At 44.7% G+C, this 72,089-nt stretch overlaps 8 non-coding genes across 8 annotated transcripts; 3 read left to right on the top strand and 5 right to left on the bottom strand.

The window, feature by feature from the left end:
- Nucleotides 1-31,261: 31,261 nt before the first annotated feature.
- On the bottom strand, nucleotides 31,262-31,334 carry TRNAR-UCG (transfer RNA arginine (anticodon UCG)). Its single transcript has one exon. It is a non-coding gene; the product is annotated as a tRNA-Arg (tRNA).
- Nucleotides 31,335-42,048: 10,714 nt separating this feature from the next.
- TRNAR-UCG (transfer RNA arginine (anticodon UCG)) lies at nucleotides 42,049-42,121 on the bottom strand. Its single transcript has one exon. It is a non-coding gene; the product is annotated as a tRNA-Arg (tRNA).
- A 2,506-nt stretch (nucleotides 42,122-44,627) lies between these two features.
- On the top strand, nucleotides 44,628-44,700 carry TRNAR-UCG (transfer RNA arginine (anticodon UCG)). The gene has a single exon. It is a non-coding gene; the product is annotated as a tRNA-Arg (tRNA).
- A 2,059-nt stretch (nucleotides 44,701-46,759) lies between these two features.
- On the bottom strand, nucleotides 46,760-46,832 carry TRNAR-UCG (transfer RNA arginine (anticodon UCG)). Its single transcript has one exon. It is a non-coding gene; the product is annotated as a tRNA-Arg (tRNA).
- Nucleotides 46,833-57,490: 10,658 nt separating this feature from the next.
- TRNAR-UCG (transfer RNA arginine (anticodon UCG)) lies at nucleotides 57,491-57,563 on the top strand. Its single transcript has one exon. It is a non-coding gene; the product is annotated as a tRNA-Arg (tRNA).
- Nucleotides 57,564-59,625: 2,062 nt separating this feature from the next.
- TRNAR-UCG (transfer RNA arginine (anticodon UCG)) lies at nucleotides 59,626-59,698 on the bottom strand. The gene has a single exon. It is a non-coding gene; the product is annotated as a tRNA-Arg (tRNA).
- A 2,530-nt stretch (nucleotides 59,699-62,228) lies between these two features.
- Nucleotides 62,229-62,301, bottom strand: TRNAR-UCG (transfer RNA arginine (anticodon UCG)). Its single transcript has one exon. It is a non-coding gene; the product is annotated as a tRNA-Arg (tRNA).
- A 2,861-nt stretch (nucleotides 62,302-65,162) lies between these two features.
- On the top strand, nucleotides 65,163-65,235 carry TRNAR-UCG (transfer RNA arginine (anticodon UCG)). The gene has a single exon. It is a non-coding gene; the product is annotated as a tRNA-Arg (tRNA).
- The last annotated feature ends 6,854 nt before the right edge of the window (nucleotides 65,236-72,089 follow it).

The raw sequence follows: 72,089 nt of genomic DNA, 5'->3' as shown, positions 1-72,089 counted from the left end.
CTTTCCTTAGAATCAACCAATTTCAATAGTTAAGAGCTGAAATGAAAGAGCTTGATCCACTGATTGTTCTTAAGTCGAAACGAACTCCGTACCTTAATTATAGCAAAAGAAAGGATTGATTCAAAGAGACAAAAAATTGAAAAAATCAAATAATTTGAGGAAGGCGGAAGTTAAGAGATTTATAGTATCTGATGACAAATCTGTGCATAAATACCTTTCAGTTAAAAAAAGAATGAAGGAAATCGACCGGATAGAATGACCGGACTGACTGACTTTAGTTTTCATCAATTTTTTTAATATATAGATTATTTTATTATATACAGTGTATTAAGTTTGAATTTTAATTTTGAATTCATTATCAAGCCTCATAATGTGGTTAAGTGTAAGAGAGGGCCAAGAGCCCTAACGTCGCCACAAATAAAGACACCAATAAATAATAATAATAATAATAATAATAATAATAATAATAATAATAATAATAATAATAAGGCGGTAGAAAAACCCTCTGTTCTCTACGTCTCTGAGTGCCTCGCGATGCCCAGAGAAAGGTCCTCTCAGGAAACTAGAATTCAAAGAAAGGAAGATTCTGAGGGGAATGCTGAGAGCCATAAGAGAAGAGGGAGGCACCTATAGAATTCGGCAAATCGATGAGCTATATGAACATCAGAAAGACATCGTTACTTGTATAAGAGAAAAGCACCTGGTCTTCTATGGGCACCTAACCGCATGAACCCCTGCAGACTTAACAACAGGATCTTTGCTATGGCAGGTAGAGAGAAGGCATCCTGGATCAAGCAGTTTTCTTCAGTCAGTTAACAACTGGGGATCCCGCATGAGTCCATACATGACCACCCACAGCTTCGGCAAGCCATCCAGCGGGATGTTTTTCAACGTCACTTACGAGTAGAAAGAACACAGGAATCAGCAGACTTACGTGGAGGGAGGAAAGAAAACTGGCTCACAGCCAGAAAATGTAGGAATACTGGAAGAGGAGAAAACAGAAGGTCCAAGTGACGAGAAGATACGAGCCCCGTGGTCCTCAGTAGGTCTAAACGACAAATAATAATAATAATAATAATAATAATAATAATAATAATAATAATAATAATAATAATAATAATAATAATAATAATAATAATAATAATAATAATAATTGTACCGGGAGGTACACCTCAACGCCACAAATTCAAAATAAGCGCCTTAATGAACTCCTCTACCGATCAAAAAGTGAAACTGATACCACATGAAGTTTGAACATTAATCATAAGATGTCACTACTGAAATATTAAGTAATTGTGTTATTATGAAGTTTCCTGAACTGATTGCATTTCTCCTTTTTTTTTTTTGCTACACATCAAGAAGTTTGGACATTTTTCCACAGATGACACTACCATAAACTCTGATCATGCACTCTGGTGCAAGGTGGAAGAACTTATAACTTTAAGAAGTTTCGTATTTCTACGTTTTTATAACTTGAATCTATGTTCATTTATTTTTGGGTTGGCAACACTTCTTTTTGATTCCGCCAGATTTATTAATTAATTTCCAACCAATTCCGCATTTCTTGTTCACTTTTAATCTGCAAATAAAAATTAAGAGGGTGTGTCCTGATTAGTCCTGAATTCTTTCGAACCTTTCCTGAGGGTATATAAATTGCGGCTTTTCTGGCTACTTGGCCAATTGATCGTCGTCTTTCTGAGTGTGTTAAGGCAGGAGGCGGGGCGCCTCTTTCTTCGACCAGTAGAACATCTACAAGATAATGGCCGTGTAAATTCTATCTTTCTTGCTGTATCCGCAAATTTATCCTCGAGGGGAAGGTCCGAGTCTTTAACCATGTAACAAACCTTTCTAAAATGTAAATCTTCTTTCGCTTAATGTAAAATTTCCTAAACTCCTTAACTGTAAATCGGGGATAGAGAGTGTGATACCCTCTCGAGTTCCCCTTCATCTTGGTTTGAGGTGACTACGTTTTCATAACTCTTTTTTCTCTCTGTAATGTATTAAAGTAATCTCCATGCGAGCCACCTCAGTAGTTTGGGACTAGTCCCAGTTTCATCGGCCGAGAGCCCTGTAGGTTTTTAAGTTTTCATTATCTGGGAGTGCAGTGTTCGCCTCCATTCAGTTTGTGTTCGGGCCATTTATTTAACCAGTTCTTTTCCGCAAAGGCCCGTAGGTTGGGTACTAGATACCCCTGTGTAAAAGTATTTCCGTTTGTAATTCGTGCTTTGTGAGGCCAGAGAGTGTAATATTTTGTTGGCTTGAGTAGGCTGCTAGAATGCGAGAGCATGTAAGCTCTTTTCAAATTTTCGTAATAGTGAAGGCTGCCTCTGGAAGGCTAGAGATTGTAAATTTTGGGAGCTAGTGCTCTTGGATTAGGGGATTTCAGCCCTTACCTAAATAATACCATTTTCAAATTGTAAATCTGTAACCAGTCCGCCTCTGTGGTGTAGTGGTTAGCGTGATTAGCTGCCACCCCCGGAGGTCCGGGTTCGATTCCCGGCTCTGCCACGAAATTTGAAAAGTGGTACGAGGGCTAGAACGGGGTTCACTCAGCCTCGGGAGGTCAACTGAGTAGAGGTGGGTTCGATTCCCACCTCAGCCATCCTGGAAGTGGTTTTCCGTGGTTTCCCACTTCTCCAGGCAAATGCCGGGATGGTACCTAACTTAAGGCCACGACCGCTTCCTTCCCTCATCCTTGCCTATCCCTTCCAAACATCCCATCCCCCTACAAGGCCCCTGTTCACCATAGCAGGTGAGGCCGCCTGGGCGAGGTACTGGTCATACTTCCCAGTTGTATCCCCCGACCAAGAGTCTGAAGCTCCAGGACACTGCCCTTGAGGCGGTAGAGGTGTGATCCCTCGCTGAGTCCGAGGGAAAAGCCGAACCTGGAGGGTAAACAGATGATGATGATGAAATCTGTAACCTAGGGGCTTGAAGCCCAGAATTGTTAAGGTTCTAAATCTTGGATTTTCCAATTTTTGAAATTGTCATTGTACCTGTAATTTCATGTTATTCACTCAATGAAAAGATTGTTAAGTTTGCGATTCAAAGAGAAATATAAACATTGTTGAAGTTTTAAATTCAATTTTGATATTGTGCTTGGCACAGGCCAGAGTAAAGTGTAGCTTTCACCGAAGTCCCAGTCTCATCCATGGCTGTGACAATATGGAAGTTGCTGGGGTATGGGTAGTGCTGAGTAATGACATTCAGAGCATGGCTAGTGCATCGGAGTGTTATGAAAGGTGCTGCTCATAGGGTCAGTCGTGCTGGAATAGTACTTTCTGACCCAGTGAGGAAAACAATGGCAAACTACCTCACTCCTCATCTTGCCTAGTACGCCTCATTTTGGTGCTGCCATTGGTTTTTGGGGTTTCCTCATAACCGCATAACCTTTGGTGGTGCTATTTGAGGATCCAACCAGCCTCTGGGCTGATGACCTAACAGGCAGAAAGGTAGATCCATTCACCCCAGCACCTTCTTAATGATAATAATGCTACTTGCTTTACGTCCGACTAACGACTTTTTTTATGGTTTTCGGAGACGCCGAAGTCCCGGAATTTTGTCCCGTAGGAGTTCTTTTACGTGCCAGTAAATCTACCGACACGAGGCTGACATATTTGAGCACCTTCAAATACCACCGGACTGAACCAGGATCGAACCTGCCAAGTTGGGGTCAGAAGGCCAGCGCCTCAACCGTCTGAGCCACTCAGCCCGGCCAGCACCTTATTTAACCTCTTTCTGCTCCACGGGTAACCCCGTAATAATAATAATAATAATAATAATAATAATAATAATAATAATAATAATAATAATAATAATAATAATAATAATAATAATAATAATACAGTTATATTCCACCTGTGGTCAAATGAAGAACTGTGTGCAAGAGTCGAAAAAATCCCCACCGTTATGAAGAAACGAAGGTTCAATTTTTATGGTCACCTGAAGAGAATGAACCTGGAGAGTTTGGCGCACAAATTGCTCACTTTACAGGAAAAAGGGAAATATCGTCCCTGCTGGTTGTAGGAGGTGAACAAAGACATGCGGGTAAATGATATAAGACCAGGGGACATGACGGAGAGGGCCATCTTTAGGAAGATAGTTGCGTGATCGAGGGATGATCCAGAGAAAGAACGTGCTAAACCGCGGAACATCTCGGCGGAAGAACAGCGTGAGATAGGAAAACCTTTGGTTACAATCTAAACTAACAGGTGTAAGCCTAAGAAAGAGAGCAGGTAGTTTTTGTAATTGTATGGATGTAAATAAATCAATAAATAAATAAATAAATAAATAAATAAATAAATAAATAAATAAATAAATAAATAAATAAATAAATAAATAAATAAATAAATAAATAAATAAATAAAACCGAGGGATCCTAATAAAAATGGCAAGCAAGGCCTTCATAATGTTGTTGTTTGAATCATCAGTCCATAGTTTGGTTTGATGCAGCTCTCTATGTCATCCTATCCTGTGCTAACCTTTCCATTTCTACGTAACTACTTCATCCTACATCTCTATATTAATGTTTAAGGTGATCAAATTTTTTTCTTAAGAAAGGCCTCCCTTGCTTGTGCTAGTCTGCATTTTGTGTCCTCAGTGTTTATACCATCATTAGTTATTTTGCTACCCAAGTAACAATATTCATCTACTTCCTTTAAGACTTCAATTTCTAATCTAATATTTCCTGCATCACCTGACTTTCTTCGATAGCACTCCATTACTTTTGTTTTGGACTTAATTATTTTCATCTCGTATTCCTTCTCCAAGACTCTGTCCACACCATTCAGCCATTTATCCATAACTTATATTTTGCAGAGTCAAATAAAATAACAATATCGTCGGCGAATTTCAGGGTTCTGATTTCCTCTTCCTGGACTTTGATTCCCTTTCCAAATTCCTCTTTGATTTCCTTTATTGCCTGTGACATTTCATCATATTAACCATATATTTTGTATTATTAATGTTATATTTAGTTGTATTTTCAGGAACATCTAATGTAAAGAAATGGCACTTTGTCTCTTAAACAATGTTCATAAATTCGAATGTAATTTAGATCTCTAAAACTGAAATGAGACAGCAAACTTTTTTTTCACTGAATACTGTGTTTCTGGTGTCCACTGGGCTTATATTAAATTAAATTGGCAGTGTTAGCGCATACTTTCAGAAATCCAGTACAACATGACATTTCAACACCACCGAGATAGCATACCCACTTTTTATTAGACATTGCTTCACAGAACGCATGAACAACATCCTCTTCTATCAGGAAAAGTTCCAAATGTGAAAATCGGTCAAGCAGAAGGAATTCCAGAATAAACCTAATTTCTCCTCCATTTATTAATTTTCCTCAATTGTGCCGAAAGATGAAGGCCTAAAGGGCCTGGAAAATGTTCAAATTGTGAGTCTTGGATATCTCTATCAAAGTAAAAAAATCCCACAAATTTAGAAAATCACTTTCATCCTAAATGCAGTTCCGGATAAACAGCCTAAATCGCTTGTTTCCTTACACGTTTTCTTTTTAATTAAAATCCCGGGAAAATAAATTTTCCGCCTCTGCGGTGTAGTGGTTAGTGTGATTAGCTGTCACCTCCGGAGGCCCGGGTTCGACTCCCGGCCCTGCCATCCTGGGTTCCCACTTCTCCTCCAGGTAAATGCCGGGATGGCACCTAACTTAGGGCCACGGCCGCTTCCCTCCCCCTTCCTTGTCTTTTCCTTCCAATCTTCCCATCTCCCCTCACAAGGCCCCTGTTCATCATAGCAGGTGAGCCCGCCTGGGCAAGGTACTGGTCATCCTCCCGTGTTGTATCCCCCGAACCATTGTTTGACACTCCAGGACACTGCCCTTGATGCGGTAGAGGTGGGATCCCTCGCTGAGTCCGAGGAAAAAACCAATCCTGGAGGGTAAACAGATGAAGAAGAAGAAGAAGATACAGCCGATTGGGGGCATTTTTACACTGATAATATTATTATAAATATAGTGTAAATAAGGATAATAAGATAAGAATAGGGATAAGCAACAATATTAACAGTAAATTAACAACAATAACAATGTAACAAGAATGGCAAGGGTCGGTTACAGAGTTAACAAGAAGGAAGGTCATGGGTTGGAAGGATGGAAAGAAAATGCAAACTGGAGAGGACTTCAGAGTAATCTTTTAATTTTTTGTTCGAAAGACGTTTAGAGAGTGAATATGTAATATCGGGTAGAGAGTTACCAGGAGTTAGGAGACGGTGGAAGCTAGAGCGTTGTTGTAAGGTTAGGCGCGGATGGGACACATGAGAATGCCGGTTGCGCGTTGGGCGGAGTGGGGGAACATTACAGGGAAGTACATTGGAAGAATATTGCATTTGGTATAGTCATTGATTATCTTATAGACGGAGTACATGGAGTACCGACATCAGGGGGAGAAAAGCATGGAAGTGAAGTGCGGAAAGGTTAGAAGAGTAGAAAAGTTTAAGTATTTGGGAGAACTGATCCAACCCAATGGACTAGATAAGGAGGCAAACAAGGAAAGAACTAGAAAACTGGAACTTGCCTACTGACTGACACAGAACAGGTATAATAAACGGGCAATATCCTACAAAGCCAAAATTAAACACTACAACGTTGTTGTAAAACCAGAGGGGCTGTATGGTTCAGAATGCCTTATATTAAATAAAAAAGGGGAACTTAAAGAAATTGAGAAGAAGGAAAGGAAAATTCTTGGACCTCAAAAAACGACGGATGGTACATGGAGGAAAAGGAGAAGTGAGGATTTCTACAAGTAATCCGGAAAGATCACGGACACAATGCGAAAACGAAGACTGAAATTTTATGGTCATCTCGTCAGAATGAATGACAACCGCCTGACTAAAAGGATATTTAAATATATAACTGGATTGAGGAGAACAACGAAATGGGTGGAGGAGGTTAAGAAGGACGCAGAAGAAATTAAAATAACACCAGAATTGATCCTCAACAGAAAGAACTTCAGAACTCGAGTAGATGACCACAAATTTCACGAAGAGCAGCGGAAGAACAGGCCCAAATGTGTAATATCTGAGGAGCAGAGAAAAATAAGAAGTGAACGAATGAAGAAGTTCTGGGAAGAGAAAAGAAGAAGACTGGCCAGAAAGCATTAAGTTACACGCGGTCCACAGTTGGCCAAATTCGGACGCAAGAAGAAGAAGACATGTGCATAACTGAGTATGATCAGCAAGGAGTGAGATGAAATGTGAAAATCGATCAGATAGAAAGAATTCCAGAATAATTTTTATTTCCTATCCAATAATTCTCCTTCTTTCTTTGTCGATCCGTTTACCATCCAGGTTGGTTTTTCCCTCGGACTCAAGTGCACTGTCCTAGAAATGAGACGTTGGGTTGGGTGATACAAGTGGGGAGGAGGACCAGTACCTCGCCCAGACGGCCTCACCAACCATGCCTTGCTGGGGCATTGGAAGGGACAGATAAGTAAGAGGAAATGAAGCGGCCTTGGCCTTAAATTAGGTACCATTCCGGAATTTCCCTGGAGGAGAAGTGGAGAACCACGGGAAACCACTTCAAGGATGGTTGAAGTGGAAATCGGAACCCCTTCTACTCAATAGACCTCTCGAGGCTGAGTGGACCCCGTTCCAGTCCTCGTACCGGTTTTCAAATTTCGTGGCAGACCCGGGAATCGAACCTGGGCTTCAGGGAATGGCACCTAATCACCTTAATTGTTCCATTGGTTAAAGTTAGTATAGTTCCGTTTAATAAAGAAAGTTGCTACTGGTTTCTTGGTAATTACGATTGTGATGGAGCCGAATTGAGCCCCTTAATACAATTACTGAATTTGAAAACAGGTGTCTATATCTTTAACGGATTAGAAGGTTTTTGAGATGGACAACTTAGTTGAATGACCCTGTAAATTTGGTGGGGACGTTAGTCCGTTCGCATTTTAATCCATACAGTTGGAATATTCAGGCCGGGGTGACCACAACCCGCTCTACAGCAGCGATGACACACTTGTCTTACACTGGAAGGGCTAGGAGTTAAGCCGGCAACTTGTCCATCCAAGACGTTATGTGGCTGTGCATACCCTCCAGGCGTTGTAAATGGTGATACGAAACGGACTTATATCCTTACCTGATATGTAAAATCCTTATTCCGCCTTTCAACGCGATATTGAGATGATGAGAATTTCAACTGTAAAAATTGGCACCGAATATAACTTGCAGTCTGCCTCTGCGGTGTCGTGGGGTTTAGGTGTCTACCCCGAAGGCACGGGTTTGATCCCCGGCTCTGTCAAACCAAACCAAACCCCATGGCACTACAGTCCTTGAAGGGCCTTGGCCTACCAAGCGATCGCTGCTCAGCCCGAAGAACTGCAGATTACGAGGTGTCGTGTGGTCAGCACGACGTATCCTCTCGGCCGTTATTCTTGGCTTTTTAGACCGGGGCCGCTATCTCACCGTCAGATAGCTCCTCAATTCTAATCACGTAGGCTGAGTGGACCTCGAACCAGCCCTCAGGTCCACGTAAAAATCCCTGACCTGGCCGGAAATCGAACCCGGGGCCTCCGGGTAAGAGGCAAGCACGCTACACCTGCACCACGGGGCCGGCCCCGGTTCTGCCACCAAATTTAAAAAATGGTACGCCGGCTGGAATGGGGTCCACTCAGCCGCGGAGGTTCGACTCCCACCTCAGCCATCCTCGAAATGTTTTTCCGTGGTTACCCACTTCTCCTCAAGGCAAATGCCGGGATGGTATCTATCCCTTTCAATTTTCCCATCCCCACAAGAGCCCTGTTCAGCAAATCAGGTGTGGCTACTGGACAAGGTATTGATCCTCTTCCCCAGTTGTACCCCATCCACCCAAAGTCTCACGCTCCAGGACAATGTCCTTGAGGTGGTAGAGGTGGGATCATTCGCTGATTCCGAGGGATAAACCAATCCTGGAGGGTAAAGGGATTATGTAAGTAAGTAAGTAAGTAAGTAAGTAAGTAAGTAAGTAAGTAAGTAAGTAAGTAAGTAGACCTAAGTAAGTAAGTAAGTTCAGGGAGAGGGATGGAAATGTATTTTGCAGTGTCAGCAGCTCTGTTAACGCTAGGTACTGATTACCGGCTGGCTCTTCCTTATGATTCGCTGCAATTTCTGCTCAAATTCACGTATGTATGTTTAGTCCTCAGCCCGAAGGCTGGTTGGATCCTCAACAGCTCCGCCATCAGCTGCCATAGATGGCCTAGGTGTCACTGAAGAGGCGTACTAGGGAAATGAGGAGTGAGGTAGTTTCCCGTTGCTTTCCTCACCGAGCCGGAAATTGCTATGACATATCAGTCTGCCAAGCCCACTGAAATGCATGCACCAACAGACCCTATGAGCAACAGTTTCACACCATTCATAGCAGGGACTGGCTGCATAAGGATTGGCATTACTGGCATCGCTCATACCTCAGTCACTTTCATTTTGTCAAAGCCAAGGATAAAGCTGAGACAGATCAATGAAAGTAACAAAACTGATCTAGCCCATGTAACACTGCATAATGCAGATGTGCATAATTGGTTAGACGGGTGGCCCGGAGTTCTTAGACCGCGTGGCGTAATGGATAAGGCGAAGATTGCATATTCGAACCGTGTCACGGTAGGAAAATGTTTATTTACGCTCAATTATGTTGATTTTAGGTTTTGTTTAAGTAGTTTTTTTTGTTGCTATTTTGCTATTTTGCTTTACGAAGCACCGACACAGATATGTCTTATGGCGACGATGGGATGGTCAAGGCCTAGGAGTGGGAAGGAAGCGGCCGTGGCCTCGATTAAGGTACAGCATTGCCTGGTGTGAAAATGGGAAACCACGGAAAACCATCTTCAGGGCTGCCGACAGTGGGGTTCGAACCCACTATCTCCCGCTTACTGGATACTGGCCGCACTTAAGCGACTACAGCTATCGAGCTCGGCACGTAGTACTTTAATACTCATGGTTGGATTTAGGTGACGCCTGAATAACTATAGGAAGATATCCTTATCAAAATAATTCAGCGTAAGTCATTACTGCATGAGACTGGAGGTGTTTTCAAATTTTTATCCTTCTCCACCTTCAAAACGTTTCTCACCTAAATACGTTTCATGGCTGGGGGTCATCCGAAAATTTTCGTCACGAAATTAATATACAAAATGTGTGACGTCATGCTACCTGGCAACCGTGCAGGCTGTGATGTGAAGTATTGATAGATGGCCGTGCCTGAGAGACTTATACAAGACTCTTTTATCAACGGGATGGTCTTAATCTATATATTACTAGCTGATGTACCCGTGCTTCGCTACGGGATTCTCAGAAATACTGTCTTCGTGGTTTTCCTAACTGAAGTCAACTTAGGCCATTACAAAAACTTCGGTAGGAATGTAGTAATTAAAAGTAATGTTACCATACAAAATGCACGATCAAATGATAAACCGCATATTTTCTCACTGTAACGAGCAGTACTACGGTGCTGATCTAATGCCTGTTGCTGACGGTAAAAATTTCTGTCAAATTTATTGTACAATAATATAATTTTATAAAATTTCTGTTGCTCACGGTCAAATTCAAGTTTTATAAAACCTTTGATAAAACTTTTCATAAAATAGGACATGTTCTATTCTGTAAAATTAATGTTAGGAAACGAACCAATCAGCGAAGCTGACATCACGATGATGCTGGCGCTACGTCGTGAGAAGATTGTGAAGCTCGATTGTAAACGAACACTGCTTTGTAAAATGGCAGGACCCGGGTGGACTACGGAAGCTGTTAGTGTTTTACTGATGAATACCAGAAATATCCTTGTTTGTACGAGGTTAAAACGCCACTTTACCACAACAGAAATGCAAGAAGAGAGGCAGAAAACACAATCGCCGAATCCCTATATGAATGCTGGTCTTCTAATCTCAACTAATTTTCGACCAACGACAGCAATCCTCTACCTTCTTCTCTTCTTTTGATCCAATCCTGAGTCCAGCATTTCCTGGCATTTCTTTTCTTCCTTACCACCGTACAACATATAATTGCAGCCAAAGCAGCAAGTGTTGCTTTGTTTGTTGGAGCCATACTCTCAAACACACTGTAAGTTGAACAGCTGATTCTTCGTTTATAAGTTTATCGATAGATGGCAGCACATATACATCTTAGTTCAGAAGTGAGTCCATAGATAGCCATCCCGATGTTTCCACGGATTTTATAAAAATAATTTTATCGTGAGCAACACAACTTGTTTTCAGCAAATTTTTATAAAATTAATTGTACAACAAATTTTACGAAACATTTTACCGAGAGCAGTAGGCATAACAGTCCAAAGTTCCAGTGCTGGAATGACCAGGCCGCAGACAGCCGTGAACACTCCTCTGCCATTCCTCTGTTCATTCAAATCAGTGCCTCAGAGTGGAGATTGAATAGCTCGAATGCTGTGAGGAACCAGGGGAACGGCATGCTAAAGAAGAAGTTGTCCAACTCCTCATCTACTTCTCGCCAATATTCAGGCAGGCTGTTATACTCGGCACGACCAGGCGAGTTGGCCGTGCGGTTAGGGGAGAGCAGTTGTGAGCTTGTATCCGGGAGGTAGTGGGTTCGAACCCCCTATCGACAGCCCTGAAGATGGTTTTCCATGGTCTCGCATTTTCATACCAGGCAAATGCTTTTCCTATCCCATCGTCGCCATAAGATCTATCTGTGTCGGTGCGACGTTAAGCAAATAAAAAAAACCTCGGTATACTATCGGACATGAGTTGCAACAGGGACACAAAGCACATCCCTACAAACAATGGTCAATGTATTGTTATTGTTGATCAATGTTATGAGCTTTCTGTATTGTAGGCCTTCACAATAAGTTTTCTTTCGACTCTGTGATATTAGGGCGTCTTAAAAAATATTTATAGCGTAGACCATAGTTCCTTATTCCCCGACTTTGCATACCGATTTTCATTAAATGCTGTTTACCCATTTCCTCGTGACTCGGCGCTGATATGGACTTAGCAACAAAAATCAAAATTCATTAATATCTCTGTTATAATAGCCGGTACGGTAAAAATGTATAGGCCTAAGACATAAATGATCGGAAATTTAATACTATATAACTTTAGTTATGTAGTATTTGTCGATAGCACCACTAATAACACAAATATTTGAGAATTAAATTTTAGGCCTTCCCCTAAACTACCATTTCACTCAGCGTGAACCAAATTATTTATGGCCTAGATTATAGCAACTTATTCCCCGACTTTGCGTCAGAACACTTGCTGTGTTGTCAAGGCTGCTTTACAAACTACTGCCCCGGCCTCTGCTACTGCCAATGCTCAACCCCCGATCAGTGGAGATGGTTGCCCAAGGTTTAGGAAATGAAAGCCCGGCTTTGTGGCTAAATGGATAGAACGTTTGCCTTTGGTCCAATAGCCCCGGTTCAGTTTCCAGAATCAACCCCGTCATACTGTTAATTCCCCTGGCTTGGGAAGGGAGTATTTATGACGTCATCGCCATTCATTTTATCCCCATTAGGTCAACACCAAGCCTATATAGATGCCATGCCCCATTATTATTATTATTATTATTATTATTATTATTATTATTATTATTATTATTATTATTATTATTATTATTATTATTATTATTATTGGTCTTAATGGCAGACTGTGCCGAAAGCCTGCAGTCTAATATCTTGGAACTTGAAAATAGGTGCAATGAGTATGGTATGAAAATTAGCCTCTCGAAGACTAAATTGATGTCAGTAGGTAAGAAATTCAACAGAATTGAATGTGAGATTGGTGATACAAAGCTAGAACCGGTCGATAATTTCAAGTATTTAGGTTGTGTGTTCTCCCAGGATGGTGATATAGTAGGTGAGATTGAATCAAGGTGTAGTAAAGCTAATTCAGTGAGCTCGCAGTTGCGATCAGCATTATTCTGTAAGAAGGAAGTCAGCTCCCAGACGAAACTATATTTACATCGGTCTGTTTTCAGACCAACTTTGCTTTACGGGAGCGAAAGCTGGGTGGACTCAGGATATCTTATTCATAAGTTAGAAGTAACAAACATGAAAGTAGCAAGAATGATTGTTGGTACAAACAGGTGGGAACAATGGCAGTAGGGTACTCGGAATGAGGAGATAAAGGCTAATTTAGGAATGAACTCGATGGATGAAGCTGTACGCATAAACCGGCTTCGGTGGTGGGGCCATGTGAGGCGAATGGAGGAGGATAGGTTACCTAGGAGAATAATGGACTCTGCTATGGAGGGTAAGAGAAGTAGAGGTAGACCAAGACGACGATGGTTAGACTCGGTTTCTAACGATTTAACGATAAGAGGTATAGAACTAAATGAGGCCACAACACTAATTGCAAATCGATGATTGTGGCGATGTTTAGTAAATTCTCAGAGGCTTGCAGACTGAACGCTGAAAGGCGTAACAGTCTATAATGATAATGTATGTATGTATGTTATTATTATTATTATTATTATTATTATTATTATTATTATTATTATTATTATTATTACTTTACAGCGGCCGTACTCATCGTTCACTGGTTAATTAGCTTCCTCGGGAGATCAGTGGTGGTGTCCGATCCATGATCGCGGGTTCGATTCCAACCAACAAAAGAAAACACTAAACCTCAATGACTGCATTTCATTTGAGCAGATCTACCAATAAAAATAAAACTATATTGCTCCTTTAACAACAGCCCTGCAGTCTCTTCCTACAAGGATGTAGAAGTAAACGGGAGTGAGGAATACCAGCACTCTCTTATCTGTGTCATTAAGTCTGAAGTATGAGGTGAGGAAGTATATACAATGAGGAACGCATGGTTGATAGCAGTGGCGATCTGACGGACCGAAGCCTAGCACACCTATCCTCCGCCGGTCCTGCTCCTATCCGATATCCAGCAGCAATTCTCGTAGCGTGTCGTGGGGAGAGGGGCGAGAGTCTGTGCTGCAATATCAGTCTCCGATACCTTGCTTTCAGAAATCTGTGCGACGTTTTTTTCTCACTGCTTTCAAGTTTTGTAAATGGAACTATGTTTCAGATGCTTACATTATAATGTGCTTTAGACTTCCATCATTCTCAATTCAGATTTGGGCTTCACTGATTGCCTTGGTAGCCCTCAGTATACGCCACTGGTGTCCTGGATCGTGAGACATTTCGTCCGGAAGGAGGACCAGTACCTCGCCCAGGCGGCCTCGCCTGCTATGCTGAACAGGTGGCTTGTAGGGGGATGGGAAGATTGGAAGAGCTAGGCAAGGAAGAGGGAAGGAAACGGCCGTGGCCTTAAGTTAGGTACTATACCGACACTTGCCTGGAGGAGAAGCGGGAAACCACGGAAAACCACTCCGAGGATGGCTGGCTTGCACGCTAACCACTATACCACAGAGGCGGACCTGATTGGATGTTAAAATGAATTATTCGATACAGTTTATATTCTATTCCTTTCTTCCTCTTTTAGTTAAAATCTCTCAAATGCCACCAACACAAGAGAACTACTGTAAGTGACTCTACCTCTGAGGTGAGCCTAAAAGTTAATTAGAAAACTCCTCGAACCACCTGAGTTCTAATCAGTGTCCAGGTGACGCCGGTCTTGTCCTTTCCCTATCCTTTTACCAGTTGACAAATGAGTGCTTATCGTACGTTGACACTTGGAGGCTATCAGTCCACTTCCCCGTTTTCACTCCCTTTATCAACATCCGGTGTGTCGACCGGGGTAATTATATTGGTCGGCCGAAAGGTTCTTGTGCAGCCCACTGGTGAACTCATAATTGAACTGTTTGGTGCAACATTGGGCATTGGCCTGCACAGTATCGGGGCTTAAGGTGCCTGCAGCTATCCCGAGGTCTTATGGCGACGATGGGACAGGAAAGGCCTAGGAGTTGGAAGGAAGCGGCCGTGGCCTTAATTAAGGTACAGCCCCAGCATTTGCCTGGTGTGAAAATGGGAAACCACGGAAAACCATCTTCAGGGCTGCCGACAGTGGGATTCGAACCCACTATCTCCCGGATGCGAGCTCACAGCCTCTACGCGCACGGCCAACTCGCCCGGTCCGAGAAAAATTAAATAAACTAGAGAAGCCGTGCATTCGCTATAAATAGGTCAAATAACGTGTCTTCATATGAAATTGCTCTATGTATTGCCGGGTACATTTTTTAATGTTCATTTTTAGGATTTGTGAAAATGAAAACCTACAACCTGTTTTCCAGTCATTGACCGGGTCAGAGATGGAATGAATGAAGCAGATATAGGCTGTTAGTACGATGGGGTCGCCACTCCCAAAATGATATATTAATGACTGATAGATGCTATGAAATGAGAATGGAGTGTGTTGCTGGAATGAAAGATGACAGGGAAAACGGGAGTACCCGGAGAAAAACCTGTTCCACCTACGCTTTGTCCAGCACAAATCTCACATGGAGCGACTGGGATTTGAACCACGGTAACCAGCGGTGAAAGGCAGACGCGCTGCCGTCTGAGCCACGGAGGCTTTGAGTTACCAGTCAAAATTATGTGTCAAGTGAATTTTTGTAGATATCTTTATTATGACGTTGATTTTATGAGCTATTTTGTAGTTTCAAAATTATTATTGTAGTGTGTTTAATTTAACGTGCGGCTCTGTGGTGTAGTGGTTAATTAGCTGTCACCCCCGGAGGTCCGGGTTCGATTTCCGGCTCTGCCACGAAATTTTAAAAGTGGTACGACGGCTGGAACGGGGTCCACTCAGCCTCGGGAGGTCTACTGAGTAGAGGGGGGGGTAGATTCCCACCTCAGCCATCCTCGAAGTGGTTTTCCGTTGATTCCCACTTCTCCTCCAGCGAAATGCTGGGATGGTACCTAATTTAAGGCCACGGCTGCTTCCTTTCCTATTCCTTGTCTATCCCTTCTATCCTTCCTATCCCCCACCAAGGCCCTTGTTCAACATAGCAGGTGAGGACGCCTGGTCGAGGCACTGGTCATTCTCCCCAGTTGTATCCCCCGATCCCGAGTCTAAAGCTCCAGAACACTGCCCTTGAGGCGGTAGAGGTGGGATCCCTCGCTGAGTCCGAGGGGAAAACCGACCCTGAAGGGTAAGCAGATAAAGAGAAAGAAGAAATTTAATTTAATATTTTACTTTTAGATTATATTATTCCACATGAAAGTTTGTCCTTCTTGCAGCTCATATTGTGTCCGGTCCATAGCTAAATGGTTAGCGTGCTGGCTTTTAGTCACAGGGGTCCCGGGTTCGATTCAAGGCAAGGTCGGGAATTTACACCATCATTGGTTAATTTCGCTGGCACGGGGGCTGGGTATATGTGTTGTCTTCATCATCATTTCATCATCATCATTTCATCATCACGACGCGCAGGTCGCCTATGACCTGCATCTGGCGAGCCGAACTTGTCCTCGGACACTCCCGGCACTAAAAGCTATAGCCCATATTATGTGGGAAGTACTTGATCCTTTCTAGAAAATAACAAAAGTCCTCTCAATTTTAATTACTGCGTTGATACGGCGATAGTACCTAGGTGTTCATATAAGGAAACAGGCGCGCAGTTTCGGGTAATTATTGGGAAGTGGGGGATAGGGTCGTGAAATGAGGAACAACTGTTTATGCCCCACTGTCGGCAGCCCTGCAGATAGTTTTTCGTTGTTTCCCATTTTCAGACCAGGCAAATGCCGGGGCTGAATCTTAATTAAGGCCACGGCCGCTTCCTTCCAATTCCTAGGCCTTTCCTGTCCCATCGTCGCCATAAGAACTATCTGTGTCGGTGCGACGTAAAGCAAATAGCAAAAATAAAATAAAAATAAAAATAAATAACAATAACAATATTCACTAACAAACAGAAAAAGAAATAATAGAGCTTATTTTTCAAATACATTTTTGAACGAGACTTGTGCACGGACTTTCAATAATATTCACAAGTAAAATAATAATAATAATAATAATAATAATAATAATAATAATAATAATAATAATAATAATAATAATAATAATAATAATAATTTAATCATGTTATTTGCTTTACGTCCCACTAACTACTTTTACAGTTTTCGGAGACGCCGAAGTACCGGAATTTTGTCCCGCAGGAGTTCTTTTTACGTGCCAGTGAATCTACCGACACGAGGCTGACATATTTGAGCACCTTCAAATACAACCGGACTGAGCCAGGACGGAACCTGCCAAGTTGGGGTCAGAAGGCCAGCGCCTTAACCGGCTGAGCGACTCAACCCGGCAACAGAAAAATAGAACTTCATTCATATTTTGAAGGGGAAAAAAATGAAATGGCGTATGGCTTTTCGTGCCGGGAGTGTCCGAGGACAAGTTCGGCTCACCGGATGCAGGTCGCGCGTCGTAATGAGGATGAAATTATGATGAAGACGACACATACACCCAGTCCCCGTGCCAGCGAAATTAACCTATTACGGTTAAAATTCCCGATCTTTGCCGGGAATCGAACCCGGGACCCCTCTGACCAAAGGCCAGCATGCTAACCATTTAGCCGTGGTGCCAGACATTTGAAGGAATGTTTTATGTACGAAGTATCAAAAATAAAAGCAAGTAAAAAAAATTAGAGTCCACCTCTGTGGTGTAGTGGTTAGTGTGATTAGCTGCCACCCCGGAGGACCGGGTTCGATTCTGAAACGAAGTTTGAAAAGTGGTACGAGGGCTGCAACGGGGTCCACTCAGCCCCGGGAGGTCAACTGAGTAGAGAGGGTTCGATTCCCACCTCAGCCATCCTGGAAGTGGTTTTCCGTGCTTTCCCAATGGTACCTAACTTAAGGCCACGGCCACTTTCTTTCCTCTTCCTTGTCTATCCCTTCCAATGTCCCCATCCTCCCTCCCCGCAAGGGCCCCTGTTCAGCATAACAGGTGAGGCCTCCTGGGCGAGGTACTCGTCATCCTCCCCAGTTGTATTGACCGACTCAAAGTCTGACACTGCCCTCGAGGCGGTGGAGGTGGGATCCCTCGCGGAGTCCGAGGGAAGAACCGACCTTGGAGGGGAAACAGATTAAGAAGAAAAAAATTAGAACTTGCTTCACAAATACATTTTCTTAATAAATATTCTATTAATGTATATTATGCAATTCATGATACGAAATGTGAAAAGCCCGCCTGAACAATCTCAATTGGGAAATGTAGTTCTCTGAAGCAGTGCCCGCTTTCTAATCACTTAGCAGCCTCCGAATTACGTTTTAAGGGGACTTAACATCTAGTAGGAGATTTCTTGGGGGCAGGGCAGAAAAAGATCTTGCCCCCTCCCCCACCACCACCACCAAAGCCGGCGCCTCTATCACAGCGCATTGTTATGAGCGTATTTAGGGGTTGTAGTAAGGATGTAAAAGAGAGAGCATATAATTATCTGGTAAGACCCCAACTAGAGATGGTTCCAGTGTATGGGACCCTCACCAAGATTACTTCATTCGAGAACTGGAAAAAATACAAAGAAAAGCAACTCGATTTATTCAGAATGATTTCCGACAAAATAGTAACGTTACGAAATGTGTAAAGTTTGAGCTGGGAAGACTTGGGAGAAAGGAGACGAGCTACTCGACTAAGTGGTATGTTCCGAGCTGTCAGCGAAGAGATGGCGTGGAATGACATTAATAGACGAATAATTTTGAGTGGCGTCTTTAAAAGTAGGAAATATCACAATATGAAGATAACGTTGGAATTCAAGAGGACAAATTGGGGTAAATATTCGTTTATAGGAAGGGGAGTTAGGGATTGGAATAACTTACCAAGGGAGATGATCAATGAATTTCCGAATTCTTTGCAATCATTTAAGAAAAGGCTAGGAGAACAACAGATAGTAAATCTGTCATCTGGACGACTGCCCTAAATGCAGATTAGTCTTGATTGATTGATTGATTGATTGATTGTCCGCCTCTGTGGTGTAGTGGTTAGTGTGATTAGCTGCCACCCCCGGAGGCCCGGGTTCGATTCCCGGCTCTGCCACGAAATTTGGAAAGTGGTACGAGGGCTGGAATGGGGTCCACTCAGCCTCGGGAGGTCAACTGAGTAGAGGTGGGTTCGTTTCCCACCTCAGCCATCCTGGAAGTGGTTTTCCGTGGTTTCCCACTTCTCCTCCAGGCGAATGCCGGGATGGTACCTAACTTAAGGCCACGGCCGCTTCCTTCCCTCTTCCTTGCCTATCCCTTCCAATCTTCCCATCCCTCCACAAGGCCCCTGTTCAGCATAGCAGGTGAGGCCGCCTGGGCGAGGTACTGGTCATACTCCCCAGTTGTATCCCCCGACCAAGAGTCTGAAGCTCCAGGACACTGCCCTTGAGGCGGTAGAGGTGGGATCCCTCGCTAAGTCCGAGGGAAAAACCGAACCGGGAGGGTAAACAGATGATGATGATGATTGATTGATTGATTGATTGATTGATTGATTGATTGATTGATTGATCCGTTTCTCACTTAAGGAGTCTCATCAATGAAGATTAAAACATTTGAGGATTCACCCTCTTGAACTTGGCGTTTTCTCTGTACACACTATGGTTAACCTATTTGAAAATATGCTGTGGTTTATTTTCATATGTTTCAATGGGTTGAACTTGTGTTTTTAATTTGTTTTAGAGAGAATGCAGCCATAGTAGGGGCTGCCTGGCCGAGGCGGTAAAGGCGTGCTCGGTTCTTCCGGAAGGACGTGGGTTCGAGTCCCCGTCAGGAAGTCGTAAAATTTAAGAAACGAGATTTCCACTTCCGGATGTTCATATGGCCCTGAGGTTCCACCCATCCTACACCAAAAATGAGTACCAGGTTAATTCCTGGGGGCAAAGGCGGCCGGGCGTAGAGTTAACCACTCTACCCCATCAGGTGCCGAGGTTAACAATGGTGGAAGCCTTTACCTTCCACTCCTCGAAGGGCCTTCATGGCCTCTAAAGAGGTGACTTTGCTTTTTTTTCTTTTTTTTTCTTTTTTTCTTTTGCAGTCATAGTACTGTACACGGACGAGTGGCTGCTTGGTTTCGGTCACGTAGCTGTCAGCTTGCAATAAAAATAATATTTTATATCCAGGCGGCTAACGAATGAAGGGACCGAATATCTCCCGGTATAAGGAGATCCCCTATACCAAGTGCCAACAGTCTCTTTGAGAGTGGATGAGCGGGTATGGATAAGGGCACTCTATTATCCTGGGGACAAGAAATTGTTCCCAAAGGCGGAGGAACCAGTTTAGTCAACGGCATTAGGATGCAGAAGGCAACGGGAAACCACTGCATTAAACATCCTGAGATATTTTCCAGTAAATCCACATGGCATGGCTGCAACGTCAAGATCAGAGCTGGCTGTGTGGATCGTCTACCTCCGTTTGGAGGCGACGTCTTAAAAAGAACTCCCACTTTCTGTAAAATAATATTTGCCCCAATTTGCCCCCTTGAACTCCAACTTTATCCTTTCCGTACTTTTAAAAACACCACTCAATCTTACCACTTAGTCGAGCAGCTCGTCTCCTTTCTCCCAAGTCATTCCAGACCAAACTTGGCAACATTTTCGTAACATTATTCTTTTGTCGGAGGTCACCCAGAACAAATCGAGCTGCGTTTCTTTGGATTTTTTCCAGTTCTCGAATCAAGTAATCCTGGTGAAGGGTACATACTCTCTCTCTTCTCTCTTAATCTGTTTATTGTCCCGGGTTGGCTTTTCCCTCGAACTAGCGAGGGATCCCACCACTACCGCTTCAAGGGCAGTATCCTGGAGATTCAGACTTTGGGTCGGGGATACAACTGGGGAGAATGACCAGTACCTCGCTCAGGCGGCCTCACCTGCTATACTGAACAGGGCCCTTGGTGGGGGATGTGAAGATTGGAAGGGATAGAGGGAAGGAAGCGGCCGTGGCCTTAAGATGGGGACCATCTCGGCATTTGCCTGGAGGAGAAGTGGGAAACCACAGAAAACCACTTCCAGGATGGCTGAGGTGGGAATCGAACCCACCTCTACTCAGTTGACCTCCCGAGGCTGAGTGGACCCCGTTCCGGCCCTCGTACCACTTTACAAATTTCGTGGCAGAGCCGAGAATCGAACCCGGGCCTCCGGGGGTGGCAGCTAATCACACTAACCACTACAGCACAGAGGCGGACGAAGGACATATACACTGGAACCATACTCTAGTTGGGGTCTTACCAGTGACTTATATGCCCTCTCCTTTACATCCTTTCTATAATCCCTAAATACCGAGCTCGATAGGTGCAGTCGCTTAAGTGCTGCCAGTATCTAGTATTAGGGAGATAGTGTGTTCGAACCCCACTGTCGGCAGCCCTGAAGATGGTTTTCTGTGGTTTCCCATTTTCACACCAGGCAAATGCTGGGGCTGTACCTTAAAGGCCAAGGCCGCTTCCTTCCCACTCCTAACTGGTTCCTGTCCCATCGTCGCCATAAGACCTATCTGTGTTGGTGCGACGTAAAACTACTTGTAAATCCACCCCTCCCCCCCGCCACCAAATATCCTCAAAACCATGTGCAGAAATGTGTACCCTTTATTTACAACCCTGTTTATGTGATTACCCCAAAGAAGTTCTTTTCCTTAGGCCTATAATAACTCCTAGGTGCATACAATGATCCACGTAAGAAGCTTCCACCTTATCAACGCAGTAATTAAAATTGAGAGGATTTTACCTATTAATGAAACTCATAACCACCGAGTGAGTTAACGTGTAGTTAAAGGCACGCAGGTGTGAGTTTGCATTAGGGAGATAGTGAGTTCGAACCCCACTGTCGTTGGCAATTGTTTTCCGTTGTTTCCTACTTTCACACCAGGCAAATGCTGGGGCTGTACTTCAATTACGCTTACGGCCTTTTCCTTCACCCTCCTAGCCCTTCTCTATCCCATAGTCTCGTAAATTAGTTTTTACTCTATGCGGTATAACATTATCCGGAAGAAGCGTTATGTATGATTCCAGTTCTTTATTCATATAACTGATATATACCGGTATATAAAAGGAAAGTTTAAGGTCCAATTATAGAACCTTGAGGAACACCCTTCTTAATTATTGGAGGATCAGATAATGATTCATTTTCATCCGAATTACAGTTTTGATAGAACACTGTGAGAAAGTTGCTAAAGGAACGAGCTTGGGAAAAGCGGAACACTGGTCTGAACCTGATCAAAGAGGATAGAATAGAATAGAGATGAAACTCAATGATAAATTTCGGTTCCAAGCCACTTGGCGCTAGTAGTTTTAGTCTCTTTTCCGAGATAGCGCCACAGTGTGCATTCTGGTGCAATACCTTAGTATTACAATCAACAGATAGCGCGCAGAATTAACATCCGGCGCAGTGACGCACATCCGGGTATGCTTACGGCTCCTCCCCCCTCCTTTCCCTGCCCCTCACCCCCCACCCCCCGCCAAACGGCGATAATAATGCAGTTCTACTACTTCCATACCCAATACATTGTAATTCATATATTTTTATTTCCAAGTACTTACTACGTTGTAAATAATGATCTGATACCCCTAGTTCGTATGGCATACTATGTTACTGAGAACATAACCACACACCTCAAAGCAGCTTTAACTTCAAATGAATGATTGACACATTAACACAAAGCTGATATTATAACAAATAAGAAATCCCTTCGAAAGCAAGACAACAGAGCACACCATATGCAAGACAATGGGGTATCACATCAATATCCAAGTACCACATGAAAATAAAAATAACAGAATGAAATGCACTGAGACAGGAAATATATAGAACTACATTAATAGAACCGTTCAGCTTTCAGCCCCTGAGCTGTACTCAAACAGGAAATACAGGATTTCAGGAGGACTGGCGAAGATATATTTCAAATAAACAAGCACAAGGAACTAAGATTTACATCACAAGCACATGAGCACTTGGAATTCAAACAACACAAATACTGTAGCATCATGGGAACTATCGATTAAAATCGATATAAGTTCGAACAAGGTTAATCGATTGGGTAAAGTCGAATTCGATGCAATTCAGCAATATTATCTCCACAATGCTTGACGTTTTATGGCTAATTAATTTGTGAGAAGTGCCCACTGATTGAGGTTAGACTTGAAACTCTTTAAATACTTCACTTCGAGACAAACTGCCTTTAATTATTAACAACGCTCATTTCATGCTTACTAGCGTGCCATCTACAGAACGTGTATATAACTATTTACACGTTATGAATGATCTCCAGCGCCATCTAGAAAAAGAGACTGAAACTACCTGAAGCTAGCTACAGATTGGAACCAAAAGCCCTATTAGAGTTTCACAGCCGCTGTGGTTCCCCGTTTGTGCGAAGCATGTATGGTCCTGCACTCTAGCGGAGGTAGGAACGAACTAGATTCACAGCGCTGTCGAAGTAGTTCGGACATTCTCCGCACGCTCTCAGGAATGTAAAGCGAGCACCACGTCTTCCATTCAACGGCGACAGACAATAAACAAGATTACTTCATTGTTTTGCACAGCGAGAGACCACCGTAACATGACTAATAGATACTTCTTACACTGCTGTTCATTATCGTAGCAATTTGCTGCTCAGCTTCCAGTTTGTTGCTGTAGTTGTTTTTGTCCGATCCTTCGAAGAATGAAGGGCGAAGGTATTCGCAGTGGAAAGAAAAGGGTCACGAAGGGCAGTAGCAGCTATTGGGAATTAGACAAAAAACAGTACCCGGGTTTAAGGGATATAGCAGAGGGGAACGGGGAGAGGACATACAAACTGAAAAATATCTTCGTCTTCTTCCTATCTCCCCGCAAGGCATAGCAGATGAGGCTGCCTGGTGAGGTACTGGTCATCCTCCTCAGTTGTATGCCGACCCAGACTCTGAAGCTCCAGGACACTGCTCTTGAGGCTGTAGAGGTAGGATCCCTCGCTGAGTCTGAGAAAAAAACAGAACTTCTTTTTTTTTTTTGCTAGGGGCTTTACGTCGCACAGACACAGATAGGTCTTATGGCGACGATGGGATAGGAAAAGCCTAGGAGTTGGAAGGAAGCGGCCGTGGCCTTAATTAAGGTACAGCCCCAGCATTTGCCTGGTGTAAAAATGGGAAACCACGGAAAACCATTTTCAGGGCTGCCGATAGTGGGATTCGAACCTACTATCTCCCGGATGCAAGCTCACAGCCGGGCGCCTCTACGCGTACGGCCAACTCGCCCGGTAAAACAGAACTTCAGATTCTTGGTCGGGGGATACCTCGCCCAGGCGGCCTCACCTGCTATGCTGAACAGGGGCCTTGTGGAGGGATGGGGAGATTGGAAGGGACAGGCAAGGAAGTGGGAAGGAAGCGGCCGTGGCCTTAAGTTAGGTACCATCCCGGCATTCGCCTGGAGGAGAAGTGGGAAACCACGGAAAACCACTTCCAGGATGGCTGAGGTTGACCTCCCGAGGCTGAGTGGACCCCGTTCCAGCCCTCGTACCACTTTTCAAATTTCGTGGCAGAGCCGGGAATCGAACCCGGACCTCCAGGGGTGGCAGCTAATCACGCTAACCACTACACCACAGAGGCGGACTAATTGAATACTTAACAATAAAATTATCACCAAGGAACTTTTTATTTTTTATTTTTACAATTTGCTTTACATCGCGCGACACAGTTGGGTCTTATGACGACGATGGAAGAGGTAAAGGCTAGGAGCGGAAAGGAAGCGGCCGTGGCCTCAATTAAGGTACAATCCCAGCATTTGGCTGCTGTGAAAATGGAAAGCAACGGAAAACCATCTTCAGGGCTGCCGACACTGGGGTATTAACCCACTGTCTCCCGGATGCAAGCTCGTAGCTGCGCGCCTTTTACAGCACTGCCAACTCGCCCGTTAAAAAACTAATAAGTTTGTAAATGTCATGAGGTGTGTGAGGTTTCGTCACAGTTCTCAATGGATCCTTTATACAGCAGGTCTGTGAAGGTTAGGTTCTGATAAGCAGCTGACTGTTGCTTACGATCCGCTGATATTCCTGCAAGGGTAGGTCTTGAATAATAATTGGTCAGACAGGAGCTTCCGCAATTCGTAGACCGTGTGGCCTAATGGATAGGGCGTCGGACTTCAGATCCGAAGATTGCAGGTTCGAGTCCTGTCACGGTCGTATAATTTTATTTACACCTAAGATCTGCTGACTTCGGTCTTACATTATGCCGTATTTTAATAACCAAGTTTGGAAGACTGAATAACTAGACGAAGGGTTTCTTATCAGAATAATTCATTGTCAGTGATTTTTTCTTTGTTTCATAATCTGTTTGCCGTCCATGTTACCTCCGCATGGGCGATACGATGGTTCAGGTGAACTGGAAGCTGGTGAATGAGGTGAAAGCTCACTTCGGTGTGCTGGAACCAACACATCAATTTGCCCTACGTGGCCTGAACGAGCCGCGAGTTGGGAACGGGGAACCCAAGGCTGTGAACTCAGTCATGGTAATGCCAAGTGGGAACCACATGAGTAGGTCTACTGAAGGTGGAACAAACCTGGTCGGGTTCGGGCCAGGGGCGAACTGCTGGATGGAGGGCTGAGGGGCGTAGCGCCTGCTACGGAGAGCCTGAGTTGTGGGAGGACAATGTCTGGCGGAATGCCTCATCACGGTTGGTGAGAACGCCGCTCAGCACCCTACAAGGTGGCAAAAATCCTACGTCATATGGAACCATGGACATTCCAAATGAACCACTTAAACAAATACCAAGGGAAGCTATGGAATCTCCAGAAGAGCAGATCCGGCGGCAGGCCCAGTAGCGCAAACTGAATCCAAACTTGAAGAAGAAACAGAAGAAGCAACAGGAAAGCAGACTTCTGGACAAAAGGAAACAGGAGATTTCACTACGAAAGGACTGAAGATATCGGCATAGAAACTAAATAGGATGTATGTATATAAACCACCTCAAACAAGTGCCTACTACAAGGAAAAGAAGACGGCGTGGAAAGAAGCCAAGATAGCGGCTCGGACGTGGGTGGAGGAGAAGCCAAGGAACAGAGATCAGCGAGACGCTGGGCCAATGAATACGCCCGAAGGGCCAAGGTCGGAGGAAAACACGGGATCAAGTTCGGCTACAAAACACCCTCCAAGGAACAGAAGGAAGGAAAAGTCACGTCCTTTTCGGAAAGACTATCCTCAGTTAAGGTCGCAATAATACCTAAGACCTTTCCAGATAGAAAACTCAAGGACGAAGACGTGACTGAATTGTCATCTGCTCTGATAGCATAAATAAAGCCGCTGTCAGACGAATGTCTGCCAGGTTTCCTTGAGTCACCAAGGCTGGAAAGTGGAGCTATGGTACTGATCAGTGCAAATCCAGAAACGAAAAGTTGGTCTGAACAGACAGCATCAAATTGTAACCCTTGGAACGGGGTGACCCTAGAGGTGGTGGACGCAAAAAGATGCTGAAGACTACCAAAGTCAGCACGGAGTTGCCACCTCTTTTTGACAAATTTAAAGTGGAGGATATTCTTGTCAGAATCAATCAGCACGATACCAAACTTCTAACGCAAGAGTGGAGAGTGCTGAATGCCACTTCAATCGACAAGACAGGAAGGACAGTCGTTTTGGCCCTTGGTGAAATACATTTTGAAGAGCTCAATAAGAGAAGCCTTAAGGCTAAGTTCGGACTTGGGCAGATCAGATTTCATGTCATCAGGAGAAAAACGAAACCCAATGTTGATAAAGATGGAGCTGAAGGTTATTCAGACCAAATTTTGAGCATAAAAAAAAAAACAGCTGTGGCCAATTTCGCCAGGAAGTTGAAGTCCGAGGCTATTGACGCGGCCCTTATTTAAGAGCTCTGGGTAGTCAAGGACAGAATAGCAGGACTGGCGTGTTCTAGAGGTAAGCTGATGTACGATACAACATCGGAAATACCAGGAACATGTCCTCTTGTGAACAGGACACTAAAATATCTTATGTTGCAGGAATACTGCTTACGGTACTTAAACGTGGCCAAGATTAAACTTCGAAATTGGTAGGGACCCAGAGTAATAACCATAGGCTCTGCATGTATCCCATATGACTCAACTAATTTGCCCCCATCAGAAGAAGTTGAGAAGCGAATTTGCAATGTAAAGAGGTAAGGCGAACACCTAGTCCTTGGAGCAGATGCAAATTCACATCACACAGCATGGGGCGGCACGAACTGGAATGCAAGAAGTGAGTCTTTACTAGACTTTATTATCGGAACTCAGTTGACGATACTAAACTTAGTAAACAAGCCCACATTTAAAAATAAAAATTGTAGGGAGGTAATAGACGTTACACTTTGCACCACGCATATTTCAAACTTTGTTCAAGACTGGAAGGTGCTGGAGGAACCATCATTGGCAGACCACCAGCACATCCAATTTCCAATAGATGCGAGACTATGTGGGATTGAGATGTACAGAGACCCAAAAAGAACTAACTGGGATAGATACAGAGAAGTTATATGGAAGGCTTTAGAAAAAATTCCAACTAACGTGAGAGGACAGAAAGAACTGTGTGAGGCAGTGGAATTATTAGAAGAAGCCATTATAGGCTCATTCCATGACAACTGTCCTCTCAAAGAAAAGAAAAACACCAAAAAAGTATGTGGTGGAACAACAAACTAGCCAAAGTGAAGGAAGAGGTTAGGATTTTGTATAGAATATCATCTAGAAATGGTATCGGGACGTACATCATACGAAACTCACTGAGTATAACCTTGTGATATGGAAAGCAAAAAGAAAACTTTGTATAATATTCTGTGAGAAAATGGAATCACAAACTGAAACAGCAAGGCTCCAGATGGTTGTCAAAGCAACCCATATAAATCAGGTGGGGACACTGGAGAAACCGGATGGGTCATTTACTCAAGCGGGGAGGGGCACGCTGGAGATTCTAATGGCGTGTCACTTTCCTGAAGCTGAGGAGATGACAGAAGAAGACACGGTTGGAACAGAGACTGGAGCTCGAAGAGCAGACTGGAACAGTGCCAGCAGAATAACAGAACACAACCATGTAAACTGGGCTATCGATACGTTTCATCCTATAAAGGCGCCAAGACCAGATGAGATACTTCCGATAGTGCTGCAGGAAGGACGGGAGATACTCGTCAATGAGCAGACGCACCTTTTCAGGGCCAGTCTAGCGTTAGGGTACGTGCCGAAATCATGGTATGAAGCTTATGCAGTATTCATACCTAAACCTGGAAGGGTAAAGTATGTCCAAGCTAAAGCATACAGAGCATAATGTTCAACCTCCTGCATACTGAAAGCAACGGAGAAAATTCTTCATAAATATATCAGAAGAATGGTGAAACTCAACTCAACGTTACATGAAAATCAATTTGCATATTGACCTGGCAGGTCCACTGAAGTAGCACTCTATCAGTTGATTAGTAAAATAGAGAAAACCTAGAATATAATGATTTGCATTGGCGGCATTTCTAGATATAGAAGAAGCTTTCAGCAATACAACCTATGACTCTGATCAAAGCATTGGAAAAGAGCAAGGTGAGTAAAACCGTCGTCGAATGGATTAAATCCATATTAGACGGCAGGAAGATAATAGCAACCCTGTTTGAAGGAACGCTGAATTTTAGGGCTATCCGAGGCTGTGCTTACGGAGGAGTTCTTTCGCCTCAGCTGTGGAACATCGTGGTGAACATAATCATAGGTATGCTCAACGAAGTGGGTTTTTATACACAGGGATACGTAGATGATCTAGTGATTGTGGTATGATGTAAGGTGATGTGTGTTATCCAGGACCTCATGCAAAGATCGTTTAACCTTGTGGAGAACTGGTGTCGGGAAGAACAACTATCAGTCTACCCAAACCGGATAACTCTAGCCCCTTTTACAAGAAGGAGAAAATTAAAGGCAAAGAGATCACTGAAGCTATTTGGACAAGGTGTATATATGGAAGAACAGGCATTGCACCTAGGTGTACTGTTACATCAAAATCTAACCTGGAATCCACGTATAGAAAGGAACATAACCCACGCCAAGTATTTGCTGTATGCATGTAAAAGTGCCGTCGGGAAGATATGGAGCCTAAGACCATAAATGGTAATGTCGATATAAGCAATGATCATTAGACCGTTGATGGCCTAAGCTGCAATCTTCTGGTGGCAGATGGTAAGTCATGAAAAAGTCAGAAGTAGATTGGATAACCTACAGAGAATGGCATGCATAGCCGTAACTGGGGCTGTGAGAACTACGCCAACAAAAGACTTGAATACTTTACTAGACCTTCCATCACTATGTAATATCAGAAAAGGACAGGCTAGAATGAGTTCGTGTAGATTGGCATAATCAGAGTGCTGGAATGCACAATGACCCAATCTAGGACACTGTAACATTAACAGAGTAATAACAGAGGAAGTTATATACGTGCCTTCTGATCATATGATACCAAAGTACAACTTTGAAAAACCGCTTGAGTCCTAGATAATAAAAAAAAAGACTGGGATATCAACAAATGGAATACCGAGAAAGGAGATATAATGTGTGGTGGACTGATGGCTCAAAGACTTTGGATGGCACAGGAGGGGGTATCAACAGGGGAAGACCTGCGAGATCAATCCAGATGAGCCTGGGCAAACGCACTACAGTCTTTCAAGCTGAAGTGATAGCTATCACAACATGTCTTGGAGAAAATCTGAAAATAAACAATAGGAATAAGAACATTTTCATTTTTACGGACAGACAAGCGTCCATTAAAGCACTAGAGGTAGTCCGGATAATATCCAGAATTGTCTGCTATTGGCATTCACTTCTCCTGAAGCTCTCAAAGCTCGGACTTGGGCAGATCAGTTTTCAGGCCATCAGGGGAAAAACGAAACCCACTGTTGAGAAGTACGGAGCTTAAGGTCCTTGATGATAATCTTCAGCATACAAAAGCAGCTGTGGCCAATTTCGCCAGGAAGGTCAAGTCCGGCGCTATTGACGTGGAACTTATTCAAGAGCCCTGCGTAGTCAAGGGCAGAGTAGCAGGACTGTCGGATTCTGGAGGTAGGCTGATGTATGGTACGACATCGGAAATACCCAGAACATGTCTTCATGTGAACAGGACACTAAAATATCTTATGTTGCAGGAACAGTGTTTGCGGGACTTAACCTTGGCCAAGCTTAAACTTAGAAATTGGGAGACCCAGAGAGATAACAATAGGCTCTGCATATCTCGCATATGACTCAACAAATCTGTCTCCATCAGAAGAAGTTGAGAACCTAATTTGCAATGCGAAGAGGTAAGGCGAACACCTAGTCCTTGGAGCAGATACAAATTCACACCACACGGCATGGGGCAGCACGAAATGCAATGCAATATTTGAGTCTTTACTAGAGTTTATTATTGGAACTGAGTTGACGGTACTTAACCTAGGACGGAAGCCTACATTTATAAATAAACATCGTAGGGAGGTAATAGACAATACACTAAGCATTACGCATATTGCAAACTTTGTTCAAGACTGGAAGCTGCTGGAGGAACCATCATTGGCAGACCACCAGCACATCCAAATTGCAATAGATGCGTGACTATGTGGAATTTAGATGTACAGAGGCCCAAAACGAACTAACTGGGATAGATACAGAGAAGTTCTATGGAAGGCTGTACAAAAAATTCCAACTAACGTGAGAGGACAAAAAGAATTCTGCGAGGCATTGATTTTTATTAGAAGATGCCATTATAGACTCATTCCATGACAAATGTCCCCTCAAAGAAAAGGAAAAACACCATTAAAGTAACGTGGTGGAGCAACAAACTAGCCAAAGTGAAAAAAGAGTTTAGAAAGTTGTATAGAATATCATCTAGAAATGGTATGTGGGACGTACAGTAAACTTCTTCTTCTTCTTAATCTGTTTATTGTTCAGGGTTGGCTTTTCCCTCGGACTTAGCGAGGGATTCCACGTCTACCGCCTCAAGGGCAGTGCCCTGGAGCTTCAGACTCTTGGTCGGGGGATACAACTGGGGAGAATGACCAGTATCTCGCCCAGGCGGCCTCACCTGCTATGCTGAACAGGGGCCTTGTGGAGGGATGGGAAGATTGGAAGGGATAGGCAAGGAAGAGGGAAGAAAGCGGCCGTGGCCTTAAGTTAGGTACCATCCCGGCATTCGCCTGGAGGAGAAGTGGGAAACCACGGAAAACCACTTCCAGGATGGCTGAAGTCGGAATCGAACCCACCTCTACTCAGTTGACCTCCCGAGGCTGAGTGGACCCCGTTCCAGCCCTCGTAGCACTTTTGAAATTTCGTGGCAGAGCCGGGAATCTAACCCGGGCCTCCGGGGGTGGCAGCTAATCACGCTAACCAGTACACCACAGAGGCGGACAGAATAATAAACATAACTATGAAAAATGGGCGATCGGCACGTTTTATTATATAAAGAAAAGTGAGCAAAGTAAGCATATTCTTAGCGCAAATAAAGTTGTCCGACCGTGACAGGATTCGAACCTGCAATCTTCGGATCCGAAGTCCGACGCCTTATCCTTTAGGCCACACGGTCCACAAACGCAGCATCTCCTGTATGACCAATTATATTACTGTACAAGTCCTACCTCTGCAGTGCTGTGAGTTTGAGAAGGAATAACAGTGGATCGTAAGCAACAGTCAGCCTCTTATCAGAACCTAACCTTCACACTAGCTTCTCTCTGTATGAGGGATCCGTTCATGAAGTGTGAAAAAACCCCACATACGCCGTGACAATTACATTTTATTTTCACGGCATGTGGCAGCGGTGTTGCCAGTCGTGATGAAATCTTTCGCAGGTAATGGGAAACTTCCCTTCATCACAGCCAAACATTAGCAAGGCACGTTGAAGACTATGTCACTCCTTGTGGGGTGACGGAAGCTCATCCAAAGGATCGTATGTAACTGCTGCCAATTCCTTTCTCAGCACGCTGTATATTGTGCAACAGACAGTGGAATTTCTCTGTCATTTGTCACTTCGTCAGCATCTGTTGTGTAGTGGTTAGTGTGAATAGCTGCCACCCCCCTGGAGGCCCGGGTTCGATTCCCGGTTCTGCCACGAAATTTCGAAAGTGGTACGAGGGCTGGAACAGGGTTCACTCAGCCTTGGGAGGGTAAATGAGTAGAGTTGAGTTCGATTCCCATCTCAGCCATCCTGGAAGTGGTTTTCCGTAGATTCCCACTTCTCAGCCAGCAAATGCCGAGATGGTACCTAACATAAGGCCACGGCCGCTTCCTTCCCCCTTCCTTGTCTATCCCTTCCAATCTTCCCATCCCTCAGGGGCCCCCTGTTCAGCATGGCAGTGGGGCCCGCCTGGAAGATGTACTGTTCATCCTCCCTAGTTGTATCCCCCGACCCAATTTCTCACGCTCCAGGACACTGCCCTTGAGGCGGTAGAGGTGGGCTCACTCACAGAGTCCGAGGAAAATACCAACCCTGGAAGGTAAGCAGATTCAGAACAAGAAGATTTGTCACCCCACGGGGCGACTTGCGCAACCGTCAGAATTACATTTTTGATGACAAGGAAAAGAATGTGGATTGGCGTCTATTATTGCTTTATTTTTACATACTGAGTTGGATTTAGCACTCAGAGGAAATTTTAAACCGGGGGCTACGTGTGAATAAAAAATGTTGCTACAAACCTGAGAATGTTCCCCAGTAACTATCACTGGCTGGTGATATGAGTGAATCATCACACGAAGAGGCACCGTAATCTTTGCTAGTGTCCCCACTACACAAACTGCTATCCAATTCCGACTTGGAGAAGGTGGCATCACATTGCAAATATGAAATGTCAACATGACTTGATTCAGCACTCGAAACCTTTTCAAAGTTCTTCTTCTATCCCTTTATCGGTAATCACTCCTTACTCGACACAGAAACACATACGACATGAATTATATTCTTGTCACAAAACTGTAAATTACAAGGAACTCGTTGAAAGGCGCGTAAAGCAACAGCTCACAACACAGAGCACAGTGTTCCGCTACAACAAGGGTAAACTGCCGTCCCCCTGTAGGTGTCACGCGCGCTATCTCTGTTCCATTGCAACCTAATAACAGTATGTCACCCCAAATGGGGGGGGGGGCACAAAAATAGTAACTTTGAACATAAATTATGTCTTTGATTTTCATCTTCTTCTTCTTAATCTGCTTTTCCTCCAGGGTTTCCTTTTTTCTCGGACTCAGCGAGGGTTACCATTTCTACCGCCACATGGGCAGTGTCCTGGAGTTTCAGACTTTAGGTCGGGGGATACAACTTGGGAGAATTACCAGTACCTCGCGCAGGAGGCCTCATCTGCTATGCTGAACAGGGGCCTCGTGTGGGATGGGAAGATTGGAAGGGATAGACAAGGAAGGAAGCGGCCGTGATCTTAAGTAAGGTACCATGCCGGCATTTGCTTGGAGGAGAAGTGAGAAACGACGGCATAACACTTTCAGGATGGCTGAGGTGGGAATCGAACGCACCTCTACTCAGTTGACTTCCCGAGGCTGAGTGGACCCCGTTCCAGCCCTCGTACCACTTTTCAAATTTCGTGGCAGAGCCGGGAATCGAACCCGGACCTCCGGGAGAGGCAGCTAATCACGCTAACCACTACACCACAGAGGCGGACAACAGCAGCGCTATGCAAGACAGAAAATGAATTCTAGAACCTCCCAGGTCATAGACTTAGATTTCTTTTGAAATCAATATAACATTAATCTGTCGTTGAACGTTGCAGTGAAATGCAAAGTTGGGTAGCTTTCCTCGTCAATGAATGTGGTCCACACAACGCGAAAAACACGCTGTGGTAAGAACATGGACTTGGGATGTTCTGAAGTCACCTTTTTAATGACAGTGGCACATACCAGAGAGTGGTCTGTTCGCGGGGCAAACAAACTGCGCGGTGTGTAAAATGAGTGGGCGAACAGATAGGAAGTGATGGGGCGCGTTTCGTAAAATTTATAGGCAACAAGAAGTACCGGCGATCTGGGCGATATAGTGCGGAAACGGCGGGGCGTGGGCCGAGGCCAGGCTGCAAAACTGAAGAAAGTAGGTACAAAATGGTAAGTTTTTGTGCTCTCTGTGCGAATCTTGACAGAGAAGTAAAGGTTGAAAGATCTTAACTGCGGTAATAATAGTTTTTCCAAATTTTAATTGAATTCTTTACAATAAAACTATCACCAAGGGGCATTTTTTTTACAGTTCACTTTACTTTGCACCGACACAGGTAGGTCTTATGGCGACGATGGGATAGGAAAGGGCTAGGAGTGAGATGGAAGTGCCGTAGCCTTAATCAATGTACAGTCCCAGCATTTTCCTGGTGTGAAAATGGAAAACCAAGGAATACCATCTTCAGGGCTGCCGACAGTGTGGCTTGAACCCACTGTCTCTCGGATGCAAGCGCGTAGCTGCACCCCTCTTACAGCTTGGCCAACTCGCCCGGTAAAAAGCAAATAGGTTTGAAATTGTCATGAGGTGTGTGAGGTTTTGTCACAGTTCAGCAATGGATCCCTCATACAGAAGGTTTGTGAAGGTTAGGTTCTGATAAGTGGCTGACTGTTGCTTACGATCTACTGATATTCCTGCAACGGTAGGTCTTGTATAGTAATTGGTCAGACAGGAGCTTTGCCATTCGAAGACCGTGTGGCCTAATGGATAATTCGTCGGACTTCGGATCCGCAGATTGCAGGTTCGAGTTCTGTTACGGTCGTATAACTTTATTTACACTCAAGATCTTCTGTCTTCGCTCTTACACTATGCCGTATTTTAATAATCAGGTTTGGATCTGGATGATTGTGAAGACTGAATAACTAGACGAAGGGTTTCGTTCTATATTCTTGTCAGAATAATTCATCGTCAGTAATTTTTTCTTCCTTTCATGATCTCTTTGCCGTCCATGTTACCTCCACATGGGTGATACGGTGGTTCAGGTGAAGTGGGTGTTGGTGAATGAGGTGAAAACTCACTGAGGTGTGCTGGAACCAACACATCACTTTGCCCTGCGTAGACTGAACGAGCCGCGCGTTGGGAACGGTGTGAACCCAAACCAGGGGGAACCCATGTCTGTGAACTCAGTCATTTTAATGCTAAGTGGGATCCACGTGAGTAGGTCTACCGAAGGTGGAACAAACCTGGTCGGGTTCGGGCCAGGGGCGGACTGCTGGATGGACGGCGGGGGTCGTAGCGCCTGCTACGGAGAGCCTGAGTGCGGGAGGATTATGACTTGCGGAACGCCTCATCACGGATTGTGAGAACGCCGCTCAAGACCTTAGAAGGGGCGAAACAACTACGTCATATGGAATCATGTACATTCCAAATGAACCACTTAAACAAATACCAAGTGATGCTATGGAAGCCCCAGAAGAACAGGTCCAGCGGCAGCCCAAGAGGAGGATATCGAGACAGAAGTCCCAGTAGTGAATCCAAATTTGAAGAAGAAACAGAAGAAGCAATAGGAAAGCAGACTTCTGGTCAAAAGGAAAAAGGAGATATCACTGAGAAAGAACTGAAGATATCGGCATCGAAACTAAATAGAATGCATGTAGATAGACCACCACAAACAAGTGCCTACTACAAGGAAAATAAGAAGGCGAAGAAAGAAGCCAAGATAGCGGCTGGAACTTGGGTGGAGAAGAACCAAGGAACAGGAATTGGCGAGACGCTATGCCAATGAATACGCCCAAAGGGCCAAGGTCGTAGGAAAGCACGCAATCAAGTTCGGCTCCAAAACCACCCTCCAAGAAACAGAAGGAAGAAAAAGTCATGTCCTTTTCGGAAAGGCTATCCTCAGTTCTGTACCTGAAAACCAGACTATCTTAAGTCCATTTTTTGCCTTTTTGAGATAATCCTGACAGTAGATGATGAAAGAGCGCTTTATTGAGCCAGACTATGTTAAGTCTTGTAAAACTATAATTTTACGAGTTAGCAGTGTTAATATAATCTTTAGTCCTGAGAATCCTGTGAGCCAACTTATCCTAAGTCCACTTGCGATACTTTGGTTCTAAGCAAATCATAACTTGCGATAGCCTAAGTCCGTTTAAGATAGTTTGGCATTGATATTGTGTGTTACCATTGTAGTTCAAGTCACATTATTGACAAGGATTTTGTTGGCTTAGGCGGGAATATTACCATTGTTTTGCATGTTCTGCTCGGTTTCATTCATAAGGAGCAATGAGCCGTGGACGGATGTTGGTTGATCTTGCACTGCAGCTAAACCAGTGTCCAGGAGGTAAGAGTAATATTGATTAGTACAATATATTTCTATTTCTATGCTCTACAGATATTGAAAAGTAATTTATTGTCGTTTTAGAAAAGAGTCTTCCTCTTTATGAGCCTCACAGTAATTAGCTCGTTAATCAATTTCTTTTACAGGGTTTAATGGCAATGACAATGGCAATGAGCTTAAGGGAACAGAAACTGCCTTTCCTTCTATGAATCTACAAGTAGATAAAAAAAGTGGAAGTATTAAGTTCATCGCACTTTATAATCATGAAAGGTTATACTGTATTTATTTTTAAGAGCCAATGCAATTTGTTCAATAACTTTTTATTCGTGCGTGTGCTTTTATCTGTTGGATAGTAGCTTAAAAATATTTTTTGTCCGCAGGCCCCTACTGTTACGATGCCCGATTTTGTGAAGAAGAAGTAGAAGATAGTGGAGAAAAGGTGTACACTCAATTATAATGTGTGAAAGTGAATTCGCATTACACTGACATAGGTTACAATGATCAAGTTTCCACGCCTATATTTACCCGCCGCTTGTTGCTGAAGAGACTGAGATAGAATGCAGTTCCAATTTTCAAGGGCTTGTGGGTAGTTCTGGTAAGAGATCACATTTTCCACAAGAGCATTCGTTGGAGAGTGACTCTAATGAATCCCCATCCACTGCCCTTTCTTCTGTTTGTGACATCAAGCAAACAGAGAGCAGAACATGTTTGCTCCCCTCTCGTACAACTCGTGCTAGATTGGTTCCGTACTCAGATTCTGAAGATGAAGATGAAGATTTTGAAAATAATAAGAATGGTTGTAGGAAAAGGAAAAGAAATACTCTTTTGTAGAAGAATAATGTGAGGAAAGTAAAGTTATTAGGTGGAGAGGAATGTATCTCTTCAGTTGGTAAGTTAGTTGGTAAGCGTGTCCTTCATTCTGAATGTAGAAACTGCTGAAATAAATGTTCAAGAAAGGTAACTGAGGTTGAAAGACAGCAAATATTTAATGAATTTTGCAGCGCAGAGAAGAGTTGGGACCTTAAAAGACAGTACATTATTTCCCTTGTGGAGGAAAAGCCAGTTATAAGGCATATGCCACGATGTCATGGGTCACAACGGCAAAGAACAGCAACAAATATTTATCATTTAAACGTGTCAAACAATAAAATCCCCGTTTGTCAAGGAATGTTTTTAAATACACTGTGGATAAGTATTCAAATGGTGAAAACTGCCTTGAGAAAGGCCAGTGGGTGTGGTATGATTGAAGTTGATGGAAGAGGTAAACACACGCCATCAAATAAAATCTCAGAAGAGCTTTGTCATGACATTAGAGCACATATTGATAGATATCCAGTTTATGAGAGTCATTACAGCAGGGAACGAACGAAGAGGAAGTATATAGGAAGTGAACTGAATCTATCAAAAATGTATTCTTTATACTGCCAAGAATGTACCAAGGAAGGAAAAATAGCAGCAAAAGAATGGTTGTTTCGAAAAATATTAAATGAAGAGTATAACATCGCCTTTAAGTTGCCAGATAACGATACGTGTGACAAGTGCGATGAATGTAATATCCAGATAAACCAACAATCGTCCACACAACATGAGATATCTAAAATTATGGAAAGGAAGAAAGAGCACTCGGAAGAAGCCACCCGTCGCTACAAGATGAAAGCAAATTACAAGGAATCTTGTGGCAAAAACGAGAAAGTCTTAATGGTGGACCTACAAAAATGTTTACCGACACCATATCTAACAAATTGAGAGTGCTACTACCTCAGGAAGTTATGGATACTAAACTACACTCTATATGATTCCACACGAAGACAGTCCTATTGCTTGATGTATGATGAAACCTGTGGAGGAAATGAGATGGCTTCATGTTTCTTGAAATGGGCAAATAATCATCTAACTGATGAAACACACATCCTCACTGTCTGGTCAGATAACTGCTCAGGTCAGAACAGAAATCATCAGATGATTATCATGTACTTCTGGCTTATTTCAAAATGGAAAAAAATTGCAAATTATTAACCACAAGTACTTGTTGCGTGGGCACACCCACATGGAAGTGGATACTGTACGCAGCATTATTGAAAGTAAGAAGAAAAGAATCGAGACACAAAACATCTTTACTTGTAATGATTGGATAAACTTAGTAGAAGAAAGTGGAAAAAAAAATCAAAGTTGACAGAATGTGTTTGGCAGATTTCAAAGATTTCTTGGGTTTTTCAAGCAAAGACAGCAACATGATTGTTCTGAGGAAGAAAAACACCCTGGGAGAAAACGCACATAATTCTGAAATGGTTTGGATCCAGGTGAGAAAAGACAAACCATACACCTATCAGTACAAAACCTCGTTCCAGGATGAAATGTTCAAAGAAATCGATTTGAGGAGGAATACCAGAAGTGCCAGGACATCTTTCCCACAAACTCTTCCTGTGATTAGAACTGTTAAGAAGTCAATTAGTAAAGAAAAGTATAAAGTATAAGGATTTTTGCACCATCTTGAAGTGGGTTCCAGAAGAATATCTCATTTGCATTTCAGGAATCTCAAGACTGAAGAGTCCGTCACAGAAGACTACCCTTACTCGAAATAAATTTGCCTGGTTAGCAGTTTTGGCTCATGATCTATAAACTTTAACATAAGCGCAGTAGCGCTCAATGCTGTACTGAATTTTATTGATGTTTTCTTCCTTGTGATTTTTATATGCTTATAATAAAGTCAATTTGAAAGGAGTTAGCGCTATAATTTTATAGTTTAACATATCTTTTTCCTATCTTAAGTCCTCTCCACATCCTGACAAACAGATATCTTAAGTCCACAAAAGTATTTAAAAAATGAGAGAACAAAATCCCGTCAACACAGTATCAAGTACAAGTGCTTATGATTATATAAATGTAAGATAAATGTTATTTCAGTCTTTTGTTACGACCTTGTAGGGAAATTTGCTAGTAAAATTTCGTTTTCTGGTTCTACCGTTAAACTTACCATTTGGACTTAAGATACTCTGGTTCTCAGGTACAGAGTTAAGGTCGCAATAATACCTAAGATCTTTCCAGATGGAAAACGCAAGGAGGAAGACGTGACTGAATGGTCATCTGCTTTGATGGCACAAATAAATCCGCTGTCAGACAGATGTCTGCCTGGCTTCCTTGAGTCACCAAGGCTGGGAAGTAGAGCTATGGTACTGATCAATGAAAATCCAGACACGAAATGTTGGCTGGAACAGACAGCATCAAATTGTAACCCTTGGAAAGGGGTGATCCTAGAGGTTGTGCACGCAAAAAAAGATGCTGAAGACGACTAAAGAACACCCAGTTTCCACCTCTTTTCGACAAATTGAGAGTGGTGGATATTCTTGTCAGAGTCAATCAGGAAATCATAGGAAACTCACTGAGTATAACCTAGAGATACGGAAAGCAAAAATAAAATCTTGAATATTGTTCTGTGTGAAAGTGGAATCACACACTGAAACAGCAAGGCACGGTTGGAACAGAGACCGGAATTCGAAGAGCAGACTGGAACAGTCCCAACAGAATTATAAACATAACCATGTAAAATGGGCAATCGACACGTTTCATCCTATAAAGGCTCCTGGATGAGATGAGATACTTCCGATACTCCTACAGGAAGGACGGGAGGTACTCGTCAATGCCCTGACGGATCTTTACAGGCCAGTCTAGCTTTAGGGTACGTGCCGAAATCTGGAGCTAAAGCAGTCTTCATACCTCAGCCTGGAAGGGCAAATTATGCCCAAGCCAAAGCATACAGAGCATTATGTTTAACCTCGTTCATGCTGAAAGCAATGGAGAAAATTCTGGATAAATATATCAGAAGAATGGTGCAACTCAACTCAACGTTACATGAAAATCAGTTTGCGTATAGACCTGGAAGATCCACTGAAGTACCACTCCACCAGACGGTTTGTAAACTAGAGGAAACCTAGAACATAAAGAAATTGCACTGGGGGCATTTCTAGGTATAGAAGGAGATATTATCAAAGCATAGGAAAAGAGCAAGGTGAGTAAAACCGTCGTCAAATGGATTAAATCCATGTTAAACGAAGGGAAGGTATTAGCAACCCTGTTTGAAGAAACGCTGACGGTTAGGGCCACCCGAGGTTGTGCTCAGGGAGAAGTTCTTTCGCCTCTACTGTGGAACCTCGTGGTGAACAAAATCATAGCTATGCTCAGCGAACAGTGTTTTTATACACAAGGATACTTAAATTACCTTGTGATTGTGGTATGATGTAAGGTGATTTGTGTTATCCAGGACCTCATGCAATGATCACTTAACCTTGTGGAGAACTGATGTCGGGAAGAATAACTATCAGTCAACCCGAACACGTTAACTCTAGTCCCTTTTACAAGAAGGAGAAAATTAGAGGGAAAGAGATCACTGAAGCTATTTGGACAAGTTGTATATATGGAAGAACAGGCATTGCACCTAGGTGTAGTGTTAGATAAAAATCTAACCTGGTATCCACACATAGAAAGGAACATAACCCAGGCCAAGAACTTGCTGTATGCATGCAAAAGGGCCGTCGGGAAGACATGCGACCTAAGACCATCAATGGTAATGTGGATATAAGCAATGATCATTAGACCGTTGATGGCCTATGCTGCAATCTTCTGGTGGAAAAAATTAAGTCAAGGAAAAGTCAGAAGTAGATTTGATAACCTACAGAGAATGGCATGCATAGCCATAACTGGGGCTATGAGAACTACGCCGAAGCCTTGAATACTTTACTAGACCTCCCATCACTATCTAATGTCAGGAAAGGACAGGCTAGTATGAGTTCATATAGATTGGCACAACCAGAGTGCTGGAATTCACAAGGAGTAGTAGGTCTGTTGAGAGTACACTTCCATCTGAAAAAAACACCTTCATAGAATAGGAGTAATCATCATCATCATCATCTGTTTACCCTCCAGATTCGGCTTTTCCCTCGGACTCAGCGAGGGATCCCACCTCTACCGCCTCAAGGGCAGTGTCCTGGAGCTTCAGACTCTAGGTCGGGGATACAACTGGGGAGAATGACCAGTACCTCACCCAGGCGGCCTCACCTGCTATATTGAACAGGGGCCTTGTGGAGGGATGGGAAGATTGGAAGGGATAGGCAAGGAAGAGGGAAGGAAGCGGCCGTGGCCTTAAGTTAGGTACTATCCCGGATTCGCCTGAAGGAGAAGTGGGAAACCACGGAAAACCACTTCGAGGATGGCTTAGGTGGGAATCGAACCCACCTCTACTCAGTTGACCTCCCGAGGCTGAGTGGACCCCGTTCCAGCCCTCGGACCTCCGGGGGTGGCAGCTAATCACGCTAACCACTACACCACAGAGGCGGACAGAATTGGAGTAATAAGAGACAATATGTGCAGGAAACGCAGTGAAGCAGAGGAATCAGCTGAACACATAGTTTTCGAATGTGAGGCGCTGGGTGGAATCACACTCTCCACTCTAGGACTACAAGGTGAAGAGAGAAAGAAAAATCGAAGAATACCAAGTAAGAACAACCTGCAGCTTTGTGAATTGAGCAGGTACATCTAGGAGGGAATGAAGGGAAAATTTGGTAGCGAAAAGTCTTAGAGGTCGACGCTAGTTAGGAAGTAATATTTAGAGACTCCGTGAAGAAAAGATGAAGGAGAAGAAGATCTGTTTGCCGTCCAGGGTTGGTTCATCCTTGGGACTCAGTGAGGGTTCCCACATCTACCGCCTCAAGGCAGTGTCCTGGAGCATGAGACTTTGGTTCGGGTGGTACATAGCTGGGGGTGGAGGACCAAGACCTCGCCCAGGCGGTCTCACGTGCAATGCTGAACAGACGGCATGCAGGGAGATAGGAATTTCGGAAAGGAAAGACAAGGACGAGGGAAGGAAGCGGCCGTTTCCAATTTTCACACCAGACAACTTAAGTAAGGCCACGATCGTTTCCTTCCCACTCCTACTATCCCTTTCCTGTCCATCCTTGCAATAAGATATATCTGTTTCAGTGTGACGTAGAGCCAATTAAAAACAAAACTGAGTAAAATAAGCACATTTTGAGCTCAAATAAGGTTGTCCGGCCGTGACAGGATTCGAACCTGCGATCTTCGGATCCGAAGTCCGACGCCTTATCCATTAGGCCACACGGTCTACAAGTCTTGCACGTCCCGTATGACCAATTATATTATTGCACAAGTTCTACCGTTGCAGTGCTTTGAATTTAAGAAGGAATACTAAGTAGTGGCGGATCGTAAGCAACAGTCAGCCGCTTATCAGAACCTAACCTTCACAGACCTGCTGACACACTACCGTCTCTCTGTATCAGGGATCCGTTCCTGAAGTGTGACGAAACCCCATATACTCCGTGACAATTACAAACTTATTTTTACGGAATGTGGCAGCGATGTGGCCCGGCGTGGTGATATCTTTCGGAGGCAATAGGAAACTTCCCTTCTACTTCTTCACAATCTGTTTACCCTCCAGGGTTGGCTTTTCCCTCGGACTCAGCAAGGGATTCCACCTCTACCGCCTCAAGGGTAGTGTCCTGGAGCGTCAGACTGTGGGTCGGGGGATACAACTGGGGAGAATGACCAGTTACTCGCCCAGGCTGCCTCACCTGCTATGTTGAAGAGGGGCCTTGTGGGGAACGGAAAGATTGGAAGGGATAGACAAGGAAGAGGGAAGGAAGCGGCCGTGGCCTTGAGTTAGGTACCATCCCGGCATTTACCTGGAGGAGAAGTGGGAAACGGCGGAAAACCACTTCCAGGATGGATGCGGTGGGAATCGAACACACCTCTACTCAGTTGTCATCCCGAGGCTTAATAGACCCCGTTCCGCCCTCGTACAAATTTTCAAATTTCGTGGCAGAGCCACTCGGGCTTCCGAGGGTGGCAGGTAATCACACTAAATACTACACCACAGAGGCGGACTTTATTACTTCAAACCATTATTTATTTATTTATTTATTTATTTATTTATTTATTTATTTATTTATTTATTTATTTATTTATTTATTTGTCAATAGTCTATACAGAGTTCTCCTCCATTTTCACAGACACTACACATGTGTGTATATAAATGCCTGAATGAGTTTTTTAAAAATGAATGATTCCATGACTGAATTAAATTGTCATGCATGCATGAATAAATGAATGAACGCTTCTCTCCCAGTCACGGATAGCCACCAACTGACGAGAGAGCATTCGCAAACCATTATTTGTTTGGTGACAGCAGCGCTATGCAAGACGGATAATAAATTCAAGAACCTCCCAAGTCCTAGACATGGGTTACGTTTGAAATCAATATAATATTAATCTGCCGGAGTACGCGGCAGAGAAATGCAAAGTTGGGAAGCTTTCCTCGTCAATGGATGCAGTCCATATGCCGCGAAAAACACGATTTGGTAAAAACATGGACTTGGGATGTTCTTGAATTACAGTGGCACATACCAGAAAGCGGCCGGTTCGCGGGGGGCAAAGAAACTGCGCGGTCTATTAAGCGAGCAGGCGAACAGATAAGAAGTGATGGGGAGGGGGGCACAAAATGTATAGGCAGCAAGAAGCACCGGTGTCCGTCTCTGTGGTGTAGTGATTAGTATGATTTACTGTCACCCCCGGAGGCTCGGGTTCGATTCTCATCTCTGCCACGAAATTTGAAAAGTGGTACGAGGGCTTGGAACGGGGTCCATTCAGCCACGAGAGGTCAACTGACTAGAGGTGGGTTCGATACCCACCTCAGCCTTCCTGGAAGTGGTGTTCTCTGGTTTCCAGCTTCTCCTCCGGACAAATGCCGGGATGGTACTTAATTTAAGGCCACGGCCGCTTCCTTCCCTCTTCTTTGTCTATCCCTTCCACTCTTCCCCCCCGCAAGGACGTATTACGCATAACAGGTGAGGCCGCCTGGGCGAGGTACTGGCCATCCTCCCCAGTTGTATCCTCCGGCCCAGAGTTTGAAGCACTACCCTTGAGGAGGTACAGGTGGGATCCATCGCTGAGTTCGGGTGAAAAACCAACCCTGGAGGGTAAACAGATTCCGAAAGAAAGAAAGAAAGAAAGAAAGAAGTACCGGCGATCTGGGTATATACGGTGGGGGTGGGTTGGGGGCGGGAGCTAGACTGCAAAATTGAAGAAAAAGGGTACAAAATGGTTTTTTATGCTCTCTGGGCGAATCTTGACATAGATTTTCCAAAATTTAATTGAATACTTTACAGAGAAACACTATCACCAAGGAATATTCATTTTTTACTATTTGCTATACGTCTCATCGACACAGATAGGTCTTATAGCGACGATGGAAGAGGAAATGGTAGGAGTGGGAAGGAAATGCCGTAGTCTTAATTAATGTACATTCCCAGCATTTTCATGGTGTGGAAATGAAAATCCACTGAAAACGATCTTCAGGACTGCCGACAGTGTGGTTTAAAACCACTGTCTCCCGGATGCAAGCTCGTAACTGCGCGCCCTTGCCCGCATAGCCAACTCGCCCCGTAAAAAAAAAAACAAGTAAGTATGAAATTGCGATGAGTTGTGTGAGGTTTCGTCACAGTTCAGCAATGGACCCCTCATACAGCAGGTCAGTGAAGGTGAATATCCGCTGATATTCCTGCCAGGGTAGGTATTGCATAATAACTGGTCAGACAGGAGCTTACCTGTTCGTCGACCGTGTGGCCTAATGGATAAGGCGTCGGACTTCGGATCCGAAGATTGCAGGTTCGAGTCCTGTCACGGTCGTATAAATTTATTTACACTTAAGATCTGCTGAATTCGCTCTTACATTATGCCGTATTTTAATCACCAGGTTTGGATCTAGATGATGGTGAAGAAATAATAAATAGACGAAGGGTTTCGTCCTATATTCATATCAGAATAATTCATCGTCAGCGATTTTTTCTTTCATAACCAGTTTGCAGTCCATGTTACCTCCGCATGGGTGGTACGGTGATTCAGGTGGAGAATGAGGTGAAAGCTCACTGCGGTGTGCTGGAACCAACACATCAATTTGTTCCACGTAGACTGGACAAGCCGCGAGTTGGAAACGGAGTGAACCCAACCTAGGGCGAACCAATGGCTGGGAACTCAGTCATGGTAATGCCAAGTGGGAACCACGTGAGTAGGTCTACTGAAGGTGGAACAAACCTGGTCGGGTTCGGGGCAGGGGCGGACTGCTGGATGGACGGCTGAGGGGCGTAGCGCCTGCTACGGAGAGTCTGAGATCTGGGGGGACAATTTCTGGCGGAATGCCTCATCACGGATGGTGAGAACGCCGCTCAGGACCCTACAAGGGGCAAAGCCCCTACGTCATGTGGAACAATGGATAATACAAATGAACCAGTTAAACAAATACCAAGGGAAGCTATGGAAGCTCCTGAAGAATAGGTCCAGCGGCAGGCCCAAGAGGAGAATATGGAGACAGAAGCTCCAGTAGGGCAGGCTGAATCCATATTTGAAGAAGAAACAGAAGAAGCAACAGGAAAGGAGACTTCTGGACAAAAGGAAGCTGGAGATTTCACTGAGAAAGAACTGAAGATATCGCCATCGAAACTAAATAGGATGCATATAGATAGACCACTTCAAACAGGTGCCTACTACAAGGAAATAAGAAGGCGGCAAAAGAAGCCAAGATAGCGGCTGGGAATTGGGTGGAGAAGAAGCCAAGTTACAGGGACCTGCATGACACTATGCCCAAAGGGCCAAGATCGGAAAAAAACGCAATCAAGTTCGGCTACAAAACCACCCTCCAAGAAACAGAAGGAAGAAAATGTCATGTCCTTTTCGGAAAGACTATCCTCAGTTATAGTCGCAATAATACCTAATAACTAATACCTAATTTTTTCCAGATGGAAACTCAAGGAGGAAGACGTGACTGAATTGTCATCTGCTTTGATAGTACAAATGAAGCCGCTGTCAGGCAGATGACTGCCGGGCTTCCTTGAGTCACCAAAGGTGGAAAGTGGAGCTATGGTACTGATCTGTGCAAATCCAGAAAAGATAAGTAGGCCGGAACAGACAGCATCAAATTGTAATCCATGGAAGGGGAGGCCCTAGAAGTGGTGGCCGCAAAAACGATGCTGAAATATAAAGCGGAGGATATTCTTGTCAGAATCAATCTGCACGATACCAAACTTCTAATGCAAGAGTGGAGAGTGCTGAATGCCACTTCAATCGACAAGACAGGAAGAACGGTCGTGTTAGCCCTTGATGAATGATACTTTGAAGAGCTCAATAAGAGAAGCCTTAAGGCTAAGCTCGGACTTGGGCAGATCAAGTTTCAGGCCATCAGGAGAAAAACGAAACCCATTGTTAATAAGGATGGAGCGTAAGGTCCTTCAATCCAATCTTCAGCATAAGAAACAGCTGTGGCCAATTTCGCCAGGAAGCTCAAGTCGGCGCTATTGACGTGGCACTTATTCAAGAGCGCTGAGCAGTCATGGGCAGAGTAGCAGGACTGTCGGTTTCAGGAGGTAGGCTGATTTATGATACGACATCGGACACTATGTTGCAGGAACACTGTTTACGGGATTTAAACTTGGCCAAGCTTAAACTTGGAAATTGCGAGGGACCGAGAGAAATAAGCATAGGCTCAGCATCTCCCATATGACTCAACTAATCTGCCCCCATCAGAAGAAGTTGAGAAACTAATTTGCAATGCGAAGAGGTAAGGCGACCACCTAGTCCTTGGAGCAGATGCAAATTCACACCACACGGCATGGGGCAGCACGAAATCGACACGTTTCATTATATAAAGAAAACTGAGCAAAGTAAGCATATTCTGAGCGAAAATAATGTTGTCCGACCGTGACAGGATTCGAACCTGCAATCTTCGGATCCGAAGTCCGACGCCTTATCCATTAGGCCACACGGTCTACAAACAGAGCCTCTCCTGTATGACCAATTCTGTTTTTGTACAAGTCCTACCTCAGCAGTGCTGTGAGTTTGAGAAGGAATAACAGTGGATCGTTAGCAACAGTGAGCCGCTTATCAGAACCTTCAGCTTCTCTCTGTATGAGGGATCCGTTCATGAAGTGTGAAAAAAACCCACATACGCCGCGACAATTACAAACTTATTCTCACGGCATGTGGCAGCGGTGTGGCCAGTCGTAATGAAAGCTTTCGGAGGTAATGGGAAACTTCCGTTCATCACAGCCAAACATTACCAAGGCACGTTGAAGACTATGTCACCCCTTGTGGGGTGACGGAAGCTCATACAAAAGATCGTATGTAACTGCTGCCCATTCCGTTTCAGCACGCTGTATATTGTGCACCAGACAGTGGAATTACTCTGTCATTTGTCACTTCGTCCGCATCTGTTGTGTAGGCGGTAGAGGTGGGGTCCCTCGCTAAGTCCGAGGGAAAAACCGAACCTGGAGGGTAAGCAGATGATGATGATGATCTGTTGTGTAGTGGTTAGTGTGATTTGCTGCCATCCTCGGAGGCCAGGGTTCGATTCCCGGTACTGCCAGGAAATTTGGAAAGTGGTACGAGGGCTGGAACAGGGTTCACTTAGCCTTGGGAGGTAAATACGTAGAGTTGAGTTCGATTCCCATCTCAGCCATCCTGGAAGTGGTTTTACGTGTATTCCCACTTTTCATCCAGCAAATCCCGATATGGTACCTAACTTAGGGCCACGGCCGCTTCCTTCGCCCTTCCTTGTCTATCCCTTACAATCTTCCCATCCCTCAGGGGGCCCCTGGTCAGCATGGCGGTGAGGCCGCCTGGGCGATGTACTGGTTATGTTCCCCAGTGGTATCCCCCGACCCAATGTCTTACGCTCCAGGACACTGCCCTTGAGACGGTAGAGGTGGGGTCACTCACTGAGTCCGAGTGAAAAACCAACCCTGGAGGGTAAACAGATTAAGAACAAGAAGATTTGTCACGTCGCGGGGCGACATACGCAACCATCAGAATTAAGTTTTGATGGTAAGGAAAAGAATGCGGATTGGCTTTATTTTTACATACTGAGTGGGATTTAGCACTCGGAGGAAATTTGAAACCGGGGGCTGCGTGTAAATATATAAAAAAAATATTCTACAAACCTGAGAATGTTCCCCAGTAATTGTCACTGGCTGGTGATATGGTTGAATCATCACACGAAGCGGCACCGGAATCTTTGTTAGTGTCCTCACTACACAACCTGCTATCCAATTCCGACTCGGGAAAGGTGGCATCACATTGCAAACATGAAATGTCAACATGACTTGATTCAGCACTCGAACCCTTTTCAAAAGTTCTTCTTCTATCCCTTTATCGGTAATGACTCCTTATTCGACACAGAAACACATCTAACATGAATTATATTCTCGTCACAAAACTGTAAGTTACAAAAACTCGTTGAAAGGCGCGTAAACCAACAGCTCACAACACAGAGCACAGTGTTCCGCTAAAACAAAGGTAAACTGCCATCGCTCCTGTAGGAGTCACGCGCGCTTTCTCTGTTCCATTGTCAACCAAATAACAGTATGTCACCCCAATAGGGGGACACAAAAATAGTAACTTTGAACATAACTTATGTGTTTGATTATCAACTTCTTCTTTTTCTTCCTCCCCTTCACAATCTGCTTATCTTCCAGGGTTGGCTTTTCCCTTGGACTCAGCGATGGATCCCACCTCTACCACCTAAAGGGCAGTGTCCTAGAACTTCAGACTCTGTGTCGGGGGATACAACTGGGGAGGATACCAGCACCTCGCCCAGGCGGCCCTACCTGCTATGCTGAACAGGGGCCTTGCAGGGGATGAGAAGATTGGAAAGGATAGACAAGGATGAGGGAAGGAAACGGCCGTGGCCTTAAGTTAGGTACCATCCCGGCATTTGCCTGGAGGAGAAGTGGGAAACAACGGAAAACCACTTCCAGGATGGCTGAGGTGGGATTCGAACCCACCTCTACTCAGTTGACCTCCCGAGGCTGAGTGGACCCCGTTCCAGGCCACTTTTTTATTTTTCGTGGCAGAACCGGGAATCGAACCCGAACCTCCGGGGGTGTCAGGTAATCACACTAACCACTACACCACACCACAGAGGCGGACTGATTATCAACTACGAATGAAATTATGCACATCCGTAGCGAACATTAACCTGAAATTTGTATATCGCAGGTCCGCTGTTTACCACGAAAATGAGAAACAAATATACACGTAGACGTTAACGTGTTAAATGCCGCCAGGATCCAATATTGGGCAGGTAGTTGGTTCGAACCGCATTGTCGGCAACCTTCTAGTTGGCTGTCCGTGGTTTCCAATTTTCACACCAGGCAAATGTTAGGGCTATAACTTAAGTCGGCCCACGGTCGCTTCCTTCCCACTCCTACTATCCCCTTCCTGTCCCATCCTTGCAATAAGACCTATCTGTGTCGGTGGGACGATGAGCCAATTATAAAGAAAACTGAGCAAAGTCAGCACATTTTGAGCGGAAATAAATTTATCCGGCCGAGACAGGATTCGAACCTGCAATCTTCGGATCCGAAGTGCGACGCCTTTTCCATTAGGCCACACGGTCTACGAACGCTAAACCTCCCGTATGGCCAATTATGTTATCGTACAAGTTCTACCGTTGCAGTGCGTTGAATTTGAGAATGATTACAAAGTAGTGGCGGATCGTAAGCAACAGTCAGCCGCTTATCAGACCTGCTGACACACTACCGTCTCTCTGTATGAGGGATCCATTCCTGAAGTGCGACTTCGCCGTGACAATTACAAACTTATTTTCAGGGAGAGTGGCAGCGCTGTGGCCAGACGTGATGAAATATTTCGGAGGCAAATGGGACTTCCCTTCATCACAGCCAAACATGAGCAACACACGTTGAAGACTATGTCATCCTTTATGGGGTGACGGAAACTCAAACCCATTCCTTTCTCAGTGGAGGTGAACCAGGTCCTCCGGGTGTGGCAGCTAATCACACTAAACAATACACCACAGAGGCGGACCAGGGGCTTCATATTAGACTTTATAATGCGGAAGTACGCTGGATTCATCCCACTCACTGGTTTTTCATTCACATGTCTTTTGTTATCATCATCATCTGTTTACCCTCCAGGTTCGGTTTTTCCCTCGGACTTAGCGAGGGATCCCACCTCTACCGCCTCAAGGGCAGTGTCCTGGAACTTCAGACTATTGTCGGGGATACAACTGGGGAGTATGACCAGTACCTCGCCCAGGCGGCTACACCTACTATGCTGAACAGGTACCTTGTGGAGGGATGGGAATATTGGAAGGGATAGGCAAGGAAGAGGGAAGGAAGCGGTCGTGGCCTTAAGTTAGGTACCATCCCGGCATTCGCCTGGAGGAGAAGTGGGAAACCACGGAAAACCACTTCTAGGTTGGCTGAGGTGGGAATCGAACCCACCTCTACTCAGTTGACCTCCCGAGGCTGAGTGGACCTCGTTCCAGCCGGGAATCGAACCCGGGCCTCCGGGGGTGGCAGCTAATCACGCTACCCACTACACCACAGAGGCGGGTGTTTTGTTATGCTGGATTTAAATTTTGTCTTGAGACCGACTTTGAAATCAATCTTCTGTTTATATGCAACGCACATGAAATATCCTATCTATTACTTCAAACCATTATTTATTTGGTGGCAGCAGCGCTATGCAAGACAGAAAATGAATTCAAGTACCTCCCAGGTCATAGACTTAGATTTCTTCTGAAATCAATATAACATTAATCTGTCGTTGAACATTGCAGTGAAATAGCAAGTTGGGTAGTTTTCCTCTTCAATGGACGTGGTCCACACAACGCGAAAAGCACGCTGTGGTGAAAACGTGGACTTGGGATGTTTTTGAAGTCACCTTTTCAATGACAGTGGCACATACCAGAAAGTGGCCGGTTCGCGGGGGCAACAAACTGCGCGGTGTGTTGAGTGAGCAGGCGAACAGATAGGAAGTGATGGGGAGCGTTTTGCAAAATTTATAGACAGCAAGGAGTACCGGCGATCTGGAGGATGCAGTGGGGAAACGGTGGGGCGTGGGGGTGAGACTAGGCTGCAAAACTGAAGAAAGTAGGTACAAAATGGTAAGTTTTGTGCTCTCTGGGTGAATCTTGACAGAGAAGTAAAGGTTGAAAGACCTTAACTGCGGTAATAATGGTTTTCCCAAATTTTAATTGAATACTTGACAATAAAACTATCACCAAGGAACTTTTTTTTACAGTTTGCTTTACTTCGCATCGACACAGATAGGTCTTATGGCGACGATGGGATAGGAAAGGGCTAGGAGTGAGTAGGAAGTGTCGTGGCCTTAATCAATGTACAGTCCCAGTATTTTCCTGGTGTGAAAATGGGAAACCAAGGAATACCATCTTCAGGGCTGCCGACAGTGTGGCTTGAACCCACTGTCTCTCGGATGCAAGCGCATAGCTGCACCCCTCTTACAGCATGGCCAACTCGCCCGGTAAAAAAGCAAATAGGTTTGAAATTGTCATGAGGTGTGTGAGGTTTCGTCACAGTTCAGCAATGGATCCCTCATACAACAGGTCTGTGAAGGTTAGGTTCTGATAAGTGGCTGACTGTTGCTTACGATCCACTGATATTCCTGCAACGGTAGGTCTTGTATAATAATTGGTCAGACAGGAGCTTTGCCATTCGAAGACCGTGTGGCCTAATGGATAATTCGTCGGACTTCGGATCCGCAGATTGCAGGTTCGAGTCCTGTCACGGTCGTATAACTTTATTTACACTCAAGATCTGCTGACTTCGCTCTTACACTATGCCGTATTTTAATAATCAGGTTTGGATCTAGAAGATGGTGAAGACTGAATAACTAGACGAAGTGTTTCGTTCTATATTCTTGTCAGAATAATTCATCGTCAGTATTTTTTTCTTCCTTTCATGATCTCTTTGCCGTCCATGTTACCTCCAGATGGGTGATACGGTGGTTCAGGTGAAGTGGGTGTTGGTGAATGAGGTGAAAGCTCACTGCGGTGTGCTGGAACCAAGACATCACTTTGCCCTGCGTAGACTGAATGAGCCGCGCGTTGGGAACGGTGTGAACCCAAACCAGGGGGAACCCATGGCTGTGAACTCAGTCATTTTAATGCCAAGCGGGATCCATGTGAGTAGGTCTACCGAAGGTGGAACAAACCTGGTCGGGTTCGGGGCAGGGGCGGACTGCTGGATGGACGGCTGAGGGTCGTAGCACCTGCTACGGAGAGCCTGAGTGCGGGAGGATAATGTCTTGCGGAACGCCTCATCACGGATTGTGAGAACACCGCTCAAGACCTTAGAAGCGGCGAAACAACTACGTCATATGGAACCATGTACATTCGAAATGAACCACTTAAACAGATATAAAAGAAGCTATGGAAGCCCCAGAAGAACAGGTCCAGCGGCAGCCCAAGAGGAGGATATGGAGACAGAAGTCCCAGTAGTGAAACCAAATTTGAAGAAGAAACAGAAGAAGCAACAGGAAAGCAGACTTCTGGACAAAAGGAAAAAGGAGATATCACTGAGAAAGAACTGAAGATATCGGCATCGAAACTAAATAGAATGCATGTAGATAGACCACCACAAACAAGTGCCTACTACAAAGAAAATAAGAAGGCGAAGAAAGAAGCCAAGATAGCGGCTGGAACTTGGGTGGAGAAGAACCAAGGAACAGGAATTGGCGAGACGCTATGCCAATGAATACGCCCAAAGGGCCAAGGTCGTAGGAAAGCACGCAATCAAGTTCGGCTACAAAACCACCCTCCAAGAAGCAGAAGGAAGAAAAAGTCATGTCCTTTTCGGAAAGGCTATCCTCAGTTAAGGTCGCAATAATACCTAAGACCTTTCCAGATGGAAAACGCAAGGAGGAAGACGTGACTGAATGGTCATCTGCTTTGATGGCACAAATAAATCCGCTATCAGACGGATGTCTGCCTGGGTTCCTTGAGTCACCAAGGCTGGGAAATAGAGCTATGGTACTGATCAATGCAAATCCAGAAACGAAATGTTGGCTGGAACAGACAGCATCAGATTGTAACCCTTGGAAAGGGGTGATCCTAGAGGTTGTGGACGCAAAAAAAGATGATGAAGACGACCAAAGTCAACACCCAGTTTCCACCTCTTTTCGACAAATTGAGAGTGGTGGATATTCTTGTCAGAGTCAATCAGGAAATCATAGGAAACTCACTGAGTATAACCAAGAGATACGGAAAGCAAAAAGAAAATCTTGGATATTGTTCTGTGTGAAAGTGGAATCACACACTGAAACAGCAAGGCACGGTTGGAACACAGACCGGAATTCGAAGAGCAGACTGGAACAGTCCCAACAGAATTATAAACATAACCATGTAAAATGGGCAATCGACACGTTTCATCCTATAAAGGCTCCTGGATGAGATGAGATACTTCCGATACTCCTACAGGAAGGACGGGAGGTACTCGTCAATGCCCTGACGGATCTTTACAGGACAGTCTAGCTTTAGGGTACGTGCCGAAATCAGGGTCTGGAGCTAAAGCAGTCTTCATATCTAAGCCTGGAAGGGCAAATTATCCCCAAGCCAAAGCATACAGAGCATTATGTTTAACCTCGTTCATGCTGAAAGCAATGGAGAAAATTCTGGATAAATATATCAGAAGAATGGTGCAACTCAACTCAACGTTACATGAAAATCAGTTTGCGTATAGACCTGGCAGATCCACTGAAGTACCACTCTGCCAGATGGTTTGTAAACTAGAGGAAACCTAGAACATAAAGAAATTGCACTGGGGGCATTTCTAGGTATAGAAGGAGCTATGATCAAAGCATAGGAAAAGAGCAAGGTGAGTAAAACCGTCGTCAAATGGATTAAATCCATGTTAGACGGAAGGAAGATATTAGCAACCCTGTTTAAGAAATGCTGACGGTTAGGGCTACCCGAGGTTGTGCTCAGGGAGGAGTTCTTTCGCCTCTACTGTGGAACCTCGTGGTGAACAAAATCATAGGTATGCTCAACGAAGAGTGTTTTTATACACAAGGATACTTAGATGACCTTGTGATTGTGGTATGATGTAAGGTGATTTGTGTTATCCAGGACCTCATGCAATGATCAGTTAACCTTGTGGAGAACTGATTTCGGGAAGAATAACTATCAGTCAACCCGAACACGTTAACTCTAGTCCCTTTTACAAGAAGGAGAAAATTAGAGGGAAAGAGATCACTGAAGCTATTTGGACAAGTTGTATATATGGAAGAAACGGCATTGCACCTAGGTGTAGTGTTAGATAAAAATCTAACCTGGTATCCGCACATAGAAAGGAACATAACCCAGGCCAAGAACTTGCTGTATGCATGCAAAAGGGCCGTCGGGAAGACATGCGACCTAAGACCATCAATGGTAATGTGGATATAAGCAATGATCATTAGACCGTTGATGGCCTATGCTGCAATCTTCTGGTGGAAAAAATTAAGTCAAGGAAAAGTCAGACGTAGATTTGATAACCTACAGAGAATGGCTTGCATAGCCATAACTGGGGCTATGAGAACTACGCCGCAGCCGTGAATACAGTACTTTACTAGACCTCCCATCACGATCTAATGTCAGGAAAGGACAGGCTAGTATGAGTTCATATAGATTGGCACAACCAGAGTGCTGGAATTCACAAGGAGTAGTAGGTCTGTTGAGAGTACACTTCCATCTGAAAAAACACCTTCATAGAATAGGAGTAATCATCATCATCCTCATCATCTGTTTACCCTCCAGGTTCGCCTTTTCCCTCGGACTCAGCGAGGGATCCCACCTCTACCTCCTCAAGGGCAGTGTCCTGGAGCTTCAGACTCTAGGTCGGGGGATACAACTGGGGAGAATGACCAGTACCTCGCCCAGGCGGCCTCACCTGCTATATTGAACAGGGGCCTTGTGGAGGGATGGGAAGATTGGAAGGGATAGGCAAGGAAGAGGGAAGGAAGCGGCCGTGGCCTTAAGTTAGGTACTATTCCGGGGTTCGCCTGAAGGAGAAGTGGGAAACCACGGAAAACCACTTCGAGGATGGCTGAGGTGGGAATCGAACCCACCTCTACTCAGTTGACCTCCCGAGGCTGAGTGGACCCCGTTCCAGCCCTCGTACCACTTCTCAAATTTTCGTGGCAGAGCTGGGAATCGAATCCGGACCTCCGGGGGTGGCAGCTAATCACGCTAACCACTACACCACAGAGGCGGACAGAATTGGAGTAGTAAGAGACAATATGTGCAGGAAACGCAGTGAAGCAGAGGAATCAGCTGAACACATACTTTTCGAATGTGAGGCGCTGGGTAGAATCACACTCTCCACTCTAGGACTACCAGGTGAAGAGAGAAAGAAAAATCGAAGAATACCAAGTAAGAACAACCTGCAGCTTTGTGAATTGAGCAGGTACATCTAGGAGGGAATGAATAGAAAATTTGGTAGCGAAACGTCTTAGAGGTCGACGCTAGTTAGGAAGTAATATTTAGAGACTCCGTGAAGAAAAGATGAAGGAAAAGAAGATCTGCTTGCCGTCCAGGGTTGCTTCATCCTTCGGACTCAGTGAGGGTTCCCACATCTACCGCCTCAAGGCAGTGTCCTGGAGCTTCAGACTGTGGGTCGGGGGATATAACTGGGGAGAATGACCAGTTACTCACCCAGGCGGCCTCACCTGCTATGTTGAACAGGGGCCTCGTGGGGGACGGAAAGATTGGAAAGGATAGACAAGGAAGAGGGAAGGAAGCGGCCGTGGCCTTAAGTTAGGTACCATCCCGGCATTTACCTGGAGGAGAAGTGGGAAACGGCGGAAAGCCACTTCCAGGATGGATGCGGTGGGAATCGAACACACCTCTACTCAGTTGTCATCCCGAGGCTTAATAGACCCCGTTCCCCCCTCGTACAAATTTTCAAATTTCGTGGCAGAGCTGGGAATCGAACTCGGGCCTCCGAGGAAGGCAGGTAATCTCACTAACCACTACACCACAGAGGCGGACTTTATTACTTCAAAACATTATTTATTTATTTATTTATTTATTTATTTATTTATTTATTTATTTGTCATAACTCTGTACAGAGTTCTCCTCCATTTTCACAGACACTATACATATGTGTATGTAAATGCCTGAATGAGTTTTTTTTTTAAATGAATGATTCCATGACTGAATAAAATTGTCATGCATGCATGAATAAATGAATGAACGCTTCTCTCCCAGTCACGGGTAGCCACCAACTGAGGAGGGAGCATTCGCAAACCATTATTTGTTTGGTGACAGCAGCGCTATGCAAGACGGATAATGAATTGAAGAACATCCCAAGTCCTAGACCTGGATTACTTTTGAAATAAATATAACATTAATCTGTTGGTGTACTCCGCGAAAAACACGATTTGGTAAAAACATGGACTTGGGATGTTTTTGAAGTCACCGTTTGAATTACAGTGCCACATACCAGAAAAAGGCCGGTTCGCGGGGGCAAAGAAACTACTCGGTCTGTTAAGCGAGCAGGCGAACAGATAAGAAGCGATGGGGAGTGGGACACAAAATTTATAGGCAGCAAGAAGCACCGGCGTCCGTCTCTGTGGTGTAGTGGTTAGTATGATTTACTGCCACCCCCGGAGGCTCGGGTTCGATTCTCATCTCTCCCACGAAATTTGAAAAGTGGTACGAGAGCCTCGAGAGGTCAACTGACTAGAGGTGGGTTCGATACTCACCTCACCCATCCCGGAAGTGGTGTTCACTGGTTTCCCACTTCTCCTCCAGGCAAATGCCGGGATGGTACCTAATTTAAGGCCACGGCCGCTTCCTTCCCTCTTCTTTGTCTATCCCTTCCACTCTTACCACCCCACCCCCCTCAAGGCCCCTATTTCGCATAACAGGTGAGGCCGCCTGGGCGAGGTACTGGCCATCCTCCCCAGTTGTATCCCGGCCCGGAGTTTGAAGCTCCAGGACACTGCTCTTGAGGAGGTACAGGTGGGATCCGTCGCCGAGTTCGGGTGAAAAACCAAACCTGGAGGGTAAACTGATTACGAAGAAAGAAAGAAAGAATGGGTATATTAGGGTGGTGGTGCGAGGGGAAGGCTAGACTGCAAAATTGAAGAAAAAGGGTACAAAATGGTAAGTTTTTTTGTGCTCTCTGGGCGAATCTTGACATAGATTTTCCAAAATTTAATTGAATACTTCGCAAAGAAAACTATCACCAAGGAATATTATTTTTTTTACAATTTGTTTTACGTCACATCGACACAGATAGGTCTTATAGCGACGATGCGAGAGGAAATGGCTAGAAGTGGGAAGGAAATGCCGTAGCCTTAATTAATGTACATTCCCAGCATTTTCATGGTGTGGAAATGAAAATCCACTGAAAACGATCTTCAGGGCTGTCGACAGTGTGGTTAAAAACCACTGTCTCCCGGATGCAAGCTCGTAGCTGCGCGCCTTTGCCCGCATAGCCAACTCGCCCCGTAAAAAAAAAAAACAAGTAAGTATGAAATTGCGATGAGTTGTGTGAGGTTTCGTCACAGTTCAGCAATGGACCCCTCATACAGCAGGTCAGTGAAGGTGAATATCCGCTGATATTCCTGCCAGGGTAGGTATTGCATAATAACTGGTCAGACAGGAGCTTACCTGTTCGTTGACCGTGTGGCCTAATGGATAAGGCGTCGGACTTCGGATCCGAAGATTGCAGGTTCGACTCCTGTCACGGTCGTATAAATTTATTTACACTTAAGATCTGCTGAATTCGCTCTTACATTATGCCGTATATTAATCATCAGGTTTGGATCTAGATGATGGTGAAGACATAATAAATAGACGAAGGGTTTCGTCCTATATTCATATCAGAATAATTCATCGTAAGTGATTTTTTCTTTAATAACCTGTTTGCAGTCCATGTTACCTCCGCATGGGTGGTACGGTGGTTCAGGTGGAGAATGAGGTGAAAGCTCACTGCGGTGTGCTGGAACCAACACATCAATTTGTTCCACGTAGACTGGACAAGCCGCGGGTTGGAAACGGAGTGAACCCAACCCAGGGCGAACCCATGGCTGGGAACTCAGTCATGGTAATGCCAAGTGGGAACCACGTGAGTAGGTCTACTGAAGGTGGAACAAACCTGGTCGGGTTCTCGCCAGGGGCGGACTGCTGGATGGACGGCTGAGGGGCGCAGCGACTGCTACGGAGAGTCTGAGATGTGGGGGGACAATTTCTGGCGGAATGCCTCATCACGGATGGTGAAAACGCCGCTCAGGACCATACAAGGGGCAAAGCCCCTACGTCATGTTGAACAATGGATATTACAAATGAACCAGTTAAACAAATACCAAGGGAAGGTATGGAATCTCCAGAAGAATAGGTCCAGCGGCAGGCCCAAGAGGAGAATATGGAGACAGAAGCTCCAGTAGGCCAGGCTGAATCCAAATTTGAAGAAGAAACAGTAGAAACAACAGGAAAGCAAACGTCTGGACAAAAGGAAACTGGAGATTTCACTGAGAAAGAACTGAAGATATCTGCATCGAAACTAAATAGGATGCATATAGATAGACCACTTTAAACAGGTGCCTACTACAAGAAAAATAAGAAGGCGAGGAAAGAAGCCAAGATAGCGGCTGGGAATTGGGTGGAGAAGAAGCCAAGTTACAGGGACCTGCGTGACGCTATGCCCAAAGGGCCAAAGTCGGAAGAAAAACGCAATCAAGTTCGGCTACAAAACCACCCTCCAAGAAACAGAAGGAAGAAAATGTCATGTCCTTTTCGGAAAGACTATCCTCAGTTATAGTCGCAATAATACCTAATAACTAATACCTAATTTTTTCCAGATGGAAACTCAAGGAGGAAGACGTGACTGAATTGTCATCTGCTTTGATAGTACAAATGAAGCCGCTGTCAGGCAGATGACTGCCGGGCTTCCTTGAGTCACCAAAGGTGGAAAGTGGAGCTATGGTACTGATCTGTGCAAATCCAGAAAAGATAAGTAGGCCGGAACAGACAGCATCAAATTGTAATCCATGGAAGGGGAGGCCCTAGAAGTGGTGGACGCAAAAACGATGCTGAAATATAAAGCGGAGGATATTCTTGTCAGAATCAATCAGCACGATACCAAACTTCTAACGCAAGAGTGGAGAGTGCTGAATGCCACTTCAATCTACAAGACAGGAAGGACGGTCATGTTAGCCCTTGATGAATGATACTTTGAAGAGCTCAATAAGAGAAGCCTTAAGGCTAAGCTCGGACTTGGGCAGATCAAGTTTCAGGCCATCAGGAGAAAAACGAAACCCATTGTTAATAAGGATGGAGCGTAAGGTCCTTCAGGCCAATCTTCAGCATAAGAAGCAGCTGTGGCCAATTTCGCCAGGAAGTTCAAGTCCGGCGCTATTGACGTGGCACTTATTCAAGAGCGCTGAGCAGTCAAGGGCAGAGTAGCAGGACTGTCGGTTTCAGGAGGTAGGCTGATTTATGATACGACATCGGACACTATGTTGCAGGAACACTGCTTACGGGATTTAAACTTGGCCAAGCTTAAACTTGGAAATTGCGAGGGACCGAGAAAAATAAGCATAGGTTCTGCATCTTCCATATGACTCAACTAATCTGCCCCCATCAGAAGAAGTTGAGAACCTAATTTGCAATGCGAAGAGGTAAGGCGAACACCTAGTCCTTGGAGCAGATGCAAATTCACACCACACGGCATGGGGTAGCACGAAATCGACACGTTTCATTATATAAAGAAAACTGAACAAAGTAAGCAAATTCTGAGCGCAAATAAAGTTGTCCGACCGTGACAGGATTCGAACCTGCAATCTTCGGATCCGAAGTCCGACGCCTTATCCATTAGGCCACACGGTCTACAAACAGAGCCTCTCCTGTATGACCAATTCTGTTTTTGTAAAAGTCCTACCTCAGCAGTGCTGTGAGTTTGAGAAGGAATAACAGCGGATATTAAGCAACAGTCAGCCGCTTATCAGAACCTAACCTTCACACTAGCTTCTCTCTGTATGAGGGATCCGGTCATGAAGTGTGAAAAAAAACCCACATACGCCGCGACAATTACAAACTTATTTTCACGGCATGTGGCAGCGGTGTGGCCAGTCGTGATGAAATCTTTCGGAGGTAATAGGAAACTTCCCCCTATCACAGCCAACCATTAGCAAGGCACGTTGAAGACTATGCCACCCCTTGTGGGGTGACGGAAGCTCATACAAAAGATCGTATGTAACTGCTGCCCATTCCTTTCTCAGCACGCTGCATATTGTGCAATAGACAGTGGAATTTCTCTGTCATTTGTCACTTCATCCGCATCTGTTGTGTAGTGGTTAGTGTGATTAGCTGCCACCCTGCGGAGGCCCGGGTTCGATTCCCGGTACTGCCACGAAATTTGGAATGTGGTACGAGGGCTGGAACAGGGTTCACTCAGCCTTGGGAGGTAAATAAGTAGAGTTGAGTTCGATTCCCATCTCAGCCATCCTGGAAGTGGTTTTACGTGGATTTCCACTTTTCATCCAGCAAATGCCGATATGGTACCTAACTTAGGGCCACGGCCGCTTCCTTCGCCCTTCCTTGTCTATCCCTTACAATCTTCCCATCCCTCAGGGGGCCCCTGGTCAGCATGGCGGTGAGGCCGCCTGGGCGATGTACTGGTTATGTTCCCCAGTGGTATCCCCCGACCCAATGTCTTACGCTCCAGGACACTGCCCTTGAGACGGTAGAGGTGGGGTCACTCACTGAGTCCGAGTGAAAAACCAACCCTGGAGGGTAAAGAGATTAAGAACAAGAAGATTTGTCACGTCGCGGGGCGACATACGCAACCATCAGAATAAAATTTTTGATGGCAAGGAAAAGAATGTGGGTTGGCGTCTATTATTGCTTTATTCTTACATTCTGAGTGGGAAATTTTAAATCGGTGTCCCTGCAAAATTAACAGAGTAATAACAGAAGAAGTTCTACATATGCCTTCTGATTATATGATACCAAAGTACAACTCTGAAAAACCGTTTGAGACGCAGATAATAAAATGAAAGAAGACTGGGATATCAACGAATTGAACACTGAGAAAGGAGATATAGTGAGGTGGCTGATGGCTGAAAGACTGTGGATGGCACAAGTGGAGGGATCAACGGAGGAAGACCTGAAAGATCAATCCAGATGTGCCTGGGCAAACGCACTACCGTCTTTCAAGATGAAGTGATAACTATCACAACATGTCTTGGAGAAAATCCGAAAATGAACTATAGGAATAAAAACATCATTTTTACGGACAGCCAAGCGGCCATTAAGGCACTGGAGGCAGTCTGGATAATATCGAGAATTGTCGTGAATTGGTATTGCTTTCTCCTGAAGCTCTCAGTGTACAACATGGTCAAAATAATATGGGTACCAGGGCATGCAGGTATAGAAGAAAATGAAGTGGCAGATAAACTGGCCAGGAAAGGGGTAGAAACACATTTGTAGGCCCAGAACCTGTATGCGGGATTTCCTATGGACAAGCCCGACGCTACATAGGAAAATGGGTACAAAAGATACAAATGGAGAACTAGAAAAATACTCCAGGATGCAGGGTTGCAAAGGAACTGATAAAAGGACCAAACAAGAAGCATACTAAAAAACTGTTGAAACTCAACAGAGAAAATATAAGATGGGTAGTAGGATTGTTGACAGGACACTGCCATCTGAAAACAACACCTACATAGAATTGCAGTAGTAAGAGACAATATGTGTATTAAATGCAATGAAGCAGACGAATCAGCTGAACACATAGTTTTCAAATGTGAGGCGCTGGATAGAATCAGACTCTCCACTCTAGGACTGACAGGTGAAGAGAGAGAAGAATATCCAAGAATACCAAGTAAGAACAACCTGCAGGTTTGTGAAGGGAGCAGATATATCTAGGAGAGAATGAAGGGAAAACTTAGTAGCAAAGGATCTTAGAGGTCGACGCTAATTTGGAAGTAATATTTGGAGGCCCAATGAAGAAAATAAGTAGGAGAAGAAGATCTGTTTGTCGTCCAGGGTTGGTTTCTCCTTCGGACTCAGTGAGGGATCCGACATCTACCTCCTCAAGGGCAGTGTCCTCGAGCATGAGACTTTGGTTTCGGGTATACAGCTGGGGTGGAGGACCAGGACCTCGCCCAGGCGGCCTCACCTGCTATGCAGAACAGAGGGCATGCGGGGGGATTGGAATATTGGAAGGGATAGACGAGGACGAGGGAAGGAAGCAGCCGTTTTTCATTTTCACACCAGGCAAATGTCACGGTCGCTTCCTTCCCACTCCTACTATCCCTTTCCTGCCCATCCTTGCAATAAGATATATCTCTGTCGGTGCGACGTAGAGCCAATTATAAAGAAAACTGAGGACATTTTGAGCGCAAATAAAGTTATCCGACCGTGACAGGATTCGAACCTGCAATCTTCGGATCCGAAGTCCGACGCCTTTTCCATTAGGCCACACGGTCTACGAACGCTACGCGTCCCTATGGCCAATTATATTATTGTACAAGTCCTACCGTTACAGTGCTGTGAATTTGAGAATGCCTACCAAGTAGTGGCGGATCGTAAGCAACAGTTAGCTGCTTCACAGCCCTGCTGACACACTACCGTCTTTCTGTATGGGGGATCAGTTCCTGAAGTGTGACGAAACCCCACATATGCCGTGACAATTACAAACTTATTTTCACGGAATGTGGCAGCGCTGTTGCCAGACGTGATGAAATCTTTCGGAGGCAAATGGGAACTTCCCTTCATCACAGCCAAACATTAGCAACACGTGTTGAAGGCGATGACGGAAGCTCATACAAAAGATCGTATGTCACCGCTGCCCATTCCTTTCTCAGCACGGTGTGCATTGTGCAACAGACAGTCGAATTTCTCTGTCATTTTTTACTTCGTCTACATCTGTGGTTTAGTGGTTAGTGTGATTAGCTGCAACCCCGCGAGGCCTGGGTTCGATTCCCGGCTTTGCCACGAAATTTGAAAATAGGTACGAGTGCTGGAATGGGGTCCATTCAGCCTTGGGAGGTAAAATGTGTAGAGTTGGGTACGATTCCCACCTCAGCCATCCTGGAAATCGTTTTTCTGTGATTTCGCACTTCTCATCCGGGCAAATTCCGAGATGTTACCTAACTTAAGGCCACGGCCCCTTCCTTCCCTCTTCCTTGTCTATGCCTTCCAATCTTCCCATCCCCCACCAGCCCCTGTTCATCATAGTGGTGAGGCCGCCTGGGCGATGTACTGGTCATCCTCCCAAGTTGTATCCCCTACCCAATGTCTCACGCTCCAGGACACAGGACACTGCCTTTGAGGCAGTAGAGGTGGGATCCCTTTCTGAGTCCGAGGGACAAACCAACCCCGGAGTGTAAGCAGATTAAGAAGAAGAAGAAAGTTACTATTTTTGTGTCCACCTTTTGGGGTGACATATGGTTATTTTGTTTAGAATGGAACAGAGAAAGCGCGCGTCACCCCTACATGGGTGACGGCAATTTACCTTTCTTGTAGTGGAACACTGTGCTCTGTGTTGATCGCATCTCTGATTTTAGTGAGATCTCTCTTGCAACTGGACGTCTCCGACCTTCGACGCAACACTTCTTCATTTTTGATCGGCTTCATTCATCTTTATTGTCAGCTCCCCGCCGACCCAATATAGCATATAGGCCGACTCCGCACTGGAAGTTAGCCTCCCCATCATGACCACCACCACCGCAACCACGACCTCCGCTTTTACCTTTCTTCCCATTCCTATCACAACTGTTACGTGTTCCCACCCTTTACCTATTGCTACTTCGACGCTTTCTCAGCCAACAAACCCTGATCCACCCAGTTTTCTTTACATCCCTCCCCGCTACTTCAACCACTTGTCAACCAACGCTGAAGAAAGCTCTACGACGCATTCAGCATCGCAGCCACCACCTCAAGCAGATGCCGCACAACAATCGCCACGGCTCCAACCAGCCCGCAACATCATGTATAGTTGTATCCTCCGCGGCGTGGATCCCCTTATTTCTGACCGCGACGTCATCCACGAGCTCAACCGCGAAGGTATTCCTGTCCGGCGAGCATTCCGCATCTGGAATACCTCGGGACCAACATACTTACTCTGTCTTCATCTGCAAACTGAAGAGAAAGTCCAACGCCTCATCACCAACGGCGCACGTGTCTATGGTCGACAACTCACCGTGGAACCTTCCCGCTCCCCTCGCAGACCTTCACGCACCTAACGTCATCGACCCCGAACTGCCACCCCATATCGACCTCCGCCACCAGTCAATCAACCCCTTCCTCCAACGTCCTCCTTCATCCCATCATCTCTAACAGCTGACATACTCCGACTTCTCACCACCTCCCTATGCAACATCTCAGCCACGCTTCACCTCCTCCATTCACACATCAGAACTCTAGTTTGAACCTTCCCTACTCCCTATCTCACATCTTCTCAACCAAGAAGCCCTAATCACTTCTCCACCTAATATCAAATCGCATTACCCACCTTCCTCAATTCTCACACCTCCCAGTTCTCTTCGCTTCTCCCGGCCCGAGCGAGAGCGGCACTCTCTAGGCCCCCTCCCCCCGCCCTTCGGGCGGGGAATGAAAACATGAAAACGAACGAACGCTCTGTGTTGTGAGCTGTTGGTTTGCGCACCTTTTAACGAGTTCCTTGTAATTTACTCTTTCGTGACAAGAATATAATTCATGTTATATGTGTTTCTGTGTCGAGTAAGCCATGATTTCCGATAGAGAGATAGAAGAAGAGCTCGAAAAGGGTTCGACTGCTGAATCAATTAATGTTGACATTTCATATTTGCAATGTGATGCCACCTTTCCCGAGTCGGAATTGGACAGCAGTTTGTGTAGTGAGGGCACTAGCAAAGATTCCGGTGCTGCTTCGTGCGATGATTCAACCATACCATCAGTTAGAGAAAATACTGGGAACATTCTCGGGTATGCAGAAACATTTTTAATTCACACGTAGCCTCCGGTTAAAAAATTGTGCTGACTGATTCTGAAAAGAACATCCTCCACTTTCATTCTGTGTTGCTATTGTTTGGTTGTGATGAAGGGAAGTTTCCTATTCATCACGTCTGGCCACAGCGCTGCCACATTCCGTGAAAGTAAGTTCGAAATTGTCATGGATTATGTGTGGTTTTTTCACACTTCATGAACGGATCCCTCATACAGAGAGAAGCTAGTGTGAAAGTTAGGTTCTGATAAGAGGCTGACTGTTACTTACGATCCACTGTTATTCCTTCTCAAACTCACAGCACTGCAAAGGCAGGACTTGTACAATTATATAATTGGTCATACGGGAGGTGCAACGTTAGTGGACCGTGTGGCCTAATGGATAAGGCGTCGGACTTCGGATCCGAAGATTGCAGGTTCGAATCCTGTCACGGTCGGCCAACTTTATTTGCGCTGAAAATGTGCTCAGTTTTCTTTATAATTGGCTCTACGTCGCACCGACACAGATATGTCTCATTGCAAGGATGGGACAGGAAACGGATAGTAGGAGTGAGAAGGAGGTGACCGTGGCACTAGTTAAATTACAGCCCTAACATATCATCATCATCATCATCTGTTTACCCTCCAGGTTCGGCTTTTCCCTCGGACTCAGCGAGGGATCCCAACTCTACCGCCTCAAGGGCAGTGTCCTGGAGCTTCAGACTCTTGGTCGGGGGATACAACTGGGGAGAATGACCAGTACCTCGCCCAGGCAGCCTCACCTGCTATGCTGAACAGGGGCCTTGTGGAGGGATGGGAAGATTGGAAGGGATAGGCAAGGAAGAGGGAAGGAAGCGGCTGTGGCCTTAAGTTAGGTACCATCCCGGCATTCGCCTGGAGGAGAAGTCGGAAACCACGGAAAACCACTTCCAGGATGGCTGAGGTGGGAATCGAACCCACCTCTACTCAGTTGACCTCCCGAGGCTGAGTGGACCCCGTTCCAGCCCTCGTACCACTTTTCAAATTTTCGTGGCAGAGTCGGGAATCAAACCCGGACCTCCGGGGGTGGCAGCTAATCACACTAACCACTACACCACAGAGGCGGACGCCCTAACATGTGCCTGGTGTTAAAACGGGAAACCATGGAATACCACCAAACAACAAGAGGGCTGTCGACAGTGGGGTTCGAACCAACTATCTACCGAATATTGGATACTGGCGGCATTTAACATATAACGTCGACGTGGACTTTTGCGTTTTTCGTGGTAAACGGCGGACCTGCGATATAAATATTTCAGTTTATTGTAGGCTATGGATAAGCGTAATTTCATTCGTAGATGATAATCAAAGACATAATTTATGTTCAAAGTTACTAATTTTGTCCGCCCCTGTGGTGTAGTGGTTAGTGTGAATAGCTGCCAACCGCGGAGGCCCGTCTTCGATTCCCGGTTCTGCCACGACATTTGGAAAGTGGTACGAGGGCTGGAACGGGGTCCACACAGCCTTGGGAGGTAAAACGAGTAGGGTTGTGTTCGATTTCCACCTCAGCCATCCTGGAAGTGGTTTTCCGTGGTTTCCCACTTCTCCTCCAGGCAAATGCCGAGATGGTACCTAACTTAAGGCCACGGCCGCTTCCTTGTATATCCTATCCAATCTCCACATCCCCCACGAGGCTTCTGTTCAGCATAGCTGCTGAGGCCGCTGGTCGAGGTACTGGTCATCCTCCCCAGTTGTATTCCCCTACCCAATGTGTCACCCCCCAGGACACTGCCCTTGAGGCGGTAGAGGTAGGATCCTTCTATGAGTCCAAGGGAAAAACCAACTCTGGAGGGTAAACAGATTAAGAACAAGAAGATTTGTCACCCGACTGAGTGACATACGCAACCATCAGAATTCAATTATTGGTGGCAAGGAAAATAATGAAATGGCGTATCGCTTTTAGTGCCGGGAGTGTCCGAGGACAAGTTCGGCTCGCCAGGTGCAGGTCTTTTGATTTGACCCCCGTAGGCAACCCGCGCGTCGTGATGAGGATGAAATGATGATAGTAGTATAATTGGATGGTTCTGCCGCCACCTCCTCCTCGCGCGGCGCGGGAAATTTGAATTCTGGCGGGAAATTTGAATTTTGGCGGGAAATTTGAATTTTGGCGCGAGTTTTGAATTTGTAAACAAAGCCACGTGCTTTTTGACAGCTGTCATCGACAACAACGCATCGCAAACCTCACTGCTGCCATCTTGACGGGCCTAAACCTCAGTAGTGCCAACTTAACCTAACTAGCATGAGGTAAACAAAGCCACGTGTTTTTTGACAGCCACGTGCTTTTTGACAGACAACAACGCATCGCTAACCTCAGTACTGCCATCTTGACGGGCCTAAACCTCAGTAGTGCCAACTTAACCTAACTAGCGCGAGATAAACAAAAACACGTGCTTTTTGACAGCCACGTGCTTTTTGACAGATTTGTAAACAAAGCCACGTGCTTTTTGACAGACAACAACGCATCGCTAACCTCAGTACTGCCATCTTGACGGGCCTAAACCTCAGTAGTGCCAACTTAACCTAACTAGTGCGAGGTAAACAAAGCCACGTGTTTTTTTGACAGCCACGTGCTTTTTTTGACAGCTGTCATCCGTCATCTTTAAACCACATAGCACTGTGCTGCCCTCTTGCGTCACCTGTCATCCGCAGTGCTGCCATCTTGACGGGTCTAAACCTTAGTGCTACCAACTTAACCTAACTAGCGCGAGGTAAACAAAGCCACGTGCAGCTGTCATCCGCCATCTTTAATCTATAGAGCACAGTGCTGTCCTCTTTAGCTACTTACCTTTGAAATGTGGTGGCGGATAATTTGAAAAATGCTTTTTGACAGCAGCCATCTTTGTGCACCATGCTGCCCTCTTTAGCTAGATACCTGTGGTGGCAGGCAATTCCACATGACAGCAGCCATCTTTAATCATGAGAGCACCGTGCTGCCATCTTTAGCTAGATACCTTTGAAATGTGGTGGCGGCAAATTGAAAAATTTCACGTGCTCTTGTTTGGAAACAAACTCACGTGCTTTTTTGACAGCTACCATCCGCCATCTTTAATCAACAGAGCATAGTGCTGCCCTCTTTAGTTTGAAATGTGGTGGCGGCAAATTCCACGTGCGCTTGTTTGGAAACAAAGCCATGTGCTTTTTTGACAGCTGTCATCCGCCATCTTTAATCCAGAGAGCACCGTGCTGCCCTCTTTATCGTAGTAGATGTAAATTCGTCACCTGTCATCCGCAGTGCTGCCATCTTTAGCTAGATACCTTTGAAATGTGGTGGTGGATAATTTAAAAAGAGAAATTCTACAGCAGCCCTCTCTCGACGCTAATTGCATAAGATGGCGGCTATACATGACTCCTTAAGGGTGCTTACGCAAGATGGCTGCTATACACAGGTTCTTATGAGACGCCCTTGGGATGCTTGCGCAAGATGGCAGTTATACATGGCTCCTTATGGGATGCCCTAGGGATGCTTGCTCAAGATAGCGACTGCTCTTATGGGACGGCTTAAGTGTCCTTGCACAAGATGGCTTGAGACGCCCTGAGGATGCTTGCGCAAGATGGCGGACACAAGATGGCGGCTATACACAACTCCTTATGAGACGCTTTAAGGGTGCTTGCGCAAGATGGTTGCTACTCTTATGAAGAAAGCTAGCTTAGAGGCTAACGTGTCGTGCTAGTTCGATTCATTAAATTTAGGGCTTAAATGCAAAATGTTAAATATATCGAAAACGGTGCACCGTAGAGCAAAACGGACAAAATTTTTCTGAATAATACGTAGGTTCGCAGTATGAGGAACAAGAAAACCATAGTCTAATGATGGGATAACCGGTTCGGTTCCTACTTAGGCCCTTTGACATTTGCTCTGTTTTAGCTTGTATTGAAGCGAGTCTTCGTAACATGATCAGGTCTAACTATGGTAGAGAGTATAACGTACCGTGCTGGTTCGATTCATTAAATTTGGAGGCTTAAATGCAAAATGCTAAATATCTCGAAAACGGTGCATCGTAGAGCAAGACGGACAAAATTTTTCCGCCTAATACGTAGGTTCGTAGTATCAAGAACAAGAAAAAACATAGTCTAATGATGAGATCAACGGTTCGATTCTTACTTAAGCCCTTTGGCATTGGCAGCTATCTATTTCTACAAGATGGTGGCTGCTCTTATGAGACACAAGATGGCTTGAGACGTCGTAGGGATGCTTACGCAAGATGGCGGACACAAAATGGTGACTATACATAGCTCCTTATGAGACAACCTAGGGGTGCTCGCACAAGATGGCAGCTACTCTTATGAAGAAAGCTAGCTTAGAGGCTACTGCGCAAGATAACAGCTGTTGTTATGCATGTGGTGGAGGGCAATTTGAAATTCTATGTGCTTAATCAACAGAGCACCCTGCTACCCCCTTTAGCTGAAATGTGGTGGTGGATAATTTGAAAAATTCTTTTGACAGCTATCATTTTTAAACAATGGCGACTATACATAGGCTGTTAACGCCTTATCATTCTCCTCCTCCTCCTCCTCCTCCTCCTCCTCCTTCTCTACCTCCTCCTCCGCCTCTTATGTCAAGGCATAGCTTTATATCGAACAAGTTTAAACCTGCATCGCGAAGGCAAGCGTGTGCAGCGATAAACATTATTATGCATGTTTAGACTTTCGAAACATAAGAAGAGTAGAATCAAACGCTGTACTCGATACGACATGTGATCAGAACATTGATTGATGCGTTCAGAAAAACAAAATAAGTGATCAAGACTAGAATCGAACACTGTACTCAATACATCATGTGTTTAGAATATGTCAGGGGATACCCTTGTTCTAAGAAGATAAAATTGAAACATAACAAGACTAGAATAGAACACTGTAATCGATGTTGCTAACTTCAACATATGATCAGAACATTGATTGATGTGTTCAGAACACAAAATAAGTGATCATGACTAGAATCGAACACTGTACTCGATACAACATGTGATCAGAACATTGATCGATGTGTTCAGAACACAAAAGAAGTGATCAAGACTAGAATCGAACACTGTACTCAATACAACATGTGTTTAGAACATGTTAGGGGGTACCCTTGTTCTAAGAAGATCAGAATGAAACATAACAAGACTAGAGAAACACTGTAATCGATGTTGTTAACCTCAACATATGATCAGAACATTGTTTGATGTGTTCAGAGCAAAAGTACAATTTTGATGATTTGCTTAGTGTAAAATCAAAAACTATGGAAACACACTGTGCACATATCGCATAGCTAACTCGCTCAGTAAGCAATATTGCAAAACTACAACTTCAATGATTTGCCTAGTGTAAAAATAAAAAAAACACACTGTACCCATACTGCGCAGCTAACTCGCTCGGTAAACGATATAGCCAAAGTATAACTTCAAATTATTTACCTTCCATCATTCGTCTTGTGTGAAAATCAGTCGAACAAGTTATCGCATAAACATGTAACATGAAATATCAGTCAATCTGTTGGCATGGGTTACAAGCATGTAGCTTATGCGGGAAGTAAAATTAAACAGAACGCTAGTGCTATAAGAAATACTCTGCTTACATTTAAGTCCCTAGCTGTTGAACAAGTTATTACATAAATATGTAACATGAAATATCGGTTCGGAAACATATTGTTTCAAGGATGAAAGGACTCTTCCTCCTCCTTACCGCACATTCCTTGTAGGGCTAAGGGGCTAATGGGCTAAAGGGCTAATGGGCAAAAGGGCTAAAGGGCTAATGGGCTAAAGGGCTAAAGGGCTAAAGGGCTGAAGGAGCAACAACCTCATCGATCGCTATCAGCAAGAACGCTTGTACTTTGTTAAGTGTAGAAAATTAATCTTTATTTGTAAATGGTTTCATGTTCAGAACAAGGAATGGAACCTAGGGGTTACGTCTTACCTAATAAAATCCCCGAGGTGCGATGAGTTACGTTTTTCGAACTAGTGTTTGGAACACTGAACTTTTCAAGATGATAGCAGAGAGTTTAGCAATGTTCTGTTGTTGGATTATAAATTCCGCGCTACAACATGCATAAGGTGGCAGCCTTGAGGTTTACTGCCGTAAAGATGACAAGAGTGAGGTTAACAATGTTCCGTTGTTGGATTTTAAATTCCGCGCTATAACATGCATAAGGTGGCAGCCTTGAGGTTTACCGCCGTAAAGATGGCAGCAGTGAGGTTAGCGACGCTCTATTGTCCTTCAAAGTGAGGTTAGGGTTCGTCAAGAAGACAGCTGCCAAAAAAGCACGTGGCTATGTTTACCAAACAAGAGCACGTGGTCGTGACGTCACGGTCACGTAATCAATCCTTAGCTCGACGTCGTTAAGAGCAGCATTAGGATTACCTATGCTCAAAAGTCTTGGGGACAGAGCAGCAGTATGAATTGCCATGTTTCAAAGTGTGTACTCATCACCTATCGATTTTACATGCATCGACCATCGAACTAAACTTCATCCGCTAGATCGTGCTGCTATCTTAGCATAACCTATACACATAAAATTAAAGTACAATGAATAGCCATGTTTCAAAGCGTGTACACATTACCTATCGACTTTGCATGCAACAAATATCGTACTAAACTTCTTCCGCTGGGTTGTGCTGCTATCTTAGCATAACTTATACACATGAACTTAAAGTACAAAGAATAGCCATGTTTCAAAGCGTGTACACATTACTTATTGATTTTGCATGCATCGAATCTCGTACTGAACTTCGTCCGCTAGTTTGTGCTGCTATCTTAGCATAACCTATACCCATGAACTTAAAGTACAATGAATAGTCATGTTTCAAAGCGTGTACACATCAACTATCGAATTTGCATGTATCAACTCTCGTACTAATCTTCTGCAGGTAGATTGTGCTGCTATCTTAGCATAACTAAGACGCATGAACTTAAATTACAAAGAATAGCTATGTCTCAAAGCGTGTACACGTTACCTATCGATTTTGCAAGCATCGACTCTCGTACTAAACTTCTTCCGCTAGATTGTGCTGCTATCTTAGCATGTCCCTAAGGTACAAAGAATAGCCATGTTTCAAAGCGTGTACACATTACCTATCGATTTTGCATGCATCAAATATCGTACTAAATTTCTTCCGCCAGATTGTGCTGCTATCTTAGCATAACCTATACCCATTAACTTAAAGTACAAGGAATAGTCATGTTTCAAAGCATATACGCATCAACTATCGATTTTGCATGTATTGACTCTCGTACAAAACTTCTTCAGGTAGATTGTGCTGCTATCTTAGCATAACTAAGACGCATGAACTTAAAG

The sequence above is a fragment of the Anabrus simplex genome, chromosome X (genome assembly GCF_040414725.1).
Source record: "Anabrus simplex isolate iqAnaSimp1 chromosome X, ASM4041472v1, whole genome shotgun sequence".
NCBI lineage: Eukaryota > Metazoa > Arthropoda > Insecta > Orthoptera > Tettigoniidae > Anabrus > Anabrus simplex.
Note: the sequence above shows the minus strand (reverse complement) of the source record. Positions and strands in the feature narration are given on the sequence as shown.